The 72,089-nt window shown below is 37.2% G+C and overlaps 1 protein-coding gene, 1 long non-coding RNA gene and 2 pseudogenes across 2 annotated transcripts; 2 read left to right on the forward strand and 2 right to left on the reverse strand.

Moving 5' to 3' along the window:
* The first annotated feature begins 28,900 nt into the window (after positions 1-28,900).
* LOC132277580 (protein ENHANCED PSEUDOMONAS SUSCEPTIBILITY 1-like) lies at positions 28,901-38,477 on the forward strand (annotated as a pseudogene).
* A 10,910-nt stretch (positions 38,478-49,387) lies between these two features.
* LOC132278541 (NAC domain-containing protein 55-like) lies at positions 49,388-52,795 on the forward strand. Its single transcript, XM_059780356.1, has 3 exons — positions 49,388-50,168; positions 51,501-51,779; positions 52,370-52,795. The coding sequence occupies exons 1-3, from the start codon at positions 49,698-49,700 to the stop codon at positions 52,568-52,570; spliced, it is 951 nt and encodes a 316-aa protein (XP_059636339.1). The 5' UTR covers positions 49,388-49,697; the 3' UTR covers positions 52,571-52,795.
* Positions 52,796-62,164: 9,369 nt separating this feature from the next.
* Positions 62,165-67,659, reverse strand: LOC132278542 (uncharacterized). Its single transcript, XR_009471072.1, has 2 exons — positions 66,990-67,659; positions 62,165-62,394 (listed from the first exon to the last, which is right to left on the reverse strand). It is a non-coding gene; the product is annotated as an uncharacterized LOC132278542 (long non-coding RNA).
* A 2,634-nt stretch (positions 67,660-70,293) lies between these two features.
* The window catches only part of LOC132279752 (cytochrome P450 CYP736A12-like), a 4,034-nt pseudogene continuing 2,238 nt past the window's right edge, over positions 70,294-72,089 (reverse strand).

Genomic DNA, 72,089 nt, shown 5'->3' on the forward strand with positions numbered 1-72,089 from the left:
CTTCTACACATGTTTGACATTTTTGATTTAAATCAATACAAAATTTAGGTATAGACTCTATGTTAATTAATCTACGAATCGTATCATAATTAACATGTCCTAACCTACCATGCCACACATCAGATGATTCAGTCATATAAGCAAAAGAAGCATTAGCTTTATTATTATTATTAATAGCTTTGGGTACAACAGTCATTACATTAAACTTAAATAGTCCATTACTTAGATACACTTTGCCCACATACACCCCATTCTTAGTCAGCACAAACTTGTCAGATACAAAGACCAGCTTGAACCCATTCTTGCTTAGAAGTGACCCAGAGACCAAGTTCTTCCTGATGTCTGGTATATGCAACACATTATTAAGAGTGAGTTCTTTCCCTAAGGTCATTAGTAGCTTGATCTTTCCTTGTCCTTCAACCTTTGCAGTAGAAGAGTTCCCCATGTAGAGTTGTTCTTCATTATCTATAGCTTCATAGGTAGTGAACATCTTCTTTTCAGAGCAAACATGACGAGTAGCTCCTGTGTCCACCCACCATTCTCTATTGTTGCTCACCAGGTTGATTTCAGAAATCACAACTGAAAGATTTAGCTCTGACACTTCAGCTGTCAACTTATCTTCCTTAGCAATATGCACCTCAGTGGTCTTTTTCTTGGGGTTGTGTTGTGCTTTGCGGCTACAACAGTTTTTAGCTCGGTGTCCTAGCTTGCCGCATATGAAGCACTTCCCAATGAACCTCTTGTAGTTTCCTTGGCTGGAACCTTCGCCAGAGTACTTCCTCTTCTTATTCTTCTGTCCAACTTCCACTACATTTGCCTTTGACACCATTGAAGAATTCCCGGCTTTCTTTTCAGATGAGCGGTTATCTTCTTCAATTCTTAGCCTGACAATCAGATCTTCGAGCCCCATTTCCTTGCGCTTATGCTTCAAGTAATTTTTGAAATCTTTCCAAGTAGGTGGCAGCTTTTCAATGATTGAAGCTACTTGAAAGGATTCACTCAATGTCATCTTCTCAGCATGTATCTCATGTAGGATCAGCTGGAGCTCCTGCACTTGGCTCATGACTGTCTTGGAGTCTATCATTTTGAAGTCCAGAAATCGTCCGACCATGAACTTCTTCAAGCCAGCATCCTCTGTTTTATACTTTTTGTCTAGTGACTCCCAGAGCTCTTTAGCAGTATTTATTGGACTGTACACATTATATAAAGTGTTGTCCAATCCATTGAGGATGTAGTTCTTGCATAGGAAGTCTCCATGCTTCCATGTATCAACAGCTCCTAGCTTGGTAATGTCAGTCTCACCCTCATCTAACATTGGGGCAGTCTCAGTTAGATACTTGCTTAGATTCAGAGTTGTAAGGTAGAACATCATTTTTTGTTGCTACCTTTTAAACTCTGCCCCATTAAATTTTTCGGGCTTCTCCCCATAACTAACGGGAACATTAGGCATAGTAGTACTCATACTTGCCATTTGTCTGATTATATATTAAATATACAGACCATAGTCAAATTTACAGAAATAAAATATAACAATATTTAAATAATTAAACTATAGTATAATATGAATCTGTCTTAAGATTGTCATCCAAAATATGGTCTAAGTATACCATATACTATAGTATTATTTATTTAAACATTATCTATAAATATAAAATAATATAATGCTTATATATATAAATATTATAAAATAATAATCTATATATATAATTACTTATAATGTATAGTTTAATAAAATAAAATAAAAATTATAAATAAAAGAACCTGATTAAAAGTTGAGGCTAGAATTTGATTCTATGTCCTTAAGACAGATTCGCCCTACTATGGTGCTTACGGACTCAGTGGCGTCTATCTCCCAGGATACAACGACTTGTCTTCTTTCAGTAGTAGCACTGCAAACCAAAGGAATAGGCGAACCGACTCGGTATAGTACTTTTTGACTCGAACTCGGACTCGGAGTGACTGACTAAGGCTCGAACCCAAATACTAAGGCTCGAACCCACAGACTAAAGAGAGAAGGAAAAAGAAAAAAATTCAGAAGAAGAGAAGAATTCTCTGAATTTGGTGTGATTTGCAAATGATCCAAAGGGGGGTATTTATAGGTAGTAAGGTGCCTTTTCGGGTGGGTGCAACTATGGGTTATGATGGTTCGGAAAAAGGTGTAACCCTTTGAAAAAACTAAAAAGTGGTTTTTTTAATTTAAAAGGTGTAACCCTTTAGAAAAACTAAAAAAATGGTTTTTTTTAATTTAAAAGGTGTAACTCTTTAAAAAAACTAAAAAGTAGTTTTTTTTTTAATTCAAAAAACCAACCACCCAAAAAAAACCCACCCATTTGTGAAACCCATTTAAATAAGCCCAACCCAAAAATAGGCCCAATCTAAAATTCCATTTAATAAAAGGAATAATCCGGACTTTACAATTAGGCCCAAGCCCAAGCCCAAATCCAAGCCCAAGCTTGACTTATTTAAACTTCAATTGGTTTCAATATTTTTTCCATTTAGGCTTTTCAAACACCTCACTTTGGATCTAATTTCTCATTCACCTAGAAATGGATTTGAGAAAGTAAATATACCACGTTCATCTCCTTACGGAGAGTAACGCGCTGGTCTATAGATCCACAAAAAATTCTTAGCAGAATCTATTCCAAATTTCATCCAAAGTTTTTGTTTTGTATACCCCGTTTCCAACAACAATGTCCTAAGAGAATCCAAAATATATCAAGTTCAAAACTTATACACAATATTAAAGCATATATACTACCTTCCATGCACAAGCATTTTGAAACCACATAAACCATCTCTTAGGGTTCCAAGTCTAGAATGGTATAATAAATAACAAGTTCTTAATATGATATAATGTGCAATATAATACCCTAACTTATCAATTTAAATCATGCCTTAACAATAAGCTTCATATATTAGATTACAACATTATAGTATTAAGCTTCTAAAATAATTACAATTACCAATAGTGATTAACTAGAATGTAGAATTATCATCGAAATAGTATAGTAATTCAAATCAATATGAATTCTATACAACATTAATAATCCTACACAAGATACATACACAACATACATGCTTAAAATCAATAAGCCCTAAGTCACTCATAAGGATTTCCTATAATATGCAAGACTATTATATTAAAAGCATGTACACAATATATATTAAACCCTAAAGGATTATAAAACACTTAGAATATAAACATATTACCACCCCTACCTCAATAGAGAATTGAATCTCTATAATCTAAGCAACCAAGCTCAAAATGGAAAACAAATTTAGGGTTAATGAAAAGGAGAATGAGAGAAAACTTTTGTCTCCCAAAGTTTTAAGTCTAAGGTGAGTGGAAGGAGGCCAAAATGAAGAAGAAAGCTATTAACCAAGCTTTTCTCCAATGGTGACTAGGTTAGGGCTCTTAGAGAACAAGTGAAAATGAAAAGTATAAAGTGAAAATGGTGAGTGGAGGGTCTAGTATTCCTCCACTCACTATGTGTTCTTACACTACCTTTCTCACACACACAATGCAAGACTAATTTTGGTGCTTACACTTGTCACAAATCAATGGCTCGTTCCTAGGCTTAATCTTAAGCCTACACTTGTCAACCATCTAAGCCAACAAGTGCTCTAATCCTAGGCCAACAAGTGGGTGAATCTCCACCCTCCAAATGTCAATCCCAAGTCTCCCCACCCAAATGCCAACAAGTGGCTCCATGAGAATGTGACACTTATCACATTTTCCAAAAATTGCAAAAAAAGTCCCTTTTCAAAATATCTTACAAATTAAATTGCAAAATGGATCCTAAGACGAAAAATAATTATTTTACATAATTACACTAAAATCCCAAAAATCAAGATTAATTACATTAAAGTATACATTCATGCCCTTTACAAAAAAGTAAGCAACTACAATGTACTTTCTACAAAAGTGAAAATACAAATGTCATGGAAATCAAATATCATGGATGCATGCAAAACCGGAATCAAAACTGAGCATAACAAGTGAGATTATGCAAGGAAAACTGATAAACGGGAAAAAGACGAAATAAGAAAAAGACAAAATAGGAAAAAGACGAAAAAAGGAAATCACCGAAAAAGGAAAAGGAAGAAAAAGATCGGGTCATTACAATCGCAGTCACAGGAACAGGCACCCCAATAGTTGTATTATGGCAGGGTGTATAACTATAGGTCATAGGATGTTCAGGCGCCTTAGGCTGTTGAGGGTATGTTTCCTATTCATGGTACACATGGTAGTGTTTTATTTGATATGGGTGCTACATATTCATTTGTGTCTAAATCATTTGTTGCATTATCTGGGATGACGACGCCAGTATGCAATAGACCTCATGGTATTTCTACACTTATAGGCGTTACCGCCATCTTACATGAGAGTGATGGTCCTGTGACACTAGATATTGGTACACTTAGATTTCTACCCAATCTATTGGTCCTAAACATGCACACTTATGACGTGATACTATGGATGGATTAATTAGCTCACTACTATGCCTGAGTTAACTGTTATGATAGGTTTGTTATATTTGCTATACCTGGTTAGGACTTGTACGTCGTCGCTATGCCACGTTTTAACAGGACTTCTAGCACCTATTTGTTCTATATGGAGGAGAAAACCGAGGAGGAGATTACGATATCACTAGACATCATACCAATTGTACAGGAATTTCTGGATGTTTTTTAAGAGATTCCAAGGTTGCCACCTAATCGAGAGATAGACTTTGTGATTGACTTAGCTTCAGGCACTACGCCTATTGCTAGAACATTATATATTTTCATAGATATTTTTTTCCGTTGATCTTTCTTTTCCTGAGTTCAGTTTCTCGTCACTTAGTGTCATCTTGAGTGCTCTGGAATGATTTTTGAGACTCTTTTCTTTGGATTGACAACTTCCTTTGAGAACCGTGTCATTCCCACATTTTCATTTTTCAGACACTATTCACTTTTCGTCCTTTTCCCTATTTCGTCATTTTCCCTATTTCTTCTTTTTCCCGTTTGTCACCTTGTTGGCATAACCTCACTTCTTGTGTTCGGAGTTGGTTTTTGACTTCATGTATCTTCATTCTAAGTGGTTTCCACGAAATATGTATCTTTACTTTTGCAGAAAGATACTCTGGTTGCTCCCGGTGTCCATAGGGGCATGGATGCAAGGTTCTTTGAAAACTTATTCTTTGCTTGGGGTGTTTTTCATAAATATCTTTTGAAGATATTTTATTTTGGGGGTTTTTAAAAAAATATTTTTGGGAAGATATTTTCATTCTAGGCAGTTGTGCAGTTTTCACCTTTTGGAGGGGCCATTACGCAATTAATGAAAGTTATTGCTAAATGCCTTGTTTTGAGCCTGAATCCTCGTACGGGATTCAATTTCATTTTTCGTCGAGTCCTGTACTCCTAAAATTTCCTTCTGGTTGTTTTTCTCCAGTGTCAGGGTTTTTGGCCCTAGTAGTCGCCGAACTTGTTCGGGGTATATCTCTCTGGTCGGGACTCGATTTTTGACGCCGTTTTTTCTATTGTTCATATTTTCTCATTTTGGTTCTTTTTTGTTCATAAAGTTTTGCCGTTTGAGCACGTCTGCTTGAATTTTACTTTTCCAGACCCGGCGGGGCCCATTCGGGACACTTTTTGAGTTTTTTTTATAAATAGGGGGCCTTTAAGTGAAAAATCAGATTTCACTCTCTCTCTCTCTCCCCTCTCTTGGCTAGATTCCATGGCAGCCATGGCTGCCATCTTCTCTCTCTTCTTTTGAGCTTCTTCCCTTCAACAAAAAGTCATAGTGCCTTAGTGTTTTATGTTCGTCTTGGCGAGGCCTTCGATTTCACCGATTGGAATCCCATTTTGGCCATTTCTTGAGTTTGGGTTTGAAGTCAAATAGTGATTTTCATGGGGCTTCCTTGGGATTCTTGTTCGCCGTGTTATCCCCGACAAAACCCCGAAGTTTCGTCGGATTCGGAGCACTTTCATTACGATGGGGAATTGAGATTTCATCTCAAATGGAGGTAGAGGATGTTTTAAGATTTTGTATGTATTGTATTGGGTGGTTTCCATAATTATACAACTCGTTTGGATGCCTTGTATCAAATCTAGAATATTATCAATATTTATTTCTTTGCATGAGTTTTAATTTACAAGGACGCATATAGCTTAGAATTGAATTGTAGCAAGATGATAAATTATGTTTTGATATATTTGTTAACATATATTAAATTGAAATTATTTGAATAAGAATTACACTTTTTATTTAATAATTATCTTTTATGAAAGTTTAACTTTCATGGGTGTACCTTGCATGAAATTAAATTGTGATATGTTTTTAAATTAAGTCTTGGCATGTTCTTTAACATACGTTAATTTGAGAGCATTTAGATAAGTATGAAAATCTAGAGATTTTAATTAAAATGATTAATTAAAATCTATTTAATGATTCCAATGGCCCAATTAAGTTTTTGATTTGGTATATGTAATAACCATGCTATATTGTTTAACATGTGTTAATTAGAGATCATTTGATTTAGATTTAAAACTTAAATAAATTAATTAGTTTACTTGATTAATTTTCGTTTCTATTGCATTATTGATTTAAATCATGTGGTTGACATTGGTATTATGTTTGAAGCATGATTTTAGACTTGTAATGGATTTATGAGATTATGTTTCTGGTGCTGCCGTCGCACCAAGGCTTAAAAGATGTTCAAAAGGTAGTGAATGTGCAATGTGACCAAATTTTAAATTTATAAATGCCACTACTATCTAAGTAAAAATATAGCTGTGGTGAGTAAGGATCGTCCCAAGGGATTAAGGGTGCACTAGTAGTGGAAACAAGGCTTAGGGTTAGTAGGTCGAGTGATCAAATGTAGGTTGTTTGGTTGATTAAACTACAATTAAAACTAAACAAGATCAATATCAAGTAAGTAATTATAGGATAGAGAAAACAAGAGAAAGAGGTCTTAGAACTTAGAGATCACCACTAAACATCACTTTTCTCTATACTCAATTCACAATTAATGAGGGGAAGGCATATGTTGCAATAAGAGTACGTGTGTGTGGTTGTTTCAACAAACATGGATGACCAATTAAGTGTATATTGTCTAGACAACACAATGAATAACACAATATATCAAAGTAAGCCATTAATCCTTCTTTAAGCTCACAATCCAAACACATCACAAAATTAGAGAAATATACTACTTGCATTCATAGGTATGGAACATCAAACAACAAGCATGGATTGTCCTCCCATTTAACAACTAAAGTAACTACACTACATCAAAGCTAATGACATGAAAATTAAACTAATTAGACTAAGGGAGAGGCACAATCCATCAAGAAATGAGTATGAACCATCAAATAAACCACAAGAGCATTCTATTAAGCACTATGTCTTGACAATCTCTAGATCTATAGCATTAATACACATAGACATGCATCAACAACACAAGAAATAGAGATAAACACATGAACATCTATTCTAGCATACGTAGACATATAAATAGAATAAAATGATCACTTGGAAGAATTAAACCACACAAATCATTGAATAAACAAGATCTATGTATATAAATATATCAAAACATGTATTACAACACAAATCCCCTAAAAAATACATGAATCAAGATAAAGAAAGCATGCTTAGGGCTAACTCTAGCCCGAAGAAGATGTCTAGCCACTCATGAATGTTGTCCTCCAACCCTCAAGGGCTATTTCCATGGTAGAAATGCTCCTCTTCTTAAAGTAGATGGAAAACTTCCCAAGAATGTCTCTAGCCTCCTCTCTAAGAATATGTTATACAATATGTAAGTTAAAAATGTCACACTCAATAGTCTGGGCTCGCACATCAATATTCCTCTAATATTTGCACCATGAGCCAACCTTTAATGAGCTGCATTTTGTCTTTTTTAGAGCTTGAGGAAGTTCGATTGATCAAACTTGTGGTGAGATCAATCGAACGTGGCTGAGATCTATTGAACTTTGGCTGGATCGATCCTCCCATGGCGGCACCTTTTTGGATAAGGACAGATCTGAGATATTTTGGAGAAAGAGACAAAAGTGGTAGGTAGGGTGGTATAATAGGATAAGATAGAATCTTTTCGATCGATCTGAGAATTGTTGGATCGATCGAACTTTGTGGGATCTTTGGATAAGGACAAAAAAGCTTGGATCCATCTTGAAATGTCTAGATCGATTAACGTTCGATCGATCGAAATATACTTGTGATCGATCGAACCTGCTGAATTCCATACTTTGCTTCAATCTGCTTCCACTTTGCTCCTTTCTTCCATCCGGCTTGAGTTAGCTTCTTTTAAGCTCTTATTTGGCTGAATTAGCTTATTTTGAGGATAAGCACCTAAAAAGGGCAATAACACAAAATTAGTCTAAAACAGAAAAATAAGATAGATAAAGGTCTTAGAATACCTAAGCTTAAGGGGTTTAAATGCGCACTTTTCAGCACTCATCAGTTTCTAATATTGAATTATATTGTTATAACTTGTAACGAATCACACACTGAAGATTCGACATGTGATGTTATTATAGCGTGTAACGAATCGCATTCTGAAGATTCGATATTGTCATCCTATAGTAGTTGTGAATTTAGAGCATGTATTGTGTGGTTTCAACCGACTTGTGTATGAAGGTAGTTTCGTGTACTATTTAATGCATACATAAGTTGTTAACTTATCTATTTTGGAGTCACTTGGGACATTGTTACATAGAAATGGCTAGAGTTTGGCTCTAGTACGGAAGATATGAGTTCTTCCTATAATATAGTGCGCACTAGGGTGGTCGTCCCAGCGGGTTAATGCCCGGAATAACCGTAGGTCTTGGCATTTATCCAAGGCATGATGTCCAGGTCTCCCACTATTTGATTTCACACTTTTAGATTTCAAGTTGATAACTTTGAGAATCTATGTCTTGATGTATGGTATTAGAAATTCTAATTATACTAAATTGTAATATTTAGTTGTTTTCGCACTTTTAGATTTCAAGTTGATAACTGTGAGAATCTATGTCTTGATGCGATGTATTAGAAATTCTAATTATGCTAAATTGCTATATTTAGTTGATTTCGTAAATTAGATTTCAAGTTGATAACTTTGAGAATCTATATCTAGTTGCTTTGTATAATATGTCTCTATGTTGGTTAAATTGCATAGATATTATGATTTACGTTTTGTTGTGCAAATGTAGCTTAGGAATGATCCTATAGATTCATTTGGAACATAGACGTTAGGTGGCATAACCCACTTTTATCGTTTTCGTATTTTAGATTTCAAGTTAATGACTTTGAGAATCTATATCCTGTTGCTTTGGATAGCATGCTTCTATGTGGTTTGAATTGCATGGATGATGTGATTTATGCTAGAAAAGATCTAGGGTAGCTTAGTGTAATGACCCGGTCATTTTCATTCTTTTCCCTTTCTTCAAATTTTGCGGATAAATTTTTTTCATTGTCTTTTTCTTTTCGAGTTCGATTTCCCAGCCTCTTAGTGTCGTCTCGAGTGCTCGGAAATGGTTTCTGAGACTCTTTATTTTGGATTCACAACTTCCTTTGAGGACCGAGTCATTTCCATATTTTTTGTTTTTTTGACACTATTCATTTTTTCGTCTTTTCCCTTTTTCGTCCTTTAGTCGTCTTTCATTTTTCCTTACTTAATCTCACTTTTTGTGCTCGGATTTGATTCCGATTTTGCATACGTTCATGATATTTAAATTCCATGACATCTACATTTTTACTTTTGTAGAAATGCATATTAAATGCTTACTTTCTTTGTAAAAGCCATGAAAACAAGACTTTTTGCAATTATTCATAACTTGAGGGGCTTTGGGGTAATTAAGTAAAGTAATTACTTTTCGTCTTAGGTACCATTTTGCAAATTAAATTGGAAGATAATTTCAAAAAGGATCTTTTTGCAATTTTCAAAAAATGTGACAAATGTCACATTCCTATGGTACCACATGTTGATTTTGTGGTGGAACCACTTGGAGGCTTAATCTCATGACACATGGAGGGTGGAGATTCACCCACTTGTTGTCCTATGATTGGTGCACTTGTTGGCATGGATGGTTGACAAGTGTAGGGTTAATATTTAATCTTAGAAGCTTACTTGGATTCATGACAAGTGTAGGACTCACCTTTAGTCTTGCATTAGTGTGTGTGTGAGAGGTAGTGCAAGAGTACCTACTGAGTGGAGAAGCCCACCAATTTAGCTTAGGGTTTACACATTTTAATTCATTCATAACTTTCCTCTCAAGAACCCTAAGGAAGCCACCATTGGAGAAAAGCTTGACTAGTAGCTTTGACTTCATTTTTGGTGCCATTTCACTCACCTTAGAACTTTGAACTTGGAATACTTTTTGTTCCCCTCATCCTCCTCTTCAAAACCCTTGAAGGATCTAGTCTAACTCCTAGTTTTGCTTTGGTATCTAGAGATTCAATTCTCTAGTGAGTTGAAGGTAGCAAGCTGAAAAATCTATTCTGCGGACCGAAAATTTGGGGCGATTTCATTTCAGTAGTAATTGGAATTTTTATTCCAATTGAGGTAGTGAATGTTTTAAGATTATTTGTGTGTTGTATTGTGTGTTTGCCATGATTATACAACATATATGTATGCCTTGTATCAAATCTAGAAAGTTAATAATTTTTATTTCTTTGTATAATATTTAAAATTTATGATGATATATAACTTTGATTTGAATTGTAACATGCTAGAAAATTATGCGTAGATATGTTGGTTAACATATATTAAATTTGGATCATTTGATTAAGAATTAGAACTTTTATTTAATATTTATCTTTAGTGAAAGTTTAATTCACATGGTTGTATCAAGCATTAAATCAAGTTGTAATGTAGTATTTAAATAGGCCTTGGCATGTTCTCTAACATAGATTAAATTGAGGGCATTTGGAATTGTTTAAAAATTTAGAGGAAATTAATTAATTAGCTTGATTAATTTTGTTTTAAGTGATTTAATCACTTAACTTGTCATTTGATGTTATATATATGATGACCATGACATGTCTTTCAATATATATTAAATTGAGGTTATTTGGATTAACTTGGAATTTAGAGAATTTAACTATTTATGTTTAATTAAATTCTACTTTATTACTCCATGGATTTAATTGCATTTTGGAAGTTGTTTCTATATTTAAATCATGGATTTTGATTTGATGTATGTTCAATTGATTACTTTTGAGCATTGGATAACATAGTTGTTACTTTTATATTCATGAGAATATGTTTTTCCTTATTGAATATATTGTTGCTATGTGTAAGGAATTGCACACTTTGTATTTGACATTTTACATGCCATAGTAGTTGTGAATTTTGAGCATGTATTGTATAAGTTTCCAAAATTTGGATTGTGCTTGGTAAATAGTTGATATCTTGTATATACATGTTGATATATATACGTTGTTGCAAAATTTGTTGATTTTGGAAACTTGGGGATGTCGTTGTTTGGCTACGGCTAGGACTTGGTTCTAGTACGGGGGATTGTCCCTCTATATAGTCTAGTGCGCACATAGGGAGGTTACCCATGGGCTAGTAACCCTAAAGTAACTATGTTGTCGGTCTGATCTGGCGTGACGTCCGAGTATCCACTTTATTTGATTTCGTATTTCATTTCAAGTTGATAACTAGATGATATCATAACTTGTTGTTCCTTATTTGATTTCCTATTTTGAGCTTAAGATGTAGCTTTGTGAAAGCATGCTTCATGCGTTGTATTGGAAGTTCCATTGTTGGTTAAATTGCATCGATATCATAATTTGTGTTTTGATATTCAAATGTAGTTTAGGAATGACCTTATAGATTCATTTTGAACATAGACGTTAGGTGGCATAACCCACACTTGTTGTCTTCGTATTTTGGATTTCAAGTTGAAGACTTTGAGAATCTATATCTTGTTGCCTTGTATAACATGTTTCCATATTATTTGAATTGCATGAACAAGGTGATTATGATATAAATGATCCAAGTAGCTTAGGATGCTCCCTTGGTCTCATCTTGACATAGACGTTAGGTGGCATGAGCCCCTTTAACATGTTTCACCAAAAGGTGATAAAATTATAAAATGCTAGGTCGATGCATGTTCATCTCCTACGAGTAGCTTTATGTTACTCACCCCTACGATATTGGGGCATATTTCAAGTACAGGACTCAGGATTTAAAGATTCCATTGCTCCTTGAATGGCTTACAGTTTCTATGTTTTTATTTTATGCAAGTGTTAGCATAAGATGCCTCTTTGTAGCCCTATTTGTTTAAACTTGTATTCGTTGATTCGTATATGTAAAGTGTACGTAAGTGTACTCTTTTCAATGTATTTAACATGTATGAGATGAGGCCGGAGACCAATGACATGTATCTCATTTTCTATGCACTTTTGTTTTCAAAGTTTATTATGAAAATATTGGAAAATGTTAAGTCATTGCTTCATAACTTTCCCATCGGGTGTTGGAATTTCATATCTTTTATGCCCGGACTCAGAATCAGACTATTCTTGAGTCTAATTTTGTTCATTTTTCGTTGTCCTTCCAATGGTGTGCATGGTGGCACCCTTTTCAGTGAGAAATGACCATTTTGCCCTTAGTTCATCTCTTTTCGGGTTAGGCATTCTTGCTTCATTTGTTTCGCTCATTTGAGTTCCGTGGCTTCATGGAGAGTCATTTTGGGGCCTTAGGGATGACGTACATCTCTTGAGGTCATTTGGCTTCTTTCGCTTCCGCATTTCGGATCCGTTATCGAGTCAACTTCCGGTTCATCACTAACGCACCGGGTTAAGAAATCTGGGTCGTTAAAGGTGGTATCAGAGCTCCTAGGTTTGAATACCTTGGACTACGGGTTTTGGGTACAAATCATGCTTATGTTGCCATGCTCTATGTGTTTATATGCTTCATGATAATATGTTTTGGTTTGATAACATATTTTTGTACTTACGTGCTACATGTGGTATGCCGTTTGTTTAGTATGATTTAATTATTATGTAAAGAGCATGACATATGATGTATTCTAGATCAGATTTGTATATGCATAATTGTGTTGCATATTTGGCATGACACGAGATTGGTAATTGAGGCTCGAGTTGAGATTGATGGTGATTGTAGTTACGGTTGTATTGTAGTTTAGGTTGTTGTTGACCTAGAGTTAGTTTTGAGGTAGGTGGAGAGACACCTTTTGTTTAGGCTCTCGTGGGGTGAGCCATTAGGCACAACCGTAGTACTGGATTTGTTGATTTTAGGCCATGGTTAGGTTTTGGACCTTTTGGGATCCTTGGTTGTTTTTGGAAGGTTCTTTTGAGATTGCAATTTTCGTGGGCGGGTACGTTGTGGGCGGGTGCATGGCACTGTCATGCTACCATACTGGCAAGCTACGAGTGCAGTTCAGATGGAATCAGCGTTAGGTTTTGTTCCGACAGGTGTAGTCCTTTTGATCGATAATGATGATGGTTGTTTTGGGGATCAGTCGTAGTGATCGATTTGGTTGTCTAATTGTATGGCTAGAGTTGCCATTTTCTTCGGGTTCTCCTTGCGCGATGACGCTTTTAGGGTTAAGTCGATTGATAGATGTTTCGGGTAGAGAGAGCATTGCATTGTTAGTGTCATTTGTAGTGTTATCCTTAGATTCAAAGATGGATTGTAGGAGTCTTACCATTGTGGTAAGGGCTCACAGTTGTTTTGAGACAGGTTGTTGTTGTATTGGTTTTTGGAGTCAGTGTATGGCTAGGACTAGTCCTTCCTTTTTACCTAGGCACTCTAGGACACGATGTCCATAGGGTTCATTGTTGCATCACTTTTGTTTTCTGCAGTTTCATTTACTACCATGTTAGTAGTATGATTTATGATATTGTGATGCATGAGTAGGTGGAGGTCTATCCACGTTTACCTTCTTGTTGTGTGGCAATAGCATGCCTTTCTTATATGCTTCGAGATGCCATATTGTTACTACGCTTTAATGACATGCTTTTGTGTTATATGGAGATGTGCAGCATGTGCTTTTGATTTTCATCTATGTAAGTAGATTTTCTTTCTGGTAGTTGCACTCCTTATCATATGCATGACTTTCAGGTTTAGTTTTCCCATTCGTTTCCCTTAGTCGCACGTAGTCTGTATGCGGGTTTCGACAATGGTTTTGTGCTGGTTCGTGTTAGGGACTTCACAAGGAGTGAGTCTCTTCCCTCCGTTGCGTTATGCACTGTTTTGGGGTTGGTTGGTCCATGAGGATCATCGTTGTTGTCTTGAGTCCTTGGTGAGGATTTAATAGATTTTGGTCGACTTGCTTCCAAGTAGGGGGTGAAGTCTTTGACCTTGTTGTCTTTTGTTTCAGAGGTGGAGTCGTGGTGTTGTCCTTCTTAGGATTAGTGGTTTTCCTTCTTTCGTGTCTTCCCTTGGGGAGTTTTTACCGTGTTTGTTGACGGAGTTATGGTGCTCAGGGTGAGTTGATTTGTGTGAGATCATTTTATGAGGACTTGTGTCCATATTATTGAGGATCTTTTTCATTCGTGAGGGGAGCTCGATGCTCTTTTGAGGATGTCTTTTGGAGACTTGTTTCGATTTTGGAGACCTGGATGTGGTTGACCCTTTGGAGAGGTTTTGAAGGATCGCGGTTGGATTCGGCTTGTTTGTGAATTTTTCTCGTCCTAGTTATGGCTAGGCATCGTTTTGAGGAATTGTAATTCCAGTGATTGGGTATGGAATGAAATTGAGGAATTTTGATTTAGCCTGGTATTGCCAAGCACGGTTTTGAGAGACTCTTTTTTTTATGACCATGGATGTCAGAATTTTGATGTGTATGCCACATAGTGGACTTGTTTTTCGAGGACTTAGTTATCCATGATAGGGATGTGGATCTGATGTTTGATTTCGGTGTAGTTTTGTAGTTGATCTGTTTCAGGGAGATATGTGGGACTTTCGATGAAATGTCTTGTATTAAGGTTCGTTTTGATTCATGGTGGTGTTGATTTATCTGGCAGGCTTTAGATTTTTTATTAATGTTGTTAATAGGAGTGTTTTGAGACATTGGAGTTGTTGGTTTTGTTGTATTAAGGATTTAAGACCTTAAGCGTAGCGGTGCCTATGACATTGTTGTCAGAGTTTTGGGATTAGCTACCCCAACTCTCACACGATGCCTAGTTTCCGTAGTGCATTTGGTGATGATCTTTTCCCGACATTAATGTCATTTGTATCGAGAGGTTTCATGGGTAGACCTAGTGGGAGGCAGGTTATGAATTAGTACCTAGTACCGTCATGCTACCTTACTGATGAGTAAGTGTGGGCGGGTTATGGTCGCTATTCGTACTGCCACAATGTCCTTGTTGTGTACACTGATTTGATACGTGGTTATTTTGGAGTTCTTTTGGTGGTTGTTTTTAGATCGGTATGATGGTTCATCAGGAGGAATGCTTTTGGTTGTTGTCTTCCATTCCTTTGTCCAACCTTGGGTTCTTTGTGTGTGACTTTTGACTAATCGTGTGACCATGTGGTCAATTTCCTTTTGAGAGGTTGTCCTGTCGTAAGCACGTGGGTGCGAATGACATTGGTTTGTACGTTGTCTTTTATCTTTGGGATTGCTTTTGTAGTACGTTATATGGGGTACTCGGAGATGTACTCCGTAGTTATCCTGGTTTCACTTTTAGTTTCTTAGGGCTAAATTTCGGGGACAAAATCCTTTTAAGGTGGGAAGGTTGTAATGACCCGGTCATTTTCATTTTTTTCCCTTTCTTTAAATTTTGCGGATAAATTTTTTTCATTGTCTTTTTCTTTTCGGGTTCGATTTCCCGCCTCTTAGTGTCGTCTCGAGTGCTCCGAAATGGTTTCTGAGACTCTTTCCTTTGGATTGACAACTTCCTTTGAGGACCGAGTCATTTCCACATTTTTTATTTTTTTGACACTATTCATTTTTTCGTCTTTTCCCTTTTTCATCCTTTAGTTGTTTTTCATTTTTCCTTGCTTAACCTCACTTTTTGTGTTCGGATTTGATTCCGGTTTTGCATATGTTCATGATATTTAAATTCCATGACATCTACATTTTTACTTTTGTAGAAATGCATATTAAATGCTTACTTTCTTTGTAAAAGCCATGAAAATAAGACTTTTTGCAATTATCCATAACTTGAGGGGTTTTTGGGTAATTAAGTAAAGTAATTATTTTTCGTCTTAGGGACCATTTTGTAAATTAAATTGGAAGATAATTTCAAAAAGGACCTTTTTACAATTTTCGAAAAATGTGACAAGTGTCACATTCCTATGGTGCCACTTGTTGATTTTGTGGTGGAACCACTTGGAGGCTTAATCTCATGACACATGGAGGGTGGAGATTCACCCACTTGTTGTCCTATGATTGGTGCACTTGTTGGCATGAATGGTTGACAAGTGTAGGGTTAATATTTAATCTTGGAAGCTTACTTGGATTCATGACAAGTGTAGGACTCACCTTTAGTCTTGCATTAGTGTGTGTGTGAGAGGTAGTGCAAGAGCACCTAGTGAATGGAGAAGCCCACCAATTTAGCTTAGGATTTACACATTTTAATTCATTCATCACTTTCCTCTCAAGAACCCTAAGGAAGCCACCATTGGAGAAAAGCTTGACTAGTAGCTTTGACTTCATTTTTTGTGCCATTTCACTCACCTTAGAACTTTGAACTTGGAATACTTTTTGTTCCCCTCATCCTCCTCTTCAAAACCCTTGAAGGATCTAGTCTAACTCCTAGTTTTGCTTTGGTATCTAGAGATTCAATTCTCTAGTGAGTTGAAGGTAGCAAGCTGAAAAATCTGTTTTGCGGACCGAAAATTTGGGGCGATTTCATTTCGGTGGTAATTGGGATTTTCATTCCAATTGAGGTAGGGAATGTTTTAGGATTATTTGTGTGTTGTATTATGTGTTTGCCATGATTATACAACATATATGTATGCCTTATATCAAATCTAGAAAGTTAGTAATTTTTATTTCTTTGTATAAGATTTAAAATTTATGATAATATATAACTTTGATTTGAATTGTAACATGCTGGGAAATTATGCTTAGATATGTTGGTTAACATATATTAAATTTGGATCATTTGATTAAGAATTAGAACTTTTATTTAATATTTATCTTTAGTGAAAGTTTAATTCACATGGTTGTATCAAGCATTAAATCAAGTTATAATGTGGTATTTAAATAGGCCTTGGCATGTTCTGTAACATAGATTAAATTGAGGGCATTTGGAATTGTTTAAAAATTTAGAGGAAATTAATTAATTAGCTTGATTAATTTTGTTTTAAGTGATTTAATCACTTAACTTGTCATTTGATGTTATATATATGATGGCCATGACATGTCTTTCAATATATATTAAATTGAGGTTATTTGGATTAACTTGGAATTTAGAGAATTTAACTATTTATGTTTAATTAAATTCTACTTTATTACTCCATGGATTTAATTGCATTTGGAAGTTGTTTCTATATTTAAATCATGGATTTGGATTTGATGTATGTTCACTTGATTACTTTTGAGCATTGGATAACATAGTTGTTACTTTTATATTCATGAGAATATGTTTTTCCTTATTGAATATATTGTTGCTATGTGTAAGGAATTGCACACTTTGTATTTGACATTTTACATGCCATAGTAGTTGTGAATTTTGAGCATGTATTGTATAAATTTCCAAAATTTGGATTGTGCTTGGTAAATAGTTGATATCTTGTATATACATGTTGATATATATACATTGTTGCAAAATTTGTTGATTTTGAAAACTTGGGGATGTCGTTGTTTGGCTACGGCTAGGACTTGGTTCTAGTACGGGGGATTGTCCCTCTATATAGTCTAGTGCGCACATAGGGAGGTTACCCATGTGCTAGTAACCCTAAAGTAACTATGTTGTCGGTCTGATCTGGCGTGACGTCCGAGTATCCACTTTATTTGATTTCGTATTTCATTTCAAGTTGATAACTAGATGATATCGTAACTTGTTGTTCCTTATTTGATTTCCTATTTTGAGCTTAAGATGTAGCTTTGTGAAAGCATGCTTCATGCGTTGTATTGGAAGTTCCATTGTTAGTTAAATTGCATCGATATCATAATTTGTGTTTTGATATTCAAATGTAGTTTTGGAATGACCTTATAGATTCATTTTGAATATAGACGTTAGGTGGCATGACCCACACTTGTTGTCTTCGTATTTTGGATTTCAAGTTGAAGACTTTGAGAATCTATATCTTGTTGCCTTGTATAACATGTTTCCATGTTGTTTGAATTGCATGAACAAGGTGATTATGATATAAATGATCTAAGTTGCTTAGGATACTCCCTGGGTCTCATCTTGACATAGACGTTAGGTGGCATGAGCCCCTTTAACATGTTTCACCATAAGGTGATAAAATTATAAAATGCTAGGTCGATGCATGCTCATCTCCTACAAGTAGCTTTATGTTACTCGCCCCTACGATACTGGGGCATATTTCAAGTACAGGACTCAGGATTTGAATATTCCATTGCTCCTTGAATGGCTTACAGTTTCTATGTTTTTATTTTATGCAAGTGTTAACATAAGATGCCTCTTTGTAGCCCTATTTGTTTAAACTTGTATTCGTTGATTCGTATATGTAAAGTGTACGTAAGTGTACTCTTTTCAATGTATTTAACATGTATGAGATGAGGCCGGAGGCCAATGACATGTATCTCGTTTTCTATGCACTTTTGTTTTCAAAGTTTATTATGAAAACATTGGAAAATGTTAAGTCATTGCTTCATAACTTTCCCATTGGGTGTTGGAATTTCATATCTTTTATGTCCGGACTCAGAATCAGACTATTCTTGAGTCTAATTTTGTTCATTTTTCGTTGTCCTTCCAATGGTGTGCACGGTGGCACCCTTTTCAGTGAGAAATGACCATTTTGGCCTTAGTTCATCTCTTTTCGGGTTAGGCATTCTTGCTTCATTTGCTTCGCTCATTTGAGTTCCGTGGCTTCATGAAGAGTCATTTTGGGGCCTTAGGGATGACGTACATCTCTTGAGGTCATTTGGCTTCTTTCGCTTCCGCATTTCGGGTCCTTTATCGGGTTAACTTCCGGTTCATCACTAATGCACCGGGTTAAGGAATTTGGGTCGTTACACTTAGGATGCTCCCTGAGTCTCACCCTTGACATAGACGTTAGGTGGCATGAACCATTTGAGCATATTTCACCTTAAGGTGATAAAATTGTAAAATGTTAGGTCGATGCATGCTTATTTCTTACGACTAGCTTTATGTTGCTCACCCCAAAGTTACTGGGGTATATTTCAGGTACAGGATTCAAGGTTAGAGGTTCTCATTATGCTTGGATGATTTGAGGACTTGAAGGGTTCAATTCTTGTAAAGGTTGGCTTGAAAAGCCATTTGTAACCTTATATGTCAAATGTGTATATTTAGTTCTAAACTTGTAACGTGTGCCTAAGCACACTTTTTTATTCTCATTTTATGTGTATGATATGAGGCCAAGGGCCAAACTTCTTTTGGAATTGCATATATGTCATGGATGTTAAATCTTGCCTTTACTGAGAATATATGAAAAACATGCGTTTTAGTATGCTATTTTGCACCAAAGCGTGCGTTGTGTATGAAATTCATCCATTAGCATTCATTTATCATGTATGAAGTGTGGCCAAGGGCCAAATGGCATTTCAAAACCATTTCATAATTTTAAATTCCGAGTTTTTGTTCCATTTTTGTCATTTTGGCCGTTGGGGGGTCGTATTTTGCATCGGCGATATTTTTAAGCCATGGACCATTGTAGCGCGTCCCTTTAGGAAGGTTACTTTTGCGTACATGATCATTTTTATGGAAAACATCTTCTTTGGTGAAATGAGCTTCCTATGGACTCATTTTACAGTTTCTTTGCATATTAGAGGCATTTTGGGGTTTTCCTTCAGGAAATAAATTCCAGTCTTAACATGGTCACTTAGAAAATGTGATTTCAGATGAGGTTTTTTTTTCGTATTTTTCCAGAAAATGTCGTCTTGGTGCCGAAAATCCATCACAAAGTTCAGTTTTCAATTTTGCGTTTAGCAGCTTTTTGGACCCTCATGACCTGATTTCATGGAGGGGCATTTTGGGCATCTTACAGTGAGTTTTTTTTTATTCCTTTCTTACTCATATGTAGAAAACTCAATTTTGAGGGGGTTTTCTTCTTTGTGTTTTTCTAAAAAATGTCGTCTTAGCCCTCAAAAACCCAATTTTTTTTTATCGAAAAACCCTTGCTGCTAGGTTTTTGCAAAGCTGTAGTACAAGTGTGCAAGTAGGAGGGATCTCGTATTTGGTTAGATGACTTGGGGCAGTTTTGTGGCCCTCTGTTTTAGCCTCCTAACCGGTTAGAAAGTTCTCCTAACTGGTTAGATGTTCTAGGGTTGGCTCCTTTTGACTTTTTTGCCCTTCTTTCTTCCGTTAGCCATATCTTCTTCATCCGGACTCCAAATCAAGTGAACTTTTTTTTGAGCTTGATTAATTTTTCGTTGTTTTTCCAATGGTGTGCTTGGTAGTACCCACTTTTATGTTGAAAATGACTATTTTGCCCCTAGGTTCATTCTTATCCGTTTTTAAAACGCCGCTTCCGCATTTATTCCTTTGGGTTCTGTGACCTCATTGAGTGTCACATTGGTATCTTAGAGACGTGTTGTATCTCTAAAGACCATTGTTTCATCTTTTGCTTCCGCATTCTGGATCCAGTTCGGGTCATCACAGGACACACTAGGTTGAAAAATCCAGGGTCGTCACAAGGATAGCACCAGTAGAGATGTGAGAGCTAAAGGATCAGATTCAGCAATTACTCACTTAGGGTTTTATTCATAGGAGTACTTCACCTTAGGGAGTGCCAGTTTTGTTTGTGAAGAAGAAGGATGGTTCACTTTGCCTGTGTATAGATTACAGGGAGTTGAACAAGGTTACTATTCGTAACAAGTATCATTTGCCTAGGATCGATGATCTTTTTGATCAATTGAAGGGAGCTACCTATTTTTCTAAAATTGATCTGCGTTTTAGATATCATCAACTTCGGGTTAGGGAGCAAGATGTTCCTAGGACAACGTTTCTCATTAGATATGGTTCTTATGAGTTTCGTGTCATGCCTTTCGGATTGACTAACGCACCAGCAGTCTTCATGGATTTAATGAACAGAGTCTTCAGCGCTTACTTAGATCAATTTGTCATCATATTCATTGATAATATTTTGATATATTCTAAGTCGGAGGATGATCATGCTAGACATCTTCGCACAATGTTACAGACGCTTCGTGAACACCAATTATATGCCAAATTCGAGAAGTGTGAATTTTGGCAGCTAGAAGTGAAGTTTCTGGGTCATGTAGAGTCAGAGAAGGGGATAGCGGTAGATCCAGCCAAGGTCTCAGCAGTGGTAAAGTGAGGACAGCCTACTTCACCTACAAAGATTCGGAGTTTCTTCGGATTGGTAGGATACTATTGTAGGTTCATTCAGGGGTTCTCGAAGATAGCGGGACCACTCACTCATTTAACTAAGAAGGGTGTACGGTTTGTATGGGATGAACACTGTCAGAAAGCTTTTAATGAGCTAAAGAGCAAGTTGACTTCTGTATCGATTCTGTTTATACCACAGAGTAGGATAGAGTACCTTGTCTATACAGATGCTTCTTTGCAAGGTCTTGGGTGTGTTTTGATGTAGGAGGAATGATCAATTTCGTTTGGATCTCGTAAGCTTAAGCCTCATGAGCTTAATTATCCAACACATGATTTGGAATTGGCAGTTGTGGTCTTTGCCTTACGTATTTAGAGGCATTATCTATTGGGAGAGTCCTTCAAATTATTTAGTGATCACAGAGTCTGCAGTATTTGTTCACTCAGTGGGAGCTGAATATGAGACAGCGCCGATGGTTAGAGTTTGTGAAAGACTATCATTTCTCTATACAGTACCATCCAGGGAAAGGGAATGTTGTGGCAGATGCGCTCAGTCGCAGACCCTATGTTAGCCTTCCTGCATTATTCGTTATTGAATGGGATGTTTTGAAGACAGTTGATGAGTTGTCTGATGCTTTTATGGCTTGTATGGTAGTTACACCTTCTATCATTCAAAAGGTACTGAAGGCACAACTCACAGATCAGCAATGCATTGATAAGGTTGTAGAGATAGTTTCTGGGGAGGTTCCATTTTATCATGTGGGGACTGATGGAGGCTTGAGGTACAAAGGGCGTTTAGTAATACCTTCTGCTGATAATTTGAGGACGGATGTGATGACTGAGACTCACCATTTTGAGTTTTCTATTCATCCAGGAAGAGACAAGATGTATCAGGATATGAAATGGTAGTTTTGGTAGGCAGGTATGAAGAAGGACATTGCTATCTTTGTCTCTAAGTGTAGTACTTACCAGATGGTCAAGATTGATCACCAAAGACCGCCAGATTCACTACAGCCACTACCTATACCAGAGTAGAAGTGGGAGAGTATTTCTATAGATTTTGTGGATGGATTGCCTAATTCGTTTAAGAATCACAATTTCATTTGGGTCATCATTGATAAGTTGACCAAATCAACTTATTTCTTGCCTATTCGCACTGATTACACTTCGGAACAATTGGTGAGACTTTACATTACAAAGATTGTGAAGTTATATGGCATACCATTATCTATTATATCGGATAGGGATTCGAGTTTTGTGTCAGGATTTTGGAAGAGTTTTCGGCAGGCTTTAGGTACAGAGTTGCATCTTAGCATTGCTTATCATCCACAGACTGATGGACAGACTAAGAGGGTTAATCAGATAATGGAGGATATGCTTTGTTCTTGTGTCATTGACTTTAAAGGCCACTATGAGGAGTATTTGCCACTTGTGGAGTTCACATATAATAATAGCTTTCAAAAGACTATTGGTATGGCACCGTTTGAGGCATTATATAGTCGACCGTGTAGATCTCCTGTTTGTTAGATGGAGGTTGGAGATAGCAGATTTTGGGTCCTGAGTTCATTAAGGATACCTCTGAGAAGATTGCTTATATTAGGGATCGTATGCACACTGCCTAGAGTAGGCAGAAGAGTTATGTAGATCGTCGTACTCGTGCATTAGAGTTTCAGGTTGGAGATCAGGTTTTACTCAAAATGTCTCCCATGAAGGGAGTAATGTGTTTTGGGAAGAAAGGGAAGTTGTCACCGCATTTTGTTGGTCCTTTTATAATTACGAATTGGGTTGGAGCTTTAGTTTATTGGTTAGCACTTCCGGACCACTTACATCAAGTCCACAATGTTTTTCATGTTTCCATGTTACGAAAATTTTTACGAGATGAGAATCGTTATCAGTATATAGATGTGGGTGAGATTGAGTTGCAACTGGATGCAACATATGTGGAGCCACTGTGTCGTATTATAGACCGAAAGGATCATATTCTTCACAATAAGGTCATATCGTTAGTACGTGTCGAGTGGAGTCACCATAATGAGGTTGAGTCTACTTAAGAACGAGAGGATATCATTCGCTCACAGTTTTCAGAAATAGTGGAAGAAGGTGAGGGCAAATTCCGAGGACGAAATTCCTTTTATTAAGGGGGAAGAATATAATACCCCTGATTTTAAAAGGATAGTCTCGGTATTTTTTTTAGTTATTTTAAGTGTTTATATGATTTATTGGCTAATTGTTTACTTGATTAATTGATTTGATTGTTTATGTGTTAATTGAATTATTTGTTTAAATTAAATTGTGTACTAACATTATGTGTATTCGATTTCTTTGTTTAAATTAAATTATATGTGATGGTTTATATTTGTTTAGGAATTTAATTATTTTATTTTTATTTTATTATTTTATATATTTTTATTTTTTTTAAGGAATTGGATATGGATAGTAGTAATGGACCAACCAATTAGGTCCCATAGACTACTTGGATAAGGGGTTTAATGGGTACGGATAATTATCCATGGATAGTTGTATATGTATATATAATAAATATAAATATATATATATGTGTGTGTGTGTGTGTGTGTGTGTGTATAAGGAAAGTCCTTTAGTAATAATCTGATGTATATTTATATATTATATATAAAAAGGAATATACATAAATTATACGTAACATATATTTTAGTTACCTTTTTAATATTTTAATATTTATTATTTTTCTCTGTTAAGTTAACTTAGATTGGGAAAAAGATTAGGTTGTTTTATGTAGCTTATAAATATATAACAATAGGTTAATAAAAGGAGCTAGAAATTAATCACGTAATATGTTAGAGAGAGGGAAAGAAGGAAGAAGGAGGAAGAGAAAGAGGAAGAAGGAGGTTAGGGTTGTTATCAAATCCCTAAAGGCAACTTTTAATTATTCTCTTCTCCTTTAATTCGTACTCTATGCATGTTAGATTAATTATAGGTTCTTTAAATAAATTAATTGGATCAAATTTTATTAATTAATTTGAAATTTTAAATTCATATTTTAATAATGGGATTTAATTCTTCTCTTCCGCTGAACTTAGCACTGTTGATGGCCTTGGTTTTTATTTTAATTTATCTATTTTTTCTTTTCTTTTTTTTTTTTTTTTTTACACATGAATTAATTGTAACATGAATCAATTTGGACATATGTTGATTTGTTGTCTTGAAAACAAAAGAGTGTGCGCCGAATGACGCGAATGATTGTTTGCATGAATCAGTTTGAATGCTATAAGTTTATGAAATCAAATTTTGGTTTTATTCATAAAGGATGCACGCCGAACGAGGTGATGAATCAATTTGTGAATATAAACATAAAGTTTGACATTATTAAATCACAAACTGATTGTATGTATAAAGGGGTGCACGTGATGAAATTGGAAATTTAGAACTTCATGTATTTCATAAGGCATACATGCCGAATGAGGCAACATATAATATTGATATGGTTAGAAATAAATCAATTTGGTATAAAAAAAAATATAGTTATGCATTAAATAGTTTAATGTTAATTTATTTAAAGTTGGAATATTAAATTGGAAATTTAGAACTTCATGTATTTCATAAGGCATACATGCCGAACGAGGCAACATATAATATTGATATGGTTAGAAATAAATCAATTTGGTATAAAAAAAATATAGTTATGCATTAAATAGTTTAATGTTAATTTATTTAAAGTTGGAATATTAAATTAATATTTGTTATTTTTGAATTGATGGATCTATATGAAATATTTAATTAATTTAAATAGATTTCTTAATAATTGGGTTGCATGATTTAAAGTACTCATGCTAAGTATGAAATTTAAGTTAAAACGTTAAATTAATTAAACAGAGTTGAGTTAAATTATTTAAATCAATTATTTGGATTTAAATAAATTTAATCAAATTGTGGAGGAGTACAATTAAATGAGAAGTATATTAATTTCCTTATGAGATAAATTAAATGCATAATACTTATTGTTATTTTTGCTTAATTAAATGTAAAAGATGTATATATGATTTATATCATATTTGTGTGGATTATTAGATGTAGATGTTGTTTGCATCTTTATATGGATATGGAAACCTTTATGTGATTATCTTATGGATTAGTGCACCATTATGGGATGGGAGCATATAAGGGAATTGATTAACTAATAAAGTTAAGTCCTAATTATTTTCCTGTCAGATCAACGGAATAGTTGGATGACATATTATTAAAATAATATTTGGATAGTTTATTTTAATGGTTGGATATGACGGATTTTACATATATAATTATACGCCATGATATGAGCTTGAATCTCAGGATTAGTGGTTAGGGTGCGTATATTGTCACGGATGTGTAACTAGATATAGTGTAGTTGTATATCCTGGTAGGTCTAGGTACTCATGTCCACTATATGCGCGTTTTACATATTGTTTACTATTCAGGTTGAGACAACTCTATAGTCAAGTGAGGTTCCTTTAGTGTGTATATATCTATATATAGACTATTTCGTTATTATTGAATTAATTAGGATGTGTACGTGTATCGGGTTTCTGTTTGGGATGTACTAGATTATAACTTGTTTGTGGGCCTGACCCACCATTATTTTTCAGGTGTTCGTCAATTCCAGTCTTAGAGATTGTTCGTACCAAGTAGAGACAGTCATTCACTCTTCCGACTCGACGTAGGACTCTTCTTCATGTTTTAGTTATTAGTTTTATTTCCGTTCAGTTATTTCAGTTAGGATATTATTAGGGGTCCACAGAATGGATTCCCGAGTTGTAGTTTAATTAATTACTGGTATCAGAGGATTGTAGAATTTTATTATAAGATTTTTAATTATTATTTATTTTGTATTTTTTAAAAATAAGGATTTATTATTTACTTCCCTTCAGCTTATTATTTATTTATTTATTATTCTTTTTGTATTTAAATGCTTGTTTAATTATTAATTGTTTGATATTCCTTATATTCTGTGCTCGGACTTGATCACCCGTTGCTCTAAAATCGATGGGTATCACAATACCCAACTTACCACTCAAAAGTACTAAAATTAGGTATATACATTCAGAACCCTGAAATCCTAACTCTTGGTCTCCTCTTGTTTATTTGTAAATATCCTATTAAGTCTTGACCGAGTTTTTTTTTTTTGGATAGGTAAGTACTCACGCAAACATTTCACAAATTGCCCACTACTGGGCTCTAACCTCTCACCTCCCCTTTGAGGTAGAAGAGTTTATACCATTGGGCTAATGGTCCATTGGTGAGTCTAAAATATTATACCACTCAAACAATCATGCATGTGGCATGAACTAGTTTAATGGATGTGAACACACCGATCATGACAGCACTAGATATACACACATTAAACAATTGAAACTTCATTACTATTTGTCCAAAATAAAATAAAATCTAAGAATCTATGCTACATCATGAAGCTTACCCCATATAGTAGAAGCAATTTATTTTTCACATGGAGTCTTAGGTTTTTCTATAAGACTAACGGCAGCTGTAAAACTGTGCATTTCTTTCCGGATAATACTCCATAGCTCTTACTCTATGATGTCCCTAAATTGGAAGAGTAATACGCTTGCCATCTACCCGATTGAATAGATAGCTCCTGCCACTTGCTTCACTCCCTACATTGAAAGGTGGCAGCCACATTTCAATATGAGCTTGCCCTGAGATTGTAATTTAGCTGTTGCAAGCTCCTAGCTTTCTGCCTGACCCACCCCTGTATAACAAGACATTAGTCTAGTCCCAACGTTGTACATATGATATATCTTATTCGTGAGTGTGACCTTTTTGAGGAGGCAATATGCATCAAAACTTTGTCCAAGTGTACTTGCTTGGGATAATATTTAAAATTTATTGATTTTCTTTTGATCGGAATACAATCTGGTTGTATTTTGTGTTCATTACTTCACTTCCTGCATGTCATATCTTGTTAGGCATATTGTTTAGATTAGAGACAAGTTCAACTGTCATATGTTATGCCAATTAAGTTGGCACTTTTTTTATTGTCACTTTATCTCAACTTTGGAAAGTCATGTTTGAAAATTTTGTGGCAGTAGTATTTTTATTCTAGATTGGGTTTTGAAGAAGCGCAAGGAGAAATGGGGTTTGGAATGGAGGCTGTTTCCTTTGCCTTTTCAATTGTTTTTGTTATGAAGAATTTTCTTACTGAAAATTTGTACACTTTGGTGGATCAGCTAGAGTATGAGCATTCAGGCATGCTTCTAGAGACCCGACAGTGGTTTGCATTTGCTTGAATCACCAGATGTTTTGAAGGCAAAAGTTGCTGAGGCAATGGAGGTCTTAAGGAACGTTGTTAAACAACAATCTATTAGCCCAGCTAACCAACTTACCTCTCTGTCCCTGAATGATAACCTAATTTTCTAAGTAAAGTTGATAAAATTTGTGTGCATGTGGTGGTGAGGATACTTGTTTTGGTATCTGGAGTTGATTTTAGCATTACTTAAGTTATTGAAAGCATATTTGACTGCTCAATTTTTTTGTCTGTCCTTTGTGAGGATTGCTAAGATTCCATGAATTCTTTGTTATGGTTTCATTTTGGTGTGAAAACCATCATATGAGGATACTCATGAGGACAAATTTTATTTTAATTTTATTTATTTATTTATTTTTATCTAAGCATGTTGCAGCTTGTCATTAGCAGGGTCAACTATTGCCTCATAGAGACTTGAAGCCTCAACCTCCAATGTGAGAAGGGGAGGTACACGTTAGACACTTCGAGAAACGAGCATTATCACCATAGGGACTTGAAGCCTCAACCTCCATTGCAAGGGGGAGATACAAGTTAGACACTTTGTCATTCAATTTTGTTGTCATTAGATACCTTTTATTTTGGCGTTTAATAATGTTCAGTTATAGAGTATTCCCTATGAGAACTATAAATTGTTAGTCCATCTGAACTATATAAAACACTTATAAGCAAAAACTATAAGCAACAAAAGCAAACACTTGTAGGCAGCGAAAAAGGAGCAGGACTGTTTGAAAATTGCAACCTTCCTTGGTGTAATACTTGGGTAGTGTTTGGGAGGGCTTTTGGGGACCCTGAAATAGGCTTTTAAACCTAAGAAGCCTTTCAACATATAAAATGATTAGTTATGCACAATAGCCAAATCTCCATACGTGCAACTGGCAACAGCGTCAAAAGCTAACGACCCCGCAGTTCTAAACTAAGATTTGACGAAAAAGGGGAAGCCGCATGTGAAAAAAGCACTTTGCAGAATTATTTAATAAACTAAAGCTAATGGTGATACAGTACTTAGATTGACTAAATAGGCCTGAGAATGGTTCCAAGACGGTTAAGAGCTTTAAACAACGGATCTAATAGCAATACAGAATTTTGGCTTATGTGGTTGTCAATTGACCTCAGATTCGTAGTGTGCACCATAAGCTTAATCTAGTTTTAAAAACCAGATAGGTAAAGTTGAGGAGAATAATTAATCCACAACTTTCAGGACGAGTGCTCCAACTGTTTAACACATCTCTGTGTGTTTTATCAAGCCACAATATATAGCGGATAAGTCAAAGAAACCCATTAATTTGTCACCATGGGACTTAGCTATGCTCTCAATATATTACATCCAAAAGGGTCTGTTTTTCATCAAGCCTCAAGCAGTGGATGATCAAGCAAACCCCATCAAACCTCTCCTAGAAATGTTCAAAGTGTCTCTCTCTTTTGCTCTTGTTCATTTCTATCCGCTTGCTGGTCACCTATCCACATTGTTGCTCTATACTTATCAATTGCGTGCCAGTGCCAAATTCATCTACGCGGGTGTGGGCTTAACTGTGTCAAGCATCCTTTCACCTAGTGATGTCCTCTACTTGCCCAATCATTCTTTGACCATGACAGGGCAATTAATCATAACGATCACCCCATGTCTCTGTTATCCATTCAGGTGACTCCAAAAGGTTATGATATTAGCTAGGAAGCACGGACACTCCGAAATAGGCAAAGAATCCGTGTCGGACACGTGTCGGATACGGACACGCGTCGGACACGGCCCGACACGTGTCGGACACGGCAAAAAGCGTGTCTGGAATTTTTTATTTTTTTAAAATTTTCGGACACGGATTGGACACGGCACGGATACGGCACGGACACGCGTCCGACACGCCAGGGTGTGTGTCCGACACGCGTGTCTTATTTTTGGGGGTTTAAAAGATAATTTTTAAAAGAAAGTTGGGTTAAAGTACAAATATATAAAGTTATTTACTTACTTATGTGGTCAGAACATAATAATTTTAAACTTTCAAGGTTAATATGTAATTTTAAACAAAAGAGATAGATATTTAAGGCAGTCATTACACTATTACAAGATCAGATTCAAAGGACAGGGGTTGTGCTCTCTCAAACTGACGACGAAGCTCTGCAACTTCCTGCTGCAGATCAAAGCGACTCCTTCCAGCCTCCAGGTCAGTCTCTCTCTCTCTTTCTCTCTCTCTCTCTCCTCTCTTTTCTTCCTCCTCCTTCCTCTTTTCTTTCTTTTTCTTCACAAACCCTAGTTTCTTTCTTTCTTCTTCATTTTTTTTTTTCTTTTTCCTTTTTCACAAACCCAGATTCTTTCTTTCTTCTTCATCTATTTTTTTTTTTGTTTTTTTTTCGTTTTCCTTTTTCAAAACCCCAGTTTCTTTCTTTTTCTTTTCTCTCTCCTTTGTTTTTTTTTTTTCCCCCGTTTTTCACTAACCCCAGTTTCTTTCTTCTTCATCTATTTTTTATTTTTTGTTTTTTGTTTTCCTTTTTCAAAACCCCAAATTCTTTCTTTTTCTTTTCTCTCTCTCCTCCCCCCCCCCCCCCTCCACTAACCCCATTTCACAAATCCGTCTTCTTCTTTTCTGGTATTTTTCCCTTTTTACAGACCTTAATTTCTTTCTTCTGCTTCTTCTTCTTCTTATCTGTTGTCTTTATTCTTGCTTTAAATTTTAGCTTGTGTGAGTCGTGACTTATTGACCTGTAAATGAATTGGATTTCATCTTTGATTTAATTTCAGCTATTGCATATGACTTATGAATCTGTAGCAAATAGGAATTTATTTTTTCTTTGCTGACTGTTCTTTCTTTGCTGACTGCTGTAAGTATGGATTTTTTTCCTTTTCTTTTTATGTCTAGGGAATTAGACATGTCATTGTCTACATCAGTTGCTAGTTGTACTCCTCAATTCGAACAAGATGATAACAAACCACTTTGGAACTATGTCACACAATTAGAAAAAATTGGTGGTGGAGGAGGAAATTTTTTATTCAAATGCCACTTTTGTAATAACGAATTCAGGGGGTCTTATACAAGAGTTAAAGCCCACTTGTTGCAGAACACTGGTATGGGTATTCGTATATGTCCAAAAGTCACATATCAGAATATTGCAGAAATGCAAAAAGCAATTGAAGAAGCCGAATTGAGAATTAAAAATTCTAAACCAAAAAAAGTTCCTTTGCCGCCGTCTAGTGCATCATTGGGTGGTACTACTAGTCTCACTCAGGAGGCTTATGTACCAAAGAAAAGAAAGGCAAGTGGGGGTGCCATTGGGAAGGCATTTAATAATGAGGCTCGGGAACAATTGTACTCAGAGATTGCTAGGATGTTTTATTCCGCAGGATTGCCGTTTCATCTAGCAAGAAACCCGTATTATGTGAGTTCATACAACTATGCTGCAAATAATCCTCTGACAGGTTATTTGCCTCCGGGTTATAATCTATTGAGAACCACTCTACTTCAAAAAGAAAAGGCAAATATTGATAGATTATTGCAACCAATTAGGAGTACATGGAAGGCAAAGGGTGTTAGCATTGCAAGTGATGGTTGGAGTGATCCACAAAGGCGGCCTTTAATTAATTTTATGGCTATGACAGAAGGAGGTCCCATGTTTTTGAAAGCTGTTGATTGTTCCGGTGGAATTAAAGACAAGTTTTTCATTTCCAATTTGTTGAAGGAAGTCATAAATGAGGTTGGCCCCCAAAATGTGATCCAAGTAATTACAGACAATGCCCCAAATTGCAAGGCTGCTGGACAACTAATTGAAGGGCAATTCCCTCACATTGTTTGGACACCTTGTGTGGTCCATACTCTTAATCTTGCCCTCAAAAATATTTGTGCTGCAAAAAATGTGGAAAAGAATGAAATTGCATATGCAGAGTGTGGTTGGATTCTTGATTATGCTGATGAGGTTACAATAATAAAGAATTTCATCATGAACCATTCAATGAGATTAGCTATTTTCAATGAGTTTGTCAGCTTGAAGTTGCTTTCAGTTGCAGAGACACGCTTTGCTTCTGTTATTGTGATGATGAAAAGATTTAAACTTATAAAAGGTGGTCTCCAAGCAATGGTCATAAGTGACAAGTGGACTTGCTATAAGGAGGATGATGTAGGAAAGGCAGATTATGTGAGAGAGAAGCTGTTGGATGAACAATGGTGGGGAAAGATTGATTATATCCTTTCCTTTACTTCACCTATTTATGACATGCTAAGGGCTTGTGATACCGATAAGCCTTGTCTTCACTTAGTTTATGATATGTGGGATACAATGATTGAAAAAGTGAAGATGGCAATATATAGGTATGAAAGAAAGCGACAAAGTGAAAGTTCTTCCTTTTATGAAGTGGTGCATGGGATACTTGTAGCTCGTTGGAACAAGAACAATACTCCGCTTCATTGCTTGGCACATTCCCTAAATCCAAGGTAAATCATTAGATATTAATTTGTAAGCTAAAGAAGTTTTAATCTTAGTTTAGAATTAAGGAAATTAAATTATGAATTAAATGCATTCTCTTATTTATTGTAGGTACTATAGTGATGTGTGGCTTAGTGAAGACCAAAGTCGAGTTCCACCACACAAGGATTTAGAGGTCTCAAGAGAGAGAACAAGGTGCCTTAAAAAATACTTTAGTGACCCACAAGAGCGTTCAAAAGTCCAATTGGAGTATGCTAATTTTTCATCAAACTCGGGGGAATTTGGGGAGAGTGATTCTATATGTGATAGATATACCATGGATCCTAAAAGTTGGTGGGTTGTACATGGTTCATATGGTCCCTTGCTTCAAGAGTTAGCTTTGAAGTTGCTTGTCCAGCCTTCTTCCTCCTCATGTTGTGAGAGGAACTGGAGTACTTATTCTTTTATTCACTCATTGAGAAGGAACAAGATGGCGCCACAACGGGCTGAAGATTTGGTTTTCATTCATAGTAATCTCCGTCTTCTGTCAAGGAGAACCCCACAGTACAATGAAGGACGAACTAAGATGTGGGATATTGCAGGAGATGCATTTGATTCATTTGGTGATGTTGGGGTGCTTGAGGTTGCAAACCTCTCACTTGATGAGCCAGAATTAGAGGCGGTATTATTTACCGATGATGGAAGTGTTAATGATGATGAGATTCACGAGACAATTGATGATGAACAACAATAGATGAATGCTGATATGTTCTTTTTTTTTTTTTTTTTTGGACTACCCTTTTGGTATTGTAAATGGTAAAGTCCTAGGTCAAATGATGGATGGGAATAGATGATAGTACACTGACTTGTTTTTGTATCTTTTTTGGGACTAGCCTTTAGGTTTTTGTGAATGTTAAGTGTTAACAGTACAGTATTGAATGTTAAACAATCATGAATGTTAATAGTCCTTTCAGTCTATGCTTTTGTATTTGGAGTAAAGTTGCAATGATGATTAAATGATACTAGTTATTATTCTAATATCTTGTTTTTTATTTGGTTTTATAACTCTGCAACATTGTTCTTTTATAGTTTATTAGTTATAAGTTATGATTTGTATATATTTTCCATTGTGAGGTTGATGAAAAATAGTAACACTCGGTAATTTTTAAAGTACTACATCATATATATATATATATATACACTATTCGCCGTGTCCGTGTCCTAATTTTTTTGGATTTGCCGTGTCGCCGTGTCCGTGTCGTGTCGTATCCGTGTCCCGTATCCGTGTCCGTGCTTCTTAGGATATTAGCAAAGTGTATATTTACTTATAGACGACGCATCATCTATAAAAAAATTTATTTAAAGACTTTAAACTGTTATAAAGAATGTAACTTTTTTGTTATCTTCTAGCAGGTAATGGAGCTTGTTGATGGCATCTTTATAGGATGTTCCATGAACCATGCTGTCGTAGATGGGACATCTTTGTGGCATTTCTTTAAGGCATGGTCAGAGATTTTCAAAGCACAAGGACATAATACTATTACCATTTCCCACCCACCAATTCACAAGCATATCAGTCTTCCCTTTACCCACCATGATCAGTTCATTAGCAGACATGAAGCACCCTTGCTGAGGTGACAGAGTCCATAGTAAAAATCAAAGCCAAGGCCAATTCAGAATGCAAGTCCAGCAACATTTCCTCTTTGTAGGCTTTGTTGGCACATGTTTTGAGGTCCATGACACGGGTGTGCCGTCTACCACCTGACCAAAAGACCAGTTATAGAATGGCTATTAATAACAGCCCACCATATCCTCAAGACTACTTTGGAAATTCAATCCAGAAGGTGAGAGGAATCGCCACAGCTTGAGATCTGTTTGAATACAGTCTTGGGTGGGCAGCTTCACTATTACATCAAGCGATTAATCACAATGATAATGCAATAAGAGAGGGGAGAGGCATGGCTTCAGTTTCCCTTCATATACCAACTAGGACAGTTCTTGGATCCCTGCAGCATTACAATGGGAACCTCACCACGTTTTGACATGTATGGGAATGACTTCGGATTGTGGAAAATGATGAAGTATGGATTTGGAGTCGTGCTTTTTACAGTTTTACCAGATTCAATGGGTGCTGTTGAATCCAATGAAGAGTTCACGGAGGCCATCCTTTCATCTAATGAAATGTACTAAATCGCAATTTTGGTGTTGAATGCTTCATTTTGCCTTATCACAGCAAGCATGCGTGGATTGAATGGTTCAATGGATTGACTAGTTTTATGTGAAATTACTTGATTTTGTCTTAATGGTATTACTAGTACTCTTCCAATCTTGTTACTATCATAGATAAGGTAGCTTCTTGTAGCTGTTTAAAAATTTAGTAGCAGGAATATAAAACAAAGAGTCCCAAGTAATGTTTTCAATCAGCATATATATTGTATATGGTGTGTGTGTGTGTGTAAAACCAGTTTGTAGTTTGATCTGCCACTTAGATGGGAAAAGTGATGCCTCAACTTCTTCTGTGTAATTGCTTGAGCGTGCATATACACACAAATTTCGTAGTCTGCAAATAAAGAACAAAATATGAAGCAAATAGAATTTTATTAATTTATGAAAATTTGAATAGAATCCTCTGAGATATTCTTTACAAAAGAAAGAATGTATCATCTAATTCGATCTCCTTTGTTGGTTGGATTCAAGGGCTTTTGGAGCTTGATTTTGAATCGGGTTGTTGACAATCTTCTTCAAGTATTTATAGTTGGAGAAGATAGTCGATGATTTCTGATCGAGGGTTGACAAAGCTTGATCTCGGACAGTGTTGTGTGGTGATTCGTCAAACTTGTTAAATCACGAAGAAAGAACGGCACGATTTAGATGTGCTTGTTGTTCTTTTTTGAATTTGAGGAAGAACGGCACTTTGGATGTGCTTAATGTTCGTCGCCTTGAGAGAGAATTTGTTAAATTTGATGATTGGATGTGCTTGTTGTTTTTCGCCTTCAGAGAGAATTTGTTAAATTTGATGAAGAACAACGCGGTTTTGGATTGGATATGCTTATTGTTCTTCGTCTTCAGAAAATTTGTGGAAGAACGGCACGGCTTTGGTTGTGCTTGTTGTTCTTTGCCTTCAGAATATATGTTGAATTTGATGAAGAACGGCACGGCTTTGGTTGTGCTTTTTGTTGATCACCGTGGAATTTTGATGAAGAATGGCACGATTTGATGTGTTTGTTGCTCTTCGCCTTCAGGTTTGGATATTGGGGATGAATGTCGACAAAGCTTTTGTATTTCTCTAGAATAGATTTCTAGAATTCTCAACTTCTCTACATCTGGATTTCTGGCCCTTTAGATTTTGAGTCTCTCAATTTCTAGACTCCCTTCCTCCTTCCTCTAAGCCTTTATTTATAGGCTTCTTGGATTAAAAGGATAATGACATGTGTCCTCTCCTGATAAGGACAAAATCATAACTGGGCCAGGCTGGCTATATTGTGATGATTATTTATAAAATAATTATTCTAAATATATTTTATTAGCAATAATTATCTTTTTATTTAATCATCTAGGTTGGGCTAATTAAATAATTTAAGTGGACCAAGCTTGTGCCAATTAAATAATTCAATTAAATATTAAACCCATATTTGATGGGTCAATTCGTCAAAACAAAAATCCATTAAAATTTTAGTCTCTACAGTGCACATGTCAAAAAATTTCAAATGCTTCCTTAAATTAAGAACTCATCAATGTTTGCTTTAAATATTTGTCTAAATGGAAATGGAAATGGAAAAGGAAAATTGAGGATTCGTTCCCACTAGACAAATGGGTGTGTTTGGTTTGGTGGTTTATTTGTTTATTTTCTTTTTTTATAAAAAAAATATATATATATATATATATATATATATAATATATTTGGGAGTGGAAGTAAAAGGTTATTTGCCAATTTGTTCTTATTTTGCCTTGGCTTTCATCCATTCATAGTCTTTTTTAAGGCTCTCTTTTCATTTAAAGGGCTCAATCCCCCTTAATCTAGAGACATAAATTTTAATGCATCTCCAAATAAATGCGGTCAAAATTCGACCTTCGATGAATGAAAATGGTTATCAAATTGACTTAATGTGATTATAAACAATTATGTTATTATTCAAATCTCTCTAGGTGTTAAAAAATAATATTAATAATCTCTCTTTCTCACCACCGCACAAAATTTATTACTATTACCATTTATTTTTATTTATTAAAAAGAAAATATCTCAACACAACCCCTGAAGCCTTACCAGATTTAAGTTGTTACCTAAGGCCCTGTTTGGGGAAAAGACTCCCCTAATCCTTGGTCTTAAAATTTTGTTTTTCTTATTCTCCAAATAACTAGTTTTTAAATTATATATATATATATATATATATATATAAGGCTCATTATAGGTTTTTGATTTAATCTATGAGTATCTCTAATTGTAAGTGTTGTGTTATTTTAGTAATTGAGCTGTTTTTCATATCTTGGAGTCCGTGTTCAAGAATATTTATGAAGATGCAACAAATTTCTCTCTTGATTTTAACAGAGTTTCATTACACTTCAAGAATTTTTCTCCCCTTTTTCCCTCTATTTTCAGTCTATTTATAGACTATTATAATGGTCCTAGAGGTTTCCTAACTAATTCCTCGCGCTGGGCCATGTTCCGGGCCTCCCTTGACATAGGCTCGATTATTTTTAGCAGGCCTTCAGCATCACTATTCAATCTTGGGCCTAGCTTGAGATTAGTTGGCTCGGACCAGGATCACCTACTTGACCCATTTTGTGTCATGTGGGCCGTATCCAATCTGCGCCGTACTTGGTGTCTTCAACTGCCCCCATAATCACTCCCTAATTAATTAGGGTGTGATTATTAATGGTAATCAATCATGACTCGGCGGCTTAAGATGATCATGTGGGGGGAGTGAGTGGTCGGCTCAAGAATCAATGTTTTGAATTTCGAAAACTCTTCAGTTTCCTGACATCTTGGCTTTTGGGTCCACTTTCTCTTTATAAACCAAGGAACCTGCACTCATACATCTATCTATTGTCTCTATCACACATCGCTATCAATCAACTTTACTGTTTGGCCCTTCCAAGAAAATCAAATCCTCATCGGCGAATTCTTGCACAAGATTTTCCCTTTTTCAGTTGTCCTACAGCGCTTTTGTGATCTTCAATTCTGTCGAGGTTAGTTTTGTTTTCCTTCATCTTCTTCTTTTTCTTTTTTTTTTTAAAAAAAAAACTTTACATAATTCCTTGTGATCTCTACTCGCTTTCGCCATGCCCATTGATTTAGATGTTCTTCGCGTGAAACTTCAACTTCCCAGTGACATTCACATTAGGGAGTGCCTTAGGAGCATGGATATTAGGACTAGCGCCGGCCTTCTTCCCGGCGAGATCTTTTTTTCCCTCCTTCATCTAATTGTTATTAGATTCCCTCTACATCCTTTTTCAGTTATGTCTTTAATAGGTTGGGGTTTTCCCCTCTTCAGGTGAACCCCAATTTTCTTAGGGTTCTGTCCGTTCTGCTACTTCTGAACCTTGACAGTGGTCTGGATCTAGATATTATAGATCTTCTCCTCTGTTAGAACGTCAGTAAGATCAGGCTGAATGACATGTATTATCATTTTTACCCTATCAAGAAGAAGTCAATTTGTAAGGACAAACTTGACTCGGAGAAAAGTTGGAAAAATAACATAATTTAGGTTAGAGGGGCCTGGTTTGCTCCGGCTGCTAAGGATTACCCTATCTTGACCGCCTTTGGTGAATGTTCTGTCTCTTCATACCAGAAATTCAAAACCCACAAAAGTGATTACTCTTGTGAAGTTTACACTCCTCGTTTCTGCACTTTTCTATGTCATTTCCTAGGTATTCCTTATAACGAATTAAGCTACGGTATTTACAGGGATAGGATCAATCACCGGAAGGAATACGTTCTGAACAACGTTCTTTCCTGTTCCGATCTTCTTGTGTCCGAGAACCTTGCTGACATCTCACTCCTTAGCAGCACCATGAGTCAACTTCGGATTCCTTCCTTCAGCAGGAAAAAGGACCCTCCTAGGGTCGTTACTGCTTCTGCAGCTACTTCTTCTCCAGCTTCGGCATCCTCTTCTTCCACTACCTCCAGCACCATTCCGAAAGTAGTGGCTGCTAACCCAATCATCATTGCCTCACCTGCCAACTCGAACACCGCTCCTCAAGTCAGCAATCCCCCTGCCATCACTATATCTGCCCAGGACAAGGAGCAAGGAAAAAGGCCTCAGCCTGACAGTGAACCCAGTCTTGATGATGTTCCTCTGACAAGAAGGATTCGAAATTCTGGGCCGAGCGTGCCCACACCTTCCCAAAACAGACCAACTGCTCCCTCTAGGTCTAGCACAGCCACCGCCTCTCCCTCTAGAGTGGTTCCATAGAGCCCCTGATTTATCCGAGCAGATGGATCAGTTGTTAAGTCAAACGAGACCATGTTCAAAGAAGGCCCAACCACTATAGCCTATTACAAACACCTGTGGTCCCCCAAAGACATTAAAGTTGCCAAAGTTCTGATTCAGAAAAAGGTGTTCAGTCGCTTTCCTTTGGCTACTATAAAGGTAATTCCCTACCCTTCTCTTGGTTACTTTAGAAATGTCTTCATATTCTAACTTTTCTGGATATACATTCGGCTTAACTAGTATTCGTGCATCTGCTTGCAGACTCTATTTGGCATGATGGCAATGCAGAAGCACATTGAATCAGCCAATGCTCAGGCACACAGGCTTGCCGATGGTCTTAACTCAGCCCAAAAAAGAAAACAAAATCATCAGCACCAAAAACGCTGAACTGATGGGGTAACTGAATAAAGTTGAGAATGAAAGGGATGCTCTGAAGAAAGAAGCGGACTCCCTTCAGGATGACAGGAACACCCTTCAAATTAAGAAGAGCGTCCTACAAACCGAGCATGAAACACTTAAAGCTGAAAGAGAAAATCTCTAACGCTTGCTTGGTGACGAACAGGCAGAGCAACAGGCTTTTGAAAAGAGGGCTCTGGACGAGCACAATGCCTTGCTCGGCGTCATTGGCAAGGTTAATGGTGGAGTTACGGCTCTGCATGGTCGCTTCTCCTGGATCGGAGCCCTCCGGTATGCCGAGGGATGCAGGGATGGTTACGACGACCGTCTTCCTATTGAGGGTCAAACCAGCTCCTACGTCGGTTCAAATGATGTTGATAAGGAACTGAAGATCAATCCCCCAGGAGTTTATGCTGACCTAGACCCTACTCCTGCCGAGAACATCTTTGACGAATGCCAAGAGATTGTTGCCTCTGGGGTCGTTTCTATCCCTTCGGCTGTCCAACCTCTGGACATTCCTCCTTTATCCACCATGGTTCCCCCTGCACCAGCTGCTGAGGGCAGAATCCAACAAGATGGAGCAATCATCCAACTTGACTCTCCTCCCCATGGGAAGAGTACAGTTAACGACGGTAAGGAGAACTCCAAGAGCTGTCAAGAGACCGAAGGCATAAACAGGACTGAATAAAATCCTGTATATGTATCTTTTTCTTTTGCATTATATTTATTTCATCAAAATAGTCTTTGTAAATGTAAACTGGTTATGAATTCAATGAAATGAATGTTTTTTGACCAATTATTATCTCATAATGCTTTTATCATTTCATTGTCACCTCTGAATATCATTTATCGCAAGTGTTTGGCGTTCAGCTCATAGTGCCAGCTGCCACTTTTTTAACTAAGTGCCTGGCACTCGGCCAAAATGCCATTTGCCACTTGGCTTTTAATTTTTAGCAAGTGTTTGGCGTTCGGCTCATTGTGCCAGCTGCCACTTACTTTGCTTAAATGCCTGGCACTCGACCAGAATGCCACTTGCCACTTGGTTTTTTTAATTTTTAGCAAGTGTTTGGCATTCGGCACATTGTGCCAACTGTCACTTACTTTGCTTAAGTGCTTAGCGCTCGGCCAAAATGCCACTTGCCACTTGGCTTTTTTTATTTTTAGTAAGTGTTTGGCGTTCGGCTCATTGTGCCAGCTGCCACTTACTTTGCTTAAATGTCTGGCGCTCGGCCAGAATGCCACTTGCCATTTGCCACTTTGTTTTTTTATTTTTAGTAAGTGTTTGACATTCGGCTCATTGTGCCAGCTGCCACTTACTTTGCTTAAGTGCATGGCGCTCAATAACCTTTTTGGAAGAAAAAATACTTTCTATAGATCTTTTAAGGTTTTATACATTTGCAAGCACATAATTGGAAATAAACATTGCCCAGACTGGAACTCAATACTCAATTTTCTATTGGTAATACCTTTTCAAAGATGTGGCGTTCCATGGCTTGTTTACAAACCTTCCAGCCATGGTCTCTAGGACATATGCCCCCTTTCCTATGACTTCTGCAACTCTATACGGTCCTTCCCAATTAAAGTGACACCATTTTCTTAATAATTCCAACCTTTCTTTTTAGAACCAAATCACCAGGTGCAAAGTCCCTATGCCTCACCTTTCTGTTGTGACTGTTCATAAGCATCTCCTGATATAATGCAAGCCTTACTGCCGCTGCATCTCTCTTTTCTTCAAGCAGGTCGAGGATGAATTTCAACATGTGATCATTCTGCTCTTGATTCCATGCTAAGCTTCGAATAGTGGGAACTAGGTGCTCAACCGGTATTATTGCCTCAGTACCATACGCCATGGCGAATGGGCTTTCTCCGGTCAGTCCTCTCAGAGTTGTTCTGTATGCCCACAAGACGTTCAGGAGCTCATCCAACCATTTCCCTTTTTCTTCTTCAAGCTTCTTCTTTATGCAAGCAAAGATCGTTCTGTTCATAATCTCAGCTTGACCATTTGCCTGTGGATGGCTGACTGTTGCTAACTTTTGGTTGATTCCATATTCTTCTAACAACTCCCTCACTTGCTTGCTATCAAGATTAGTCCCATTGTCCATAATAATTGACCTCGGCACACCAAATCGACAGATGATATTACTCCAAATGAAACGCCTCACTTGAGTCTAAGTCACGCTGGGATACAGTTCTGCCTCCACCCATTTGGTAAAGTAGTCTGTCGCAAGTACATCCATCCCCCATTGTGCGAAAGGTCATGGTTTGGCCATTACATGCAAGTCTTCTAGTGGTTGGTGGATCAGTGGTCCGAACCTTTGGCACTTATTGCATCTTCTTGAGAATTCCTCTGTATCTCGTAACATGTTTGGCCAAAAATACCCCTGTGTCATCGCTTTGTGCGCTAGAGACCTCCCCCCTGAATGATTTCCACAAACTCCTTCGTGGATGGTTCGCAGTATCTGCTAAGCTTCCGTGGGGATAACACAATTCAAGTAAGGTCCTAAGAAAGACCTTTTATACAACGGGTTGTGTACTATGGCATACTTTGCAGCATTCGATCTAACCTTCCTTGCTCCATCCCTTTGTTCGGACAAAACACCATCTCATATATATGTCATAATTGGATCTATCTAGCTCGGCTCATATGGTATGACATTCACTTACCAAGGATCTGAACTTGATGGTTCTTCAAGGATAGATGGCTGGCATAACACACCAACTGGAATTACCCTTGTCAGTGTTTCCCCAGAACTCGACGCACTGCATGCCAATCGATCGGTGTCCTCGTTAGGCTCCCTCGGCAATTGGATGAACTTGATATAATCAAAACTTTCTGCCTTGCGCATAACAGCTAAATGGTATGCCTCCTTGTTTCATCCTTGGTTCCATACTCCCCAGTCACTTGCCGAACGACAAGCAGCGAATCACTAAAAATGACTAAGCTTTTGACCTTTAGCTCCTTGACCAACTTCAACCCAGCCAGTAGTGCTTCATATTCTGCTTCATTATTGGTCGCCCTGAACTTAAGTCTGATCGCTTGGCTCCGCGTGGTGACTTCTGGTGTCTATAACTTGACCCCAATTCCTACCCCCATTTGATTCGAAGAACCATCAACGAAAAGCTTCCATGAAGAGTCTTCAGGATTTTCCTCTGGCTCTACCGCCTCATACTCTAGTAGGAAATTAGCCACCGCTTACCCTTTGATGGATGTTCGGGGTTCATACGTTATGTCAAAGGAGCTCAGCTCTATTGCCCACTTCGTCATTCGTCCAGACAAATCTGGCTTATGCAGGATCACCCTTATGGGAAATGTGGTCAGAACGACTACAGGATGGGATTCGAAGTAATGTCTGAGTTTCCTCTTTGCATTTACCAAAGACAAGATTATTCGTTCGGCCTTCGAATACCTTCTTTCCGGTTTTGGTCAGTGTTTTGCTGACATAGAAAACTGGGAACTGCTTACCCTCTTCATATCGTATTGTTAGTTGCAATTTTGGAAACTCCAAGGTAAAGGAAAAGCTTCTCACCTGGTTTTGGGGCAGTCAGAACTGGTAGGTTTTGCATATACTCTTTCAACTTGGTCAATGCTTGCCTCTGCTCATCCCCCCAAGATTGCTTTCCGTGACCTCTTATTGTATCAAAGAATGGCTTGCATCTGTCTGAAAACTTAAAAATGAATCTACTCAGTGCCGCTATGCATCTGGTGAGAGCTTGTACTTCCTTGAAAGTACTTGGTTCTGCATTTTTTAGTAGAACTTCTGCTTGGGTTGGGCTAACTTCAATCCCTCTATTGTTGACTACGTGGCTAAGAAATTACCCAGATCCTACACCGAACGAGCACTTGGTTGGGTTCAACCTCATTCCATATTTTCTCAGTACTCCAAACACCTCTTGCAAATGTTACAAATGATGGTCCTTCTGTTTGCTCTTTATTACCATGTCATTGATGTAAGCCTCTACAGTCTTGCCCATTTGATTCTTGAAAATCCTGCTGACCAACCTATGGTACGTAGCTCCGGCATTCTTCAGACCGAACGACATGACCTTATAACAATAGATCCCTCGTTTAGTGACAAAAGAGGTCTTTTCCTCATCGTTCGGATCCATTGGGATTTAATTATAGCCTGAATAGGCATCCAAAAAGGTCAGTCGTTCATATCCAGTTGTAGCATCCACCATCTGATCAATCTTTAGAAGTGGAAAGCTATCCTTATGGCAGACTTTATTCAGATCAGTGAAGTCAATGCAAACTCTCCACTTTTCATTCTTCTTTTGCACTACAACCACGTTCGACAACCAGGACGGATATTGCACCTCTTTGATGAACCCAGCTTCTAGCAATCTATCAACTTCATCAGTGATGATCTGGTTGCGCTCCGGGGTGAACCTCATTTACTTCTGCCGTACAAGCTTAACGCTCGAATCTACATTAAGGGAATGACAAGAGACAGAGGGGTCAATCCCCGGTATATCTGAATGGCTCCAAGCGAACACATCTGCGTTTTGAGAAAGGAAATCAACTAACTGGCGCTTTTCTTCCTTTGCAAGCCCTGAACCTACTTTTGTGGTTCGGTCTAGTCTCAAATGATCAATCTGGACATCAATTAGAGGCTCATCGGTCAACATCGAAGGCTCCTCCTCCCCTTTCGTGCTGGGGGGAGGCTTTTGTAATTGCTATCCTGGGCTAGCAGAACGGACGAGAGCTTTTCCCTTCCCTGAGGCTTTCAGAGTTACCGAGTAACATTCCTTAGCAGCAACTTGATCCCCATGGATATCAATCACCTTGCTTCCATCCGGGCTCAAACATCGCATTACCTGGTGTAGGGTCGATGGGACTCCCTGGACCCTATGAATCCACACTCTTCCTATTAGTAGATTGTACGATGGATGGATTTCAACTACCATAAAGCTTTCAACAAGTTCCCTCTCGGCAGCTCGGACAAGCAATTCTACTGTGCCGATCGGTTCTACTCGTTTTCCATTGAATCCCAATAACGGATTTCCAGTGCATTTAAGCGCCTTCGGCTTTATCTCTAGCCGATCGAAAATGACCCTTGGCATGACATTCGCACTGCTCCCTGGATTAATTAGCACCCTTCGGACCAGGCATTCTGCGACTGTCAAGCTAACAACCAAAAGGTCTTCATGAGGAACTTGAACTCACAGCAAATCCATTCTGTCGAACTTTATCTATGTTGATACATGCTGTTGGTGCAGAGCATTCACGCTACCTATCCTCCTCTTCATTTGTGCTTGATGGAGACACATTCGGAGCAACTCTTCAGACTCTGCTGTCTGTTCAGGTCGGCCATGAATTGCATTTATAATCCGAACGAGCTGAGCGTTATGGTGATTCGACTTCTGATTTCTCTCGACTTGCTCAGCTGGTCGGTTCTGTTCCTATGCTGGCCCTTTAACATATCCCGCAAAGTTTCCCCTTGCGATCAGTATCTCCACTTGCCTCCTTAAGTTCATGCATTCATTAATCTGATGACTAAAGTCACTATGAAAAGCAAAATGTTTAGATTGATCCCTCTATTCAAAAGGTTGTCTGATTGGTAATGGAGGACAAAAATTATCATTGTTCTCTTGATACAGTCGTGCTAAAGTGACTTTAAGGAGAGTAACCAGCTCTTCCTCTCTGGGCCTTTTCTCTGCCTTCCAGGAGGTCTGACGCTGTGATGGAGCTTGTTTTTGCCAAATTTTGGCTTTAGACTTCTCCTCTGTTAAGATAATCGACGTTTTTCTCGCATTAGCTGCTTCCTCTTCTTCCAAACGCACGAAACCATCACCTCTTTCGTTCAGCTCATCCATGGTCTTCGGCGTATCCACCACCAGGCTTATGTGGAATGGTGTCCCTCGGTTCATGGCTAGCTTAAATGCTTGAACCACCGTGGATGGTTGACATTCCATTACCATGTTCTTGAAAAGATTGAACCTGGTGAGGAAAGCCTGAAGCCGTTCATCTTCATGCTGCTTTATAGTGAAAAGGCTTGAAACATCTTGTAATGACCCGGATTTTTCAAATAAATTTTTTCCGTGGATCTTTTCCTTTCTGGGTTCTGTTTCACATCGCTTAGTGTCGTCTCGAATGCTCTAGAGTGATTTCCAAGACTCTTTTCTGTGGATTGACAACTTCCTTTGAGGACCGAGTCGTTTCCACATTTTTCGTTTTTTGACACTATGCGCTATTTTGTCTTCTTCCCTATTTCGTCTTTTCCGCGTTTGTCACTTTGTTTGCGTAACCACACTTCTTGTGTTCGGAGTTGGTTTCTGACTTCACATATCTTCATTCCCAATGATTTCTATGAGATACGTATCTTTACTTTCGTGAGAAAGTACTCTGGTTGCTCCCGGTGTCCATAGGGGCATAAATGCAAAGTTCTTTGGAAACTTTTTCTTTTCTTGGGGTGTTTTTCATAAATATCTTTTGAAGATATTTTATTTCAAAGGTATCTAAGAAAATATCTTTTGGAAGATATTTTCATTCTGGGGCAGTTTCGCAGTTTTCACTTTTTAGAGGGGTTATTGTGCAATTAATGAAAGTTATTGCTCAATGCCTTGTTTGGAGCCTGGATCCTCATACGGGATTCATTTTCACATTTCGTTGAGTCGTGGACTCTTAGAATTTCCTCCTGGATGATGTTTTCTAGTTTTAGGGTTTTTGACCTCAATTTGCGCCAAACTTGTTTTAGGCATAACTCTCTACTCAGGACTCAGTTTTTGACGTCGTTTCTTCCGTTGTTCATATTTTCTCATTTGGAATCTTTTTCATTCACTGAGTTTTGCCATTTGAGCACGTCTGTGTGAATTCCACTTTTCCGGATCCGGCGGGGCCCGTTCGGGGCACTTTTTGAGTTTTTCTATAAATAGGGGGCCTTAGAAAGAAAAATCAGATTTTTCTCTCTCTCTCCTCTCTCATGGCCGGTCCAAGCTCCATCCATGGCTGCCATCTTCTCTCTCCTCTTTTGGACTTCTTCCCTTCATTAAAAAGTGGTGATGCCTTTGTGTTTATTGTTCCCCTCGGTGAGGCCTTCGATTCCAACCAATTGGAATCTCGTTTTGGCCATTTCTTGAGTTCGGGTTTGAAGTCAAGTTGTGTTTTTGATGGGGCTTCCTTGGGATTCATGTTCGTGGTGTTGTCCCCGACAAAACCTAGGAGTTTCGTCGGATTCGGAACCGATTTATTTTGGTGGGGATTTGAGATTTCATCTCAAATGGAGGTAGGGAATGTTTTAGGATTTTATATGTGTTGTATTGTGTGTTTTCCATGTTTATACAACCTATATGCATGCTTTGTATCAAATCTAGGAAATTTGAAATATTTAATTCTTTGTATAAGATTTAATTTTCATGATGATGAGAAACTTGGTTTTGAATTATGGCATGGTAGAAACTCTTGTTTTAATATGTTAGTTAACATATATTAAATTGGAATTAATTAAATAAGAATTACTCTTTTTAATTAATATTTATCTTCTGTGAAAGATTAAAGTTCATGGCCATACCTTGCATGGAATATTAAGAAAGTATTGAAAAATATTGAGTTTTTGCTTCACCATGTTTGCATTGGGTGTGGCAATTCTATTCTGATTCTTCCATAAGGTCTCATTAATCATATATGAAGTGTGGCCAAGGGCCAAATGGTATTTTGAAACCATTTCATAATTTTAAATTCCAAGTTTTCATTTCAAATTACATTTTTGGCATTTTAGTCGTTAGGGGGGTCATATTTTGTATCGGCCATATTTTTGGGCCATGGACCATTGTAGCACATCTTACTAGGTAAGTTACGTTTGCGTGCATGGTCGTTTCCGGGCAAAACTTCTTCTTTGGTGAAATGAGCCTCCTACATACTCATTTTACACTTTTGTTGCATATTCTGACCTAAGGGTATTTTGGGAATTTTCTTTGGGAAATAAATTCTGTTCTTCACATGGTCACTTAGAAAATATGATTTTAGGGGGGGTTTCTTTTTCGTGTTTTTCCAGAAAATGCCATCTTGGCATCGGAAATCGCATCTGAAATTCAGCTCTCAGTTTTTAAATTTAGCAGCTTTTTGGACACTCTGGACCAGTTTTCTTGGGAGGGCATTTTGGGCATTTCACATTGCATATTTTTCAATTTTCCTCGAGAGTCACGTAGAAAACTCGATTTTGAGGAGGGGTTTCTTCTTTGTGTTTTTTCAGAAAATGTCATCTAGGCACTCAAATTTCCATTTTTTCCAGAAAAACCCCTACTGCCAAGTTTTTGGGTCGCACCCTTACTGCCCCTTCACATCTAAACGGTTACGAGGGGTTTCGTAACCAGTTAGATGAGTGTGGGCAGTGTTTTTTTCACTGTTTTTGGCTTCCTAACCGGTTAGATGTTCATGGGTTACCTCTTTTGGACCGTTTTGCCCCTTCTTCTTCCGTTAGCCATATCTTCTTCATTTGAACTCCGAATCAAGCGATTTTTGAGTCTAAGTTCATTGATTTTTCATTATCTTTCCAATGGTGTGCTCGGTGGCACCCACTTTTAAGCTGGAAATGATGATTTTGCCCCTAGGTTCAATCTTGTTCATTTTTGAAATATTGCTTCCCTATTTGATTCCTTTGGGTTCCGTAACCTCGTTGAGGGTCACAATGGTGTCTTAGAGTCGTGTTGTATCTCTAAAGACCGTTGTTTATCTTTTGCTTCCGCATTTCAGATCTGTTATCGGATCATCTTTCGGTTCATCACTGACGCACCGGGTTAAAAAACTTGGGCTGTCACACATCTTTTGTTAGGCGCTTATTCTCGTAGTACTGGCTAATGAACTTATTACACAAGTCTTGGAAGCTAACGATTGAGCCTCAAGTTAGATTCTTGAACCAATTGAGGGCTGGCCTTGCCAAGCTTGTAGGGAAGCATTTGCACATTAAAGGGTCATTGTTCGTATTCAAAGCCATTTTCAACTGAATATGGTAAATGTGATCGATCGGGTTGGTCGTTCCATCTAACAGAATGAATACCGGCATGGAAAACTTCTTCGGATTCAAAGCGTTCAGGATTTCACTAGTGAACGGTGATGCAACCGTTCTTGCGGAGGACCGGAGTGCTTCATTCTCCCTTGAAAACCGTGGTGGAATCCTCGGATCCGTAGATCTTCCATCTAAACTCCTATAATCATACGTCGCCATTGAAGGTCGATAGGGTGGATCAAACTTTCTGTCATCTGTGAATCCCCTATGCCACAGTGATGGAGCTCCATAATGGCCAAACTCCATTGCTTCATCACGCCGCAACCTTCCTTGACTTGGATCAAAAGCGTTGGCTTCTTCTCGCATGATCCGTTCGCGATGCAAATCCAAGTGGATAGTTCCTTCCTGCTCTCCATTTGACGAACGTTTGGAGGTAGATCGCCTGACACAATCTCCTCGCGATGAAGATCTATACGATTGTTTCCTTCTGGATCATCGTGATGAGTAGCCTTGGATAGCACAACTCCCTCTCCTACTGGAGGTGGCCTTGGAATAGTAGGAGCCTCACGACGCTCCATTCCAGCTCGCAATTCTGCATTTTCTCTTCTTAGTGCTTCGATTACACTCATCAACTCATCGAGCTTCGATTACTGGCCATTCTCCAATGGATTTGAGCTCTCATTTCCGATCATCATTCCTGATCGGAGTAAAGTCATTAACTGAAAATTTCTAATTAGATCTGAGTTTCGCTAATGCAATCGCACTAGATTTAGACTCAAATCAGCTGAATTCTGATCTTTCTAGGCCAGATCCAAACTTCTTCCACCATGAACTCGTCAGGTTTAGCTCTGCCAAACAAAACACAATCGTGTTGATCGACTGAACAAGCACAGATCAGATCTGCGTAGATCAAACGTGAATCTCTCACAATCAACCAAAATCGAAATTCAGCCAAACAGATAACGATTTTGCCGATCTTGATTCAGCTTCTTCGTCACGCATCACTTTTGACCGATCGTCAATCAATCCTCATCGCTTCCCATAGACGGCGGCGCCATTGAAGATGTAAGAAATTTCTCTGAAAGTTTCATTACACTTCAAGAATTTTTCTCCCCTTTTTCCATCTATTTTCAATCTATTTATAGACTGTTACAATGGTCTTAGAGGTTTCCTAACTAATTCCTCGCGCTGGGCCATGTTCCGGGCCTCCCTTGATATGGGCTCGATTATTTTTAGCAGGCCTTCAGCATCACTATTCAATCTTGGGCCTAGCTTAAGACTAGTTGGTTCGGAACAAGATCACCTACTTGGCCCATTTTGTGTCATATGGGCCGTATCCGATCCGCGCCGTACTTAGTGTCTTCAATTTACTATGCAGTACCCTGTCTAATGAAAAATATTTCTTGTGAGCCGGACATAATAATTTCTCTTAATTTACTATTTTGTATGAGTACCATATTCCCAGTATCCCCAGTACCTGTTATTCTATTATTTTTCTCACACAATTTTTCAAAATTTAAATAAGGTGCTTTTATTGAATAACTAGTGTTACAATCTACAACGTTTTTTTATTTGAAAACCTGCGAGTTTTAGCTTTGTTTTGAGACTAAAAAAAAAAAAAAAACACACACACACACATATATATATAATAATAATAAATAAATAAATAATGTAAACCATTTAACACTTGAATGTTGCACAAATCATAAACCTGGCGGCGCATTGGCTCACACCAAAGGAGTACCTACACCAGATCAAGACCCCAACAGAAACCCCTGAAAAGGTTTGTGTCCTGTACAAAACCCTTCCCTCTCTCTCTCATTCCTCTCGCTTTCTCTCTCTAAAACACTGTTACAAGAATTGAATGAACGCAACTCTCAGTTGCATGGGAGATCCGAAAAACAGAAAAATGGTGTCCTTTTCACTCCCCCACTGTTGCCGATTCTACCCTTCCGAAGACCAACTCCTATGCTACCACCTCAGTAGCAAGAACGCCGATGATCGCCGATTCGGGTGCGATTTGATCCGAGAAATTGATCTCTACGGTCACGACCCGTTCGATTTGCCCGAATCCTCTTGCTTCCACTTCAGTCGTGGAGGGAGGAAGAGGCACTGGTACTGTTACACGGCGAGGGTTTTGAAGGAGAGAGGGAGGAGGAGGGCCGGTGGTGGGTACTGGAAGAGTAGGGGTAGGGTCAGTGATGTGTGTTCCGGTGCAGGGAAGGTTGTGGTGGGGACTAGGAGGACTTTTGTGTTCTATTTGGGGAATTCCCCAAAAACTGGCAAGCGGACCCATTTGGTTATGTATGAATATACCCCAATTGATCATAATCAGGTATTTCCTTACTCTGATTCTCCTTTTCCCTTGTTTTTCATATAATTTTGGTTTCATTATGTTGGATTGTGATTATTTGAAGGAATTATGTGTATTAGGGTCCAGTTTGGGGGCTATTTATTACATTTGGGGAATTGTTTTTGTTTCTCTTAAATTATATTGATTAGTGAGGCAGGAGAGATTGATTGTGAAGCATTATTGTTTGAATGAAAATTTAAAGCTTTTTGTTCCATTTTACTTAAAACAAAAAATGGCTGAGTTTTCTTGCAATAATTGTCCTCACTTGACAATGATTTTTCTTAGATAAAACCAGAGACAACGGCTCTTAAAATATATCTTCGTATCCAATGTTTATAGAGACATCTTAGGTTTGTATGTTAGGAAACAATTGTCACCTTGAGGAAATACCCAACTTTCCACTCAAATGTGCTAGAATTAGGTATATAAACTAAGAATCCTAAGATCCTTACTCTTGGTCTTTAGTAGTCATGCATCTAGCATGAACTATTTTAATGGATGTGAATACACCCATCATGATAGCATTAGATATACACACACATTGAATAATTGAAACTTTATTACTAATTGTCCAAAACAAAATAAAATCTAACAATCTATGCTACATCATGAAGCCTACCTAGCAACTGCCGTAAAACTGTGCATTTCTTATTAGATAATACTCCACAGCTCTTGGTCAATGATGACCCCAAATTGGACGAGTAATATCTGCTTGCCATCTCCCTGATTGAATAGATAGCTACTGCACACTTGCTTCATTCTCCGATTGAATAGATAGCTCCTGCAGCACTTGCTTCATTCTCGGCATTGAAAGGTGGCAGCTACATGTCAATATAAGCTCGACAAGAGATCGTGATTTAGCTGTTGCAAGCTCCTTGCTTTGAGCTAGTCCCATCCCTGTATAATAAGACATCAGTCTAGTCCCAACGCTTGACAAATGGTATATTTTATTCGTGAGCTGTGACCTTTTATTCAAACTTTGTCCAAGGAAGTGTACTTGCTTGGGATAATATTTGTAATTTGATCTTCTTTAGATGGGAATACGGTCTGGTTTTGTTTTGTGTTCATAACTTTATGCCCTGCTTGTGATATCTTATTAGCATTTGGTTTAGATTAGAAACAAGTTAAAGCGTCATGTCTTATGCCAATTAAGTTGCAGTTTCATCTTGAAAGTTCTGTGGCGTTAGTATTATTCTGTCCAATTGGGATTAGAAAAGGCACAAGCCACAAGGGGAAATGTTTTTGGAATGGGGGCTGTTTCCATTGCCTTTTCATTTGTTTCTGTTATGAACAATTTGATCTTTACTCTTGCAGGCTTCCTTTGTTCTATGCCGGATATTTGCTAAATCTCATGCTGTAAATAACATATTAGAGCATGTTCTAAGTTCTTGTGGTGAAGGAAGAGTTGCAACCGTACGTCACATTCGTATTCAGTATGATGGGACCGTGCATGATGACAATTCTGTTGAAAGGAAGAATGAGGTTTTGAGATTTCCAATGGGAATGGTTGATGAGCTTGATGATCGAGTTCCTGCTGAGGCTGTCACTGTTGCCAGCTTTCAACTTCCTTCTAGCACACAGCCTAATGAGCCGGTATTTTTATTTCACACATTTTCTCTTAGATCAGATGTGATGCTATCAATTTTATTAATTTTATTTGTTTATTTCAAGCATGGTAGCACATCTTATCAATTCAAAATGCACATTTGTACGTCTTAGTACTGGCTTTATTCAATGTGCATCATGCATGCTATGCATATTCATTTGCTATGTTTATGGGGAACTTATAAATACTATTTATGTGTGCATGCTTTGAAAAGATTATTTTATTTTTTTTTTATTATTATTTTTTTTTTTTGTGTCTTTCACTGTCCATTGCATCAAGATTTTTATTGAATTTGGAAGCAAGGTTTCAGTCTTTTACCTCACAGGCCTACACAATTTACATTTATACTTGAATAGATGCTATTTCTCAGCATCTATTCCTCTGGATTGTGTAATGCACATGACTTACCAAGAAAATTAATGATTAACGCCTATTTTAGTATCTATAAACCTCCCTCAATTTATGTAAAATTGTAAGACATGCAGATTAGCGTAGCTTAGCACACATGAAACCTAAATTTATCTTCCTCCACTATATTAGCGTAGCTGGTTACCATGGTGGGGTGGATTTTTTGCAGGTGATGTCGTCTGGGCTTAGCGGCAATGGCACGGTGTTCATTGATGATTTGGCTACTCAGCAATTAATAGCCTTTTTAGAAGACAATTATATAGAGTTGGATGATTTTTCATACCCACCTTCAGGTTGTTCGGTCTCTGTGTTTGGGGGCGGGAGTGCTTGGTCGCAGGGGTTCCTTTGTCATGATCAATTTCAATGCTGAGGTTGAACTCATAGTTCAAAAACCTGAAATCCCCAATGGGACATTTAATGGAGCAAAACATCTGTCAATTATGAAGTTACCAGTAATGTAGCTTGGTATTTCTTCCTGTAACTTGGTATATATATCTTGATTCCTTTTCTTGTTTAATCTTCAATCATTTTCTTTTCTTTTCTTTTCATATATATACTTTTATAATTCTTTAAATTAGAGTAAATACTTGGAGAATCAGAGGTTTCATATTTCTATAAATAAGCTTGTATATAAGCTGAAACAAATCACCAAAGGTCACTTGCATATAATGTAGCACATTTAAATGTGGGTGAAGTGCAAAAAAAATCCTTGATGTATACAGAATGTGCAAATATCCTCTTAGTATTGAAAAAAAAAAAAAAAAAAAAAACACCTTAAATTTTTAAATAGAGCAAATAAGACAATGCATTAATTTGAAGATGGGAATATCTAAAACACCCTTGAGACAAATAAATATGAAAAAAAATACTGATTTCAAGGATTTGTGATTTTTATTAAAATTTTGGAGTCTTGTGGGTTTTTACAAAAAATTTCTCAAATTTTGGGGTTTTTATGAAAAATTAAAGACTGAAATACTTAAATGCCCTAAAAAAAAATTGTCAAAATGGGGACAAATTTGTTACAAAATTATGAGATCTTTAGGACATTTTATTTTTATTTTTATTTTTTTATATAGCATAAGGGTTTCTTTGCACTTTACCCTTTTAATTAAACCTATAATTAAAGAAGAAATTATGTTATTTAGAGATGAAGAAATGTCGAAGAATCATTTTGTTACCTGCAATCCAATTTGGAGGTAATTACAGATATAGAACATTATAGCAGAAGACTAGGATAAAAAATAATAAAAATTATTATATTGATGTGGGATTAGAAAACAATGTAACAAAATAAGAGCTTTAATTTTCTTTAAAATAAACTCACAATTGTACAAATTAAAAAGCACAAGAAGAACAGTAGCATTTCCATGTGCATAATAAGTGCCACTCATGCAGTTTCCAGCTCCCTTCTTCATATGGTTAGAGATGGCAATGGAGGTGGAGGTGGAGGTGGAGGTGGGTGTGGGTCATTCTAATTCTTGTGTTTCTGCATCCCAGCCCGATTGAATTACCACACCACCACCTTTCAAGAGATTGAGAGAAAATTTAAAGATTCAGTCGATGATTAGCAATCACTAAAATCTTGTTTAAGTAAATCCGGCAATGACATCGAGTCTTGTGCATTGAATTAGTTGTTTTTTTTTTTTTTTTTTTTTTTTTTTTTTTTTTTTGACTCACAGTTGTATATTAAATTTTCACATCTTTAGAATTTGGTTTTTACGTTTAGAGAAAAATTCAGTATTCAAACTCATATCAAATTCACAAAAATATTGTTCTTTATAGTTTCGTAAAAACAGGATTCGAAAAGAATTTAGTATAATATTGAAAAAATCATTTTCAGAAGCTAAATAAGCTTTTTGTACAATTTTGTGATAACTATTATTATTCTTAAATTTTCAAAAACCTCTATGTCAAATAAATTAAAGATACTATCACCTACCTTTCTTGACGTTAGGCTTAATTATACATAATACTTTTAACATTTCAAAAATTACAGTAACATCCCTTAAGGTTAACTCCAGCATAACAGTTTCCCTCTCCTAGTAATAGTCAACAATCAATGACCTTTTTCAGCTGATGTCATCCCTTTTTAAGTATGGAATACCATATTTAGCCTTTAAAAAATTATAAAGGCATATACACCCTAATTTTTAAATTAAAAATTACTATTAGAAAAGAAATTGCACTCCAAAACCTCATGCTTTGTGATTGTGAACATGGTTAACTCTTCTGTGTGTGTACATAACACACTGCTCACTCTATATATATACATATATATATATACTGGTCACACTACCTGTCCCTCACTTGATCTATATATGTGTATACATATATATACACACATATATACACATAACAGAGTTCAACAAAACAAAAACAAAAATACACACAATAGGAAGAAGGAAAATGGGGGGAAATCAAATTGGAGATGAGGTCAATATACATAGATCTAATTGAACGACAATAGGTAAATCATCAACAAAATTGGAATGAAATTCTCTCTTTTAAACAGAAGCACAGGATTTTCAATGAGGTTTCTGATCCTAGAGTTGTCTCCGAACAACACGGCTCTGTCGAACCTCGCTAGACTCCAGATCCGGGTAGTGGCGAGCTTGGTGTAGAGAGGGGGCGTATGATCAACGTTTATGTTGCGGTGGCGACGACGTTGATGGCAACTCTGGCCGTCGCGGTGATGGTGGCTGTGGTTGTGGCTAGGACTGCTGTGGTGGGCGGTGGTGAAGAAGGTGGTTTTGTTATGGCCGTGGTGGTGGCTATGGCCATCGCGATAGCGGTGAAGATTGTGGCTCTACTCTTACCTTCATCGTCTGCAAATTTAAGGCTCAAACCTGTTCTGCCACGTGCCTCCAACGTCTACCTCCACACAGTCACCCCCGGCGACGGCTCTTACGCACGCATAGGTCGAATGAAAGCCCTTCACTTCACTGCTATAGCCTGCTGACCACTAGTCGCTATCTATCTTCTTTATGCCCGATTTGGAGACTGTATTTTGGTAAAAGTATAGCAATTTAAAAATTAAAAAAAAAAAAACTTTTATGTTATATTTATAAAATATTAGAGGGTATTGCAGTAATTTAACATAAAAAATTATTGAAATAAAATGCCCCTCAATTTGGAGGAAGGTTAGTGTAATTTTTTTAAACGTTATGAATACCGCGTGTAATTAAGCTTAACCTGAAGGGAGGCAAGCGATATTATCCCAATAAATTATTGGTTTAGTTGCTTTTCTTTTCTTTTTTTTCTTTTTTTTTTTTTTTTTTTCTTTTTTGGATGGTAAATCTAAAACTGGAATCTATAATTATTCAACTGTATTTTTTTTTTTTTTCCCCTTTCTACCTTCTTCTATTGCTAAGTATCATAAAACTGAACTATCAAGACTCTCTTAAATTATTGAAAAACTTCTCTATTTAATAAATTATTGAGGTAGTTGCCCTTTTTTTCTTTTTCTTTTTGAATGATAGATCAAATATCTAAATCTATTTTTAGTTAACTGGATTTACACTCGCACCCCCTGAGATTTGCTCTATTGACAGTCAGATGAAAGTTGGTCAATTTTTGAACACTCTCACCCGTCATAAATTGCAGCCAAACAGTTCCTAAAAAAGTAGAAAAAGACTTTATTACCCTTTAATAAAATAATAATCCTTGATTAAAAATATAAGAGTATTTAAATGACTCAAATACCCCTCTTTCCTCTCTTCTTTCACACTGGTATTTTGTACATTTACAGACACACAAACACACATACAAATATAATACGTTGGATCCCTACAGCCTCTGCCGGCATTTTCTGGGTTTGGTCCTCTTCGGCTCCGGCATGTTAGCATTCTCACCTCACCGGCTATTGCATTCCACCTTTCCCGCCACCACATCGCCACCCATTTGAAACCACAACAATCCCAATCAAACCCACAACGATCTCAAATCATAGCCACCACACTCTCTCTTTAAATTGAAAATGCAAGCAAATCAGAGATGCACGTATCATTTTGGCCTTTCAAATTTTGTAGGTGTATTAGATACAGACGTGTTTGATCCAACAAGATACCAAAAAGGTGAGAGCCATATTCCTTACACATATGTCGCATTTGGAGGTGGACCAAGAATGTGCCCTGGAAAAGAGTATGCGAGATTGGCAGTGCTCGCTTCTGTGCACAATGTGATGATTTATATGCTCAATTTGGTGGAACAGTTATACGAATTTGTAATTTATGTTTACCATAACTAAAATGGTGGTGTGGAGGGATTGTGGATGGGTGTGGTGTGGTGGGGGTGGTAACTGGGTCTTGTTTTAGAGAGAGAAAAGTTTAAATTTAGAGAAAGAGAAGGGGTCATGAAGAGGAAGAAAACCCTCTTAAAGGGGTAGTTTTGTAATTTTAGAATAATAATAATCAAATTTTCATTTAACATTAAATCATAAGATCAATTTTATCATTTCACAATCTAAATAACGTGTCGATCACGGGCATGAAATTAATCTGATAGCTTTTTATAGTTTACGGTTTTTATTTTATTTTATAGATAGGGGTTTATGGATACTTTTGATAATAGAGGGGGTATGACTGCAACTTGGGCGGGCTAACCCAGCCCAACCCAAAAATTTTGAAACTGGGGCTTATATTCACAAATCGGTCATGTTCGGGTTGGGTTTTGTCAAAACCCAAACATATTCGAGTTGTGTTCGGGCTCAACCTGAACCCAACCCAAAACCTGATTTTTTTTTTTTTTTTTTTCTCTCCTCTCTCTCTCTCTCTCTCTTCTTTCTCTTTCTCTCTCTGCCGCCGTCCATGCATTTCTCTGCAATCCTAAAACGAACGGCAAAGCTTGAGAGTTGAGAGACAGCTGCTGAAGCTTGCAAACGGCGAACCCGAACTGGAACAGCAGGCGATGGAAACTGAAAGAAACGGGTTTTGATTTTTTGAACAATCTGAAATGATATGCCGATATGGGTTTTGATATAGGTAAATAGGTTTTGAACTTTTGATTCTATAAAGAGAGAAAAAGGGGAAAAAGCAGATGGCGGTGTGGATGTTAGATATTTTTCCCGTGATGCATAAAGGCAAGTGATAAATAAACCATGAAACCGCTCAATATTAAAATTTTCTATTATCAGGCAATTACAGATCTCATATACATGTGTTTATATATATATATATATAAATGTGTGTAAACAGTGAGAGGAGAACCTGGTGGTGGGTACGTCGAGTTTTATTCTTGCAGAAAAGCTTCGACTTTTGAGGAATAAACTCAAAAGGTGGAATAAGAAGGTTTTTGGGAGCTTGGAGTGGAGGAAAAATAGGGCATTGGCTAATATTGCCGAGATTGATAGATTAGAAGGAGAGGGTGTTCTTTCTGAATCTCAACGCAGTAGAAGAGCAGCTTGTCGGGCAGAATGTGTGGAGATTGTAGTTTTGGAAGAAATTTTATGGCGCCAAAAATCTCGGGCCTTGTGGCTCAAAGAGGGAGACCGGAATACCAAGTTTTTCCATAGAACTGCTAATGCTCGTAGGAGGAATAATCACATTGGGCGGATGTGTGTGGATGGTGTGGTCTTGACTACGGAGGAGGAGGTGCGTAGTGGTATTGTCTCTTTCTACCAAAGGCTTTATTCTGAGCCTCTTCGATGGAGGCCACATCTTGATGGGCTTCACTTTGATTCTATTTCTGCCTTGGAAAGAGATGGGTTAGAGAGTCCTTTTTCAAAGGAGGAGGTGCTGAAGGCTCTAAAGAGTTGTAATGGTGATAAGGCTCCAGGCCCTGATGGCTTTACTATGAGATTTCTGTTGGAGAGCTGGGATGTGGTCCGGTACGAGGTTATGAGCACTTTTCATGAGTTTCATTCCACGGGGCGGTTTGAGAAATCACTGAATGCATCTTTTATTGCCCTTATTCCTAAGAAGAGTGGTGCCTCTAACATTAAGGAATTTCGACCAATCAGTCTAATTGGGTGTATTTACAAGCTCATCGCAAAAGTCCTTGCGTTTAGATTGAGGGAGGTTCTGGATGGCGTTATCTCTGAGTCTCATAATGCTTTCATTGGGGGTAGACAGATCTTGGATTCCACTCTTATTGCCAGTAAATGTGTGGATTCTAAACTTTATAGTGGGGTTCCTGGTGTTCTTTGTAAGCTGGATATCGAGAAAGCCTATGATCATGTATGCTGGAATTTCCTGTTCTATCTGTTGGAGAGGATGGGCTTTGGTGAGAGATGGAGGAAATGGTTTTCTTCATACGTTTCTACCGTCAGATTTTCGGTGTTGGTGAATGGGTCTCCCACGAGGTTTTTCGGCAGTTCTCGCGGTCTGAGATAGGGGGACCCTCTCTCCCCGTTCCTTTTTATTATTGTTATGGAGGCTCTTAGTAAGTTGATGAGAAAGGTGGTGGACTTGGGTTTTATCAGGGGTTTCAAGATCGGCCCCAACTCAGTTCAGCAGATGGAGATTTCTCACTTGTTCTTTGCGGATGACACTATTGTTTTTTGCGAGGCAGAGGTGTCCCAGTTGAGGTATCTGAGATGTGTTTTGGTTTGCTTTCAGGCTGTCTTTGGTTTGAAAGTCAACGTAGGTAAGAGTGTGCTTGTCCCTGTTGGGGAGGTTCAGGAGGTGGACACTTTGGCTACTGTTTTAGGGTGTGGGACGCAACGCTTCCCTATCTCGTACTTAGGTTTGCCGCTGGGGGACTCGGCTAGGAGGGTAGGAAGTTGGGACCCAGTGATTGAACGGGTCGAGAGAAGATTAGCTGGTTGGAAAAAGCAATATCTCTCCAAGGGGTAAAGTTACGTTAGTGAAAAGTATCTTGTCAAGCCTTCCAACGTATTTTCTTTCGCTCTTTCGGATCCCAGCATCTGTTGTTGGACGTCTTGAGATGCTTCAACGAAACTTTCTTTAGGGGGGTCGTGGAGAGGAGTTTAAGTATCATCTTGTCAGATGGGAGCAGGTTTGCAGGCCTTTTTAGTTAGGCGAGCTTGGGATTAGAAGATTAGTGCCCTTCAACAGTGCTCTCCTTGGCAAGTGGCTTTGGAGATTCGGCAGTGAAAGGCATAGATTATGGAGAAGGGTTATTTCATGTCGCTTTGGGGAGGAGAGAGGGGGGTGGTCAGCTAGGCCAGTCAGGTCTGCTAGTGGAGTGGGGGTGTGAAGGGCCATTGGAGAGGGATGGGACGAGTTTTCCAAACATATTAGATTCAGAGTTCGGGATGGAAGGTTTGTCCGGTTTTGGGAGGACACCTGGTGCAAAGATAGGCCTTTGGCTCTTTTGTTCCCAAGGCTATTCAGGATTGCTGTTGACAAACATGCTATGGTTGCTAACTGCTATGGCCTTGATAGCGGGAGGTTGTCTTGGGATGTGTAATTCCGACGATCTTTTCAGGATTGGGAGTTGGATGATGTCACTGGCTTGTTGGCTCTCCTATACAGACAGGAGGTGGAGGACACTAATGCAGATTCCCTGATTTGGGTGCCTTCTACTCAGGGATGTTCCAGGTCCGATCTTTTTTTTGTGTGCCTCTCTAGTTTTCATGGCTCTACCTTCCCGTGGAAGATGGTGTGGTTGTCCAAGGCGCCTCTTAGGGTGACCTTTTTTTTGTGGACTGCAGCTTGGAGTAAGATTTTGACTTTGGACAACTTGAGGAAGCGAAGACATATTATTGTTAATTGGTGCTGCCTTTGTAAGTTGAATGGGGAGTCAGTGGATCACTTGCTGCTGCATTGTCCTGTGGCTCATGACTGTTGGGAGTCTTATTTTTGGTTTGTTTAGTATTCATTGGGTCATGCCTCGGACTTCTCGGGAATTGTTGGATATTTAGAGGGGCCAATGGGTGGGGGCTCAGGCAAGAGTCTTCTGGAGGGTGACCCCTTTTTGCGTTTGGTGGAGCCTTTGGAAAGAGCGAAATAGAAGATCCTTTGATGGAAAGGAATCCTCCATTGGGGTGCTGAAATTTTCTATTATTTGTACTCTTTTTTGTTGGGGTTGGGGTTGGGGGAGAGATTATTCTTCTCTTGAGGATATTGTGGACCTTTTGGGCTCTTTGAGATCGTAAGTTCCGTTTTGTTTTTTGTATAACTTGGGATGCGTTCCCCTTTTGAACGTCTTCTTTTGAACGTCTTCTAATACATTTTACTTATCAAAAATAAATAAATAAATAAAGGCTACAAGGAAGAGATAATGGTTGAAGGTTTGATAATGGTTGACCGGTAAGCTTTGGGAGTTCAAGTCCCGTGTGCTATGATGAGAATTTGAAGGAAGAGATTTGGGCTTGTGAATAGAATTTTGAAAGCAGAAATGATTAAAACAGGTTTGGTTGTAGGGTTTTCAAAGGCTTAAAAATTGCAAAGAAGTAAAGAAGTAAAATGATTAGTTATGACTTGAGCACCACCCCTAGATTCAATATAGGCATTGCACCTAGAATAGCATGCATGATCCACAAAAAGCATAAATACTAAAAAAATTCTCTAGAACTTGTGATCCATTTGATTGAAAGCATTACATATTTATATATTAATTTTCAAGTATTCCCAATTCTAATAGGGTTGGACTCAATATTTTAAAAAACCTAGTTTGTCAGACCAGTAAAACACAATATAAACTCGTTAAAATCCACAAAATAAATATTCAACACCATAACGGGACCCAAAGGATAATCCATGGATCCCTATAAATTACCCTTGACACATAAAATATAAGAATTAGAATCAGATCAGCAGCAGCGGAACCTAAAATAAACATAAAAAGGTAGTCCACTAACACAAGCTTTATCATGTAAATTCCTAAGTGTGTCTCACTTTAAAATCGAAACATATTACCCACAAGTTGCTCTCTCTGAATCTATCTTTCCTTGAGCTTCTTCTGAACTACATCACTTGAAGTCTGGTCTAATTCTCCTCCTTTATTATGCTTGGGTGCATGCACCTTGTTCATGTTCAAAATCAAGCTCAAAATAAATCAGATCCTAAAATGTGTCTTCATTAATTACACTATCATCCCCGAAAAGGGGAAAATTTTGTTTCCACAGACGTGTCTCCGATAAGTTAAAGGCTTTCTCAATGCATTGAATAATGATGAAGAGAGGTCTTCAATTCATCTAGTGTCTTCATTTCCTTTACTCAACCCATGCCTCCATTTTACCTCAACCTATGCCTCAGTTTGAAGTTCAAGAAGATGACATATAGAAAAAAGAATTGCAAGTTGACAACCAATTAGGGAAAGAATTACAAGTTTACTATATATTCCGCAGGGACTAGCTGAACCCCTCACAGTAATGCCAAATAGTCTTCTAAGACTCAGGTAAAGGCACACAAAAACAATGCCAAGGTTATTTTATTTTTCAAATAAGGCAAACCAAAAAAAACACAACGATTTGGTGTTCGGTCCATGTTCCTTTGTCTATCCAATTTCGTTGGTAATGATTTCCCATGGAAGATTATATGGCATTCTAAGGGTCCACTTAGAGTTGCATTCTTTGTTTAGACTTCCGTTTGGGGTAAGATATTGACGTTGGATAATTTAAGGAAAAAAGGAAACACTATTGTTAATTAGTGTTGTCTATGTAAAACAGATGGTGAGTCTGTGGATCACATTCTTTTGCACTATCCTGTGGCGTATGATTGTTGGAACCTCATATTCAACATTTTTGGTGTCCATTGGATAATGCCTCAGTCCTCCATAGGATTGATTAACGCATGGAGAAGATGCCCAGTGAAAAGCCACTCTCGTGACCACTGGAGGATAGTTCCACATTGTATTTGGTGGTGCATATAGAGAGAGAGGAATAGCAGAAATTTCGAAGGAAAGGAAACATCTGTGGCGACATTGAAAACACAGATTCTTCGTTCTATTCTCTGTTATGTGAAAGGAAGCGATTGCTCCTCGACTAATGACTTAGTTGATCTTTTGGACTCTGTTGGTCCTTAGGTTCCACTTTTGTTTTTGTATTAGGGACGCGATCCCCTTTTGAACGCTTTTCGAATCGATTTTTACTTATAAAAAATAATAATAATAATCCATACTAGGTACAAATACTTTCGAATCAAACCTTCAAAAAAGAACACTTGAATATGTCTGTAAATATATGCGAACCTGCATACCAGTTAAAACAATGGGATAACTCCGTGGAAAAGTTGAAACATCATTAGAATCAAAGCCTGTTGCATAGAAGTCCACACCAGCTGGTAGAACACACTGCATTCAAACAAAATTTACACTCAATTAAAGTGTTATGCCAAAGTGAATGAATTAAGTAGAAGAACAAATTAGGTTGTAACGTGATTAGATACAGTATTGACTAGTCTAAGTAAAAGGTTATCCTAACAAAGAGAATATTAAGGTGGAAATAAAAAAATACTTAAGTCGGGACAGACTACATTGTCCACCACCATATTGTCTATGTGATTGATAATATCAAAGCAAGGAGCGAATTGAAGATTATTACAATCAATCAATCAAGTATTTTGAAGACCGGGGTGCAATCTAACAACCAAGGAGAGCAAACTTTGTAGGTGAACAAGTTTGTTGTCAACAGCAGCATTCTTGTGAGAGAACGTGTGTAATTCAGAATTAGAGGTAACTGAGTTATTCCAGAGGGGTAAAATCCGATTCCTAGGCTATATAACCTTTCCCTTTAATGACTTATCAAAAAATAAATAAAAAACTTTCAATATAATGGGTTGTTCATGCATGGACTGAAGGCCTCATAGTCTAGGATTTTTCATGTAAAAATAGACCCTTAAATATTTTTACCTATTGTTTTATCTATTTCATTGCATATATGATTGTGATTGAGACATGTGGATATATTGAAACGAAGCAAAAATAATCAAATCCAAACTAAAATCTAGAAATTAGTTAAAAGCATTTTGAAAGTGCTACGGACCAAAAACCGAGGCTCTAATATAGAGTTGCGCAAGGTCTACTGATCTAGACTTAGAGGGGGTGAATAGGTCTTTTAAAACAATTTGATTATTTTAGCCATTTTTTAAATTAAACTTAATCAACAGAAAATCAAACTAGCATAATGTAAAAATCATGCAATTCACGGATATTAAAGCAATAAACACCAGACTTTTCCGTGAAAAACCCTCATATAAGAGAAAAACCATGGGACCTGGTCCAGGCAAACCAAATCCATTATTAAGTAAGTCCTGAACCCCTTGTTACCTCCAAACACAGATGACGCCAAATTTTGTCACCGTCAATCCGCTCATCTACAACATCCGCTCCTCACGAATCTGCTTATCTAATGAATCGGTCTTACCCACTAATCATCTGGTTTGTCAATCTGATTGTGGATGGAACTAAAGTATTGAATGGTCTTTCAGAGTATGCAGCAGTAGTATCAACACATGTATGAATACACTCACCAAAGCTAGCTTATGCATATGATGAATGCAAAAGAAAAGTGCACACAAAAACCTCACAAATATTTCCTCTCAAAAATATGTATTAGATGTGTCCCTCTTATGTGTGTAGGTCTACCCAAAAGTTTATTCATAGGGGCCAAGAGGTAGTGAGAAAATTAGTTTTTAGATGAGTTTGAAACCTATTAGGAAACTGTTGTTTTGAACACCTCGATGGATCGAATTGAACATCAATCGATCAAAGTTACTCCAAAAGCCCTTGATCGATCCCTTGATCAATCGAACCCTTGTGCAGATTTATACCTATAAAACTTTTATAAAGGCAGTTTTCAAATTTTAATTTTTGCACCAACAGGCCAGTGGCCTAGCGGTATCAAACTCTTACGTCTCAAAGAGAGGTCATGGTTCGAGCCTCAGTGAAAGCATGTGTGTGTGAGTACCCAACTAAGGAAAAAAAAAATTAATTTTGCATTCTTGAAACATATATAGGAATAAAAATAAGTTAGAAACTTAAAAATTAGGAAACTCTAGATATGCAATGCATATACCCTAAATGGTGAGTGCATCATTGTGTAAGATTACCTTTTTACCCTTGTCGATGAAGAATTATCCTTTGATGTAGCATGTAGTTAATCTTCAACTCGGAGAAGTAACTGTCACTTCACTAACTTTTGAAAATTTCTAAACTAAGCTAGAAATTAAGTAAAAGTACAAACTCGATGTTTTGATCTACTAAATTTATCAACACAAGTCCTATTGACCTAACACAATTAATATTCACGAATAACTACTCACCCCTTTCTAGGTTTGAATTGAACTATGCATGTACTCTGACGTATTAAAGCCTAATATGATGATATGTTCCCTCATTCTACTTCCGTGGATTTTGAAGATTAATATTTTCCTCAAGGGTCAAGAATATCCTTGGTTCCTTCCAAAACGGCTCATTTTGCCAATGGATATAATAAAATTGAAGAGATATCTTGTGGAGGCCAAAATGGGCTCCTTGATTATTCATTGTCCAATTCTTTGAGTTCTTTCTTATATTGGAGCCACTTCTTCAATCTTTTGTAGTACAAATGGTGATGCTTAAGTCATTACGAAATCTAATTGATTGTTGATGTACCAAACACGGGGCTTAAAAAGTGAACAGTAGGGCCCTTCATTTTTGTTTGGGTAAGTCTATGGTTTTCCCTTCCACACCCCGTGTAGGAGAACATCACCAGCTGTTGAGTGATTATCATATGGAAAGCTTAGACTTAAATGAATGTGCTAACTTTAGAAGTATTACAAAAAATAAATAAATTTACTCAGACAATCAGGGCGTGTGGGGAAAAAGAACATATTAAGAAAGATGAAAGTAGCAAGGGTTTTGGACCAAATGACATTCTTATTGAGGGTTGGAAGTGTTTGAGGATGATTCGTGATGGTATGTCTTGGGTAGCTAAAATCTTAAATACGATCATAACCAGAAAATGTAGGATGGCTAGGGAAAACATATTTTCCTACCTATCTATTAAAATAAGAGAATATTTAAAGTTATACCCATTTTTGCAACAGTAAACTTATGAGTCGTACTATCAAAGTTCAGAAAATATTGATTGAGCAACTACTAAAATTGGGTACAACAATATCTAAAAATCAATTCGGACTCATACTGGAGAAATCAATAATGTGTTAAGATAAATGTTCTTTGAGACGACTAAGAATCAAATTAGATATGCATAAATTCGTGATACAATTAAAGTGGAACCCACTGTACATAAATGAGAGAAAATCAACCAAAACTATATATGAAATGCAGCAAAGACTAATAACTGCATTCATAAGGAAAAGCAATGTGCCCACATTGAGGTAATATTATGGAAAGGAAAAGATCAAAATTAAAGGGTTGGGATGATAAGGAAGGATATGATAGTGTGTTGCTTAACTAATGCATGGCCTTAGAACATAATGATGAAACAAAAAACAAGTAGCTGACGCCAAATAGTTGAGATAATGCTTTGTTGAGACTTGAGAGTTGCTTTTGCAATCGAGAAAAGGTAGAACAACAGAATTTTAAAAAACAAGAAAGAAGCATCCGAGGATATGGTTTCAAATACAACAACAACAAGCCTTTTTCCCAACTACTTGGGGTCAGCTATGGTTCAAATATCATACATATAATTTATCCTGTACTTTTGCTTATCAATTCAATGATGTTGTGTATCTGATTTTTGTGGAAATCAGGGCTCTTTCTACAATTTGTAACTATCATAAAATTTTCATACTCTTGTTGTTTTTATAGAGTTTCTCTGATATTTTAGAGTTCCTAACTGACAATTCCAAGACAATTGAAACCAAAGCACTAATATCCAGTATCAGTGGAGTTCTAATAAGCAATCAACTATGACCTCTTCACAATGAATTAAACAAAATTCTGATTCCAAAAGAATACAGAAACCTTAAATGAACAAACTCTTACTGCAGGAAGCTATAGAGGCAGTGAAGGATAGAGAAAATGGTTGGGCAAGAGTGTACTAGTTCAATGAGAGAAGGCAAGTACATGACCCCTGTCCCATGTAACCCTCTATTCCCCGTCCAGGCTTGAGCCTCCAAACATAACCCAGACACGATGAAGTACTCAAAGATCCAGGAGATTGATGATCCCCTCACACACTACTTTCACCAATAATATAGATAGACTCGGTTGCTTGATAAATAAAGTTCTTAGATCTGAATCTCTCTTTAACCTATTATCTACCCAAAAAAAAAAAAAAAAAAAAGAGAGATTTTATTTCTCTCTCTCGTCCTTGATTTTCATTTCTAGCTGCACTCAAATGCTTCTAGATATATAAAGTTTCTTTGGGACATTTGGGATTCAATTTACATTTGTCTCCAAATTGAATAGCGCACTAGGGTAGGGTAACGATATGTGAAAGGGAAGACCTAATTCAACATGGTTTGAGATAATGATAAATAATATGGTTGTATGCAGTTTAACTAAACCTATGACCTTTTGACAAGCATAATGGTGAAATGGAGATCAGGTAAGTGATCCCAAAAAGTAAGTACTCGTTGTTGAAAGCTACTTGGCAATCAAGAAACATTACAATAATAGGAATTTTCAGCAACCAAAAGAGAACATCAAGTCGTCAAAGGTGGCATATATTATATCTTTCTAGTGCTCTGATTTTTGTGGGAATCGGGACTTTTTCCATAATTTGTAACTCTCATATATGTTCCATGATTTTTCACTCTATGCATATAATTTCTTTTGCAATTTAGAGTTCAAAGAACAATGTCAAGAAAACTGAAACCAAAATACAACTTTCCAATATCATCAGAGTTCCAATAAGCAATTCACCTATAACCACACCACATAAAATCACAATTCACTTAACAAAACTCAATTGACAACAACAACAATTGATTTCTTACAGTGGGAAGCTGTGGAGGCGGCGGAGGGTACAGAGAGTGATTGGAAGGAGGGTACTGATCGAGGAGAGAAGCCAAGTACAAGATCCCTGTCCCATGTACTCCTTTGTTCCCCTCTAGGGTTCGAATCTCCGGACCAAAAGTACTCAAAGATCCCGGCCATAGACGAACCTCTCTCTCTCTCTCTCTCTCTGTGACTACTTTTACCGGTTATACGTTATGGGCAATGCTAGTTTGATATACAAAGTTTCTAACCTACCAAAAATAAGAATCTCTTTGTCTCTAGTATTTGCTTTCTACATCTGACAAAATGCAATAGGGTTTGAGAAATTGAAAGGATCTGGAATTGGCTTTCACGTCTGTTTACGATTTCAAATGGTCACCGTTTGGATCAAAACGATGAGACTCCGAAGAATTGACTCGTTAGGTACAGCCCAACCAAGCTGTTCGTTGTCTCTCTCTCTGGTGTGAAAAGAGTTTTCTCATCTGAGAAATCGCTATTTTGCCTGCAGGCCTGCTTGGGGTTAGCACGGACAAGACAGAAGTCCTAATCGTTCCCCTTTTTTTTTTTGTTTTTTTTTTTGAATCATGACAAATCTCAACCATCCAATCCAGGTAGAAAAATAAAAAATACAGGTACAAGGTTACAAACTTACAAACTAAGAAGAAAAGATACAAATACCGATATGAATACAAATACAGATACGAAATAAATAGGACAGGACACCATATATATTTATTAGGATCAAGTGCAGAAAATACCCTTAAACTATATATTATATTATAATATGTTTATAATGCATATTGCACCCCTCACGTGCAAAAAACATCTCTAAACTATGATATTTGTGCAATAAGTCCTACTCACACATATACGACTAAAATGTTCTTCGTTACACATTTAATAATATATATATAAAAAATTAATGTTTTGTGAAATGACTAAAAAGGGTAGCTAAAGACTAATATTTTGAGAGTTGCAGAGGTCCCTGTAGCTGGAGGTTTCATCTTCGGTGTGGCTGCCCCTGCCTTGGTTGACTTTCTCGGCATATTTCTTGGTGCTGGGATCCTAGAATGGAATTGATGAAAAGAACCTCATAGGCTGGTGAAGAGTTGTTTAAGCTCAGGTACTACAGCTAAGATCAAAATTGACATCAAAATCAGTCATAGTTCAACTACCAGAATAGAGGACCGATGAAATATTCTTTTGTTGGTCAAAAACCTCACAAACACAAACCCATCTTCAGTATTATCACTAGTAATGTGGATATTAGTTTTTCTTTTTCAACAACCTCCAATAACTTTATAAAATTAATTAATTTTAATTCTAGACACATTCATATACACAAAAAAAATCTATTCTCTTCCCAAAATTTGTCTATCCATTTTTCAATTATCTATTTTCCTGGAAAATCTGGAACGAAAATTCTAGAACATTGCAACATACTTACTGGATTTTCTTTAATTTGGAAGTTAAAAATGAATTAGTTACTTACTGGGTTTCTTTAATATAGGTTTTTTGGGGAAGAAGATGAACCTGCACAGGTGGGTGCAACCTCACGAGCATTGACAGTGCGTGGGGGTGCGAGAGACCCTTTCCGGCGGTGGGTAGGGGCTGAAAACTCAAGAATTGGCAATCGGCGCTCAGAGATGGGTTGTTGGTTGCCAACATGTTCAATTCCATTGTATTTGCTTGATTACTCCTCAATCACCACCACTACTATCGCCATACCCACCAATACCTACCCAAAAATTTTAATAGTTGAGAGTCCCAAAGTTCGCAATTGGCCAGTGACACCAAGAAAGAAGAGGACGGAGGCAGTGGTTATGCAGCCGACGATGGCGATTTGGGTGGATGTCAATAAAGAAGATGGAAAACAAAAAGACTGACCATGGATAGTTGGGGCAAATTCTCCGTTTGGCTTTAGTAGCTTAGGATTGGTTCTAAGTAAATTTGTGAGAGCTTCAGTCTTAGAATAGTTTCATGGAGCTTTAAGACCCAGTTCATCACCGGTGCATCAAGACCTGTTATGGTCACTGACGATAATGAAGAAGGCTTCAATCTCACGAACTGGCTTTGCCTGGTTGTTGCGGTTTTGGGGTGGAGAGTAAGGTTTGGTATAAGTATTTTTGGAAGAATAAAAGGGTAAAATGGGCATTATATTAATTGAGGGTGTTTTTGCACAAATTAAAAAGAATAGGGGTGTTTTTTGCACACCTTTTTAAATAGGGGATAAAAGCGCTACGAAAGATATACTTCAGGGGTGTTTTTTGCACTTACCCCATATTTATTATGGATTCCACATATTTGTTAGAAAATGATTCTTATACCGAATAGTTACCGTCAATTGGTAGGCTTACTTTTCTAATTACTTAGGCAATTCATTGTAAATGTCCAGTATGAGTATCATTACTCATGTTTGTTTTATATAAGACGAAGAGTGTAAGAAACATTGGTGTAGTGTTCAAAATGTATTAACGAAGTGTTCGGCATGTGTCCAAGATGTGTCGGTTAAATGTTCTAAATAATAAAATTTATTTTTAAATAATTAATACGATCATGAAGTGTCGAAAACGTGTCTAAGAGAGTCCGGAGTATCAGTGTTTGACAAATATCATATACAAACATGGTATTTCGTAGAACTATTTTTTCTTCTTAAATTATAACTTTCAAATCTAAAGAGCCTGACTACAATAAAAAAATTTGTGCCAACTATTTGGAATTGGCTACATTAATTCTTATTCCTGTCAAGTTCTATCCAAGGCCATAAGTAGACCATAACCATGTTTTAACTTCACTTAAAATCACAAACCTAACATTAACACGCCTCAACTTATATATGTTCTTGTATTCATATCAACCTCAATAAGAAGTAGGGGCAGAGCCAGAAAATTTTATTAAGGGTACATGCATTTAAGTCAATGTTTATGAGTATATATAGAAAGAGAGTGATATTTTTCGAATGAAATTAATTTAGAGATATAGAATATAAGGATTAATGAAACAATTTAAGAGAAAAAAATAAAAAACATAAATAAAATTATATGAGGGAATAAGAAAATTCAGAAAGCACTTTCTATATTTTTATAAAAAATATATATATATATATAATTATAAAATATATATATATATATAATATAATAGGGATAAAATCTAGGGACTCGTGGCCTAGGCCTTAACTCCCCGGTCCCTAATAAGAATCATGTAATTTTTTCATACAAGTGCACAAATAGTTGGTTTTTTTCTGCACGTGGTTAAATTATATAGTATATAAACAAACAACATTGTATAGTATACACACGTACAAACACACACATACAGTGACTTTATTTAATTATGATTGCAACTTGCAAGCAAGCCAATCTAGATGCATAGTAGCAATAGCATGAAATAAGGATAATTCACTTCACATAAGGTATACTTCTTCACAAGTTTTTGTCACCAAGGCGATACGTTGGCACGGGGAGCAAGTGCTTGGCTCTTGGCATTGTGAGATTAAACTTTTCATTCATGTCCAACTCACCGCATGACATGCCATCAGGCAACTTCCAGTCGAAGGAATGCACTAATTGAGCCACCATTAATCGAATGGTCGTTAATCCTAAATGCATTCCCGGACATCCTCTTCGACTTGACCCAAATGGTATAAGTTGAAAATTGCGTCCTTGGAGGTTTATGTTGCTTCCAATAAACCTTTCGGGAAAGAAATCGTCCACATTATCGGACCACACATTAGGATCACATCCCAATGCCCAAGCATTCACTATAATTTGTGATTTCTTAGGAATGTAATATCCATCTATCACAATGTCCTCCATGGACTCATGAGGAATAAGCAATGGTCCAACTGGATGTAGTCTCAGAGTCTCTTTAATTACCATATCTAGGTAATTAAACTTCGCCAAATCGGTCTCTTCCACCTTTTGACGCATTCCAACAACACTCTTTACCTCTTCTTGGAGCCGGCTCATCACCCTCGGATGCTTAATGAGCTCGGAGAGGGCCCACTCTATCGCTATAGCTGACGTGTCAATAGCTCCTATGATCATGGCGAATACGATTGCTTTTATATTCATTCGATTGATTATGAACGATAGCTTGTCATGGGTCGTTGATGCAGACTGGTTCATCAATGATAGCATTATATGGATGAAATTTTTGTCAGGCCTTTGTTGCCCATTTCTAGCTGCTGCTTCAACATGGTCATCAATAATAACCTCCAAGATCTTATCAACGGCACTGCTGGTTGCCTTTAGGCGTCGAGTCAATCCCTGAAGGACGTTCATGAAATTAATGACATTTACATTTTTATAATCATAAATTATTTAATGTTAGAACAATATATTGTTGCCTATTGGTTTATATTTAATTTTGTAGAATATTATGACATGTATACAAAGGCCATTAGAAATAATTGAGGTTTCAGTGAAGGCCCAAATCGAAATTAAGATGTGGCCATTTGAGGGTGAAATTTATACTAGTATGTGGTAGTTAATGTGCAAACAAGATTTGGCTCCATATGCTTGATTGAGTGACAATTTGATAGAAGAAAATAATGACATGTTGACAGATCAATGTGAATGGAGATTGAAGAAGCAACTAACACTTGAATTAATTTATATATGGGAAAATTTAATACTTAAATTAATTTAAAGCTTAATTTGTATAGACTAAGTTTATGAGTTGAATATAAACAGACTCGAACTATTGACATCCACAGCGAGAGCCTCTCACGTCCCTGAATGTTGTGTTTGAAAGCATCGAATTGATGCATTGAATTTGAAATTGGAGGAGAATGCTTTTTGTCGGATTCTTAGGCTCTGTTTAGATAAACATGAGAGAAAATAAATGAGTGGATGGTGTTAGTTAAGAGAGAGGGAGAAAAAAAAAAAAATTTGATAGCAATAATATCTATTCATATTTGGATAGATAGAAAAGAAAAGAAAAAAAAAAAAAAAGCATAGTATTCTTATTTGTTGGACATGATAGAGGGGAGAAAATAAAACCTTGATTGCCTGAAATCTCACCAGAAATGAGGATATCCATCCCTAAATGTCTCCCAACAGCTAGCAACGGCTTTTTGTTATTATGAATGACCCGAC

This window comes from Cornus florida, unplaced genomic scaffold (assembly GCF_030987335.1).
Source record: "Cornus florida cultivar Cherokee Brave unplaced genomic scaffold, ASM3098733v1 CherokeeBrave_3.0.0_Hap2_Chr10, whole genome shotgun sequence".
Classification (NCBI taxonomy): domain Eukaryota; kingdom Viridiplantae; phylum Streptophyta; class Magnoliopsida; order Cornales; family Cornaceae; genus Cornus; species Cornus florida.

Coding starts and splice junctions, on each gene's coding strand:
- LOC132278541 (XM_059780356.1), top strand. CDS start 49,698: ATGAACGCAACTCTCAGTTGCATGGGAGATCCGAAAAACAGAAAAATG. Junction 50,169..51,500: donor CCCCAATTGATCATAATCAG/GTATTTCCTTAC, acceptor TTACTCTTGCAG/GCTTCCTTTGTTCTATGCCG. Junction 51,780..52,369: donor GCACACAGCCTAATGAGCCG/GTATTTTTATTT, acceptor GATTTTTTGCAG/GTGATGTCGTCTGGGCTTAG.